At 37.6% G+C, this 72,089-nt stretch overlaps 1 protein-coding gene across 5 annotated transcripts; it reads right to left on the bottom strand.

The window, feature by feature from the left end:
• Positions 1 to 11,880: 11,880 nt before the first annotated feature.
• Positions 11,881 to 69,236, bottom strand: GPR174 (G protein-coupled receptor 174). Of its 5 annotated transcripts, none has more exons than XM_039224299.1 (5): positions 69,175 to 69,236; positions 68,710 to 68,815; positions 42,369 to 42,462; positions 22,163 to 22,318; positions 11,881 to 14,929 (listed from the first exon to the last, which is right to left on the bottom strand). In XM_039224299.1, exon 5 carries the CDS (start codon positions 14,374 to 14,376, stop codon positions 13,384 to 13,386), a length of 993 nt encoding a protein of 330 aa, XP_039080230.1. In that variant the 5' UTR covers positions 14,377 to 14,929; positions 22,163 to 22,318; positions 42,369 to 42,462; positions 68,710 to 68,815; positions 69,175 to 69,236; the 3' UTR covers positions 11,881 to 13,383. The 5 variants fall into 5 exon arrangements, 4 of the variants coding, with proteins under 4 accessions (XP_039080230.1, XP_039080232.1, XP_039080231.1 ...); XM_039224301.1 differs by having other exon boundaries at positions 22,203 to 22,318; XM_039224300.1 differs by lacking the exon at positions 22,163 to 22,318.
• Between the last annotated feature and the right edge of the window lie 2,853 nt (positions 69,237 to 72,089).

Genomic DNA, 72,089 nt, shown 5'->3' with positions numbered 1-72,089 from the left:
TAAGATTGCTTATGTTTGTGATTAGTTGGTTTATATATTTGGTTGTTTTCAAGTTTGGAGCATAAACATTTACAATAGTTAGCTCTTCTTGATGGTAGACCCTATAATCATGATATAATGCTTGATATCATAATCATGATATACTTTAGTTTAAAATCTAGTTTTTCTGATATAAGTATAACTACTCCAGGTTTCTTTTGACTTCCAGTAGTATGATAAATTCTTCTCCATCCCCTCATTTTCAATCTGAAGGTGTCCTCAGGTCTAAAATGGGTCTCTTAGGGATGCCCGGGTGGATCAGTCGGTTAAGTGTCCGACTTCAACTCAGTTCATGATCTCATGGTTTGTGGGTTCGAGCCCCACATCGGGCTCTATGCTGACAGCTAGCTCAGAGCCTGGAGCCTGTTTTCAGATTCTGTGTCTCCCTCTCTCTCTGACTCTCCCTTGCTCATGCTGTCTCTATCTCTCTCTCAAAAATAAATAGAACATCTAAAGAATTAAAATGGATCTCTTGTAGACAGCAAATAGACAGATCTTGCTTTTTTTATCATTCTGATAACGTATGTCTTTTGATTGGAGAATTTAGTCCATTTACATTTAGAGTTATTAAATTGAAACATATGGAATACTGTCAGTGTATTATCTGTCGATTTACGTTTATGGTGATGTCTATGGTCCTTTGTAATCTTTGCAATGTTCCCCTCACAGAGTCAGCCTGAAGATTTCTTACAGGGCTGGTTTAGTGGTCACAGACTCCTTCAGTTTTTGTTTGTCTGGGAAAGCCTTTATCTCTCCTTCTATTCTGAATGACAGCCTTCCTGGGTAAAGGACTTCTGGCTGCCATATTTTTCCTACTCAGCATGCTGAATATTTCCTGCCCCTTCCTTTTGGCCTGTCATATTTCAGTAGATAGGCCTGCTACTACCCTTATGTGTCTACTGCTACTAGCCTTATGTGTCTACCTTGTAGGCTAAGGCCCTTTTGTCCTTTGTTGCTTTCAGAAGTCTCTCTTTATCTTTGTACTTTGCCAGTTTCACTATGACATGCCATGGAGAAGTTCTAGTCTTGTTAAATCTGAAGGGAGTTCCCTGTGCCTCTTGGATTTCAATGTCTGTTTCCTTCCCCAAGTTGGGGAAGTTCTTAGCTATGATTTGTTCAAGTAGATCTTCTACCCTTTTCTCTCTTTCTTCTTCTTCTACTGAAACTCCTATGATATGGATGTTATTACGGTTCTTTGAATCAGTTAGTCCTCTAATCCTCTCCTTGTGGTCTACTATTTTCTTATCTCTCTTTCTTGGCTTCATAATTTTCCACATTTTTTCTCTTTTTCACCTAATCTCCCCTCTATCTCCTTCATCCTTGCTGTCACCGCATCTAGTTTATTTTGCACCTCATTTACAGCATATCTTATTTCATTGTGACTATTTATTATTCCTTGACCTTTGCAGCAGTAAATTATTTACGTCTTCTATGCTTTTTTCAAGCCAGCTATTAATCTTATAACTATTCAAAATTCTTGCTCAGATATTTTGTTTATATCTGTTTGGAGTAATTCTCTAGTTTTCATTTCTTCCTGGAATTTCTTTTCAGGAGAATTCTTCTATTTCATCATATTGGCTAGTTTTATGTCCCTTATGTGTTTTAATAGCTTGCTATGAGTACTGCACCCAAGAGCACTACTATATTAAAAAGTGGTTCTGTGCTGTCCAGAGCTTGGCCCTTCAGGAGGTGATTTTGGAGTGTGTTTCATACTCTCTGTTGTTGAGACTCTGGTTGCATTATCTCCCTACTCGCATTGGTGGTTTGGACCTTCCACTAGGTGTGCTTTGATTTGTTTATTGAAGTATCTCTGGAAATTTTTTTTTATAAAAGTGGTGGTGGTAGAAGAGGCCTTACCCCATACAAAGAGAGGAATGAAAGGGATGGGGAAAGGAAAAGAATAAAAACAATTGGTAGAGAATGAGTGAAACTATACAGCTTGTTCCAGAGAGAGAGAAAAATAAAGAGGAAGGAGATGCAGAAGAGCTGTAAAAAAATAGATTATTAATGTCTGCTTAAACAAACCAATAATCAGAATAACCAGACTAGAAAAGGGAAGAAATAAGAAGAAAAAAAGGAAGAAGAAGTATACAATTGACCAAGAATCAAATCAGAGAATGAAAAACCACTGGACCAATATCTGACAGTGCCATGAAACCAGTGGTTGCACTGGTCTGGAGGAGGGCCTGTCTGGTTCCATCATGTGTTAGATAATAAGTTACCAGACACAAAGGGGTGTGGTTTGATGTAGGCAGGGCTGGCTTCACTGTGTGCCCCTTGTCCATTCCTTGAAGCCCAACCTTACTGGTGATGGGAAGAAAACTGGCGATGCTCCAGTCTCTGTTCCCCAGACCCGGTGTCTCAAATCATTCTGTTCAGGTTGTCCTTACAGTGCCACGCGTGTGCAAGCAGGCAGGTTCTGTTCCACTCCACAGTCTCCCATGCCTTCCAGGTTCTTGGATGGGATTCAAATCCCAATGTCTTAAAGGATCCTGATCCACATGCCCTGGTTCCAGAGAAGTGCCACTCTGCCCCAGTGACTAAGGGCCTCTGGATCCTCACAGTGCTGAGTGATCAAGCTGCTATGACCCGCTCCACCATCTCCCACATGTCCTTGGCACTTGGCTGGGATTCAAACCCCAATGTCTTATGGGGCGCCTGGGTGGCTTAGTCAGTTAAGTGTCCGACTTTCGCTTAGGTGATGATCTCGCGGTTCGTGGGTTCGAGCCCCGCGTCGGGCTCTGTGCTGACTGCCAGCTCAGAGCCTGGAGCCTATTTCAGAGTCTGTGTCTCCCTCTCTCTCTGACCCTCCCTTGCTCACACTGTCTCTCTCTCTCTCTCTCTCTCTCTCTCCTAAAAATAAATAAAAATATTAAAAAAAAAACAATGTCTTACAGGATTCTGCTCCATGCACCCCAGTTCCAGGGTACTATTACTCTGGGGTACTGTCACAAAGGGCCTTTGCTTGGTGGGGGCTTTCAGGGTCTTTTTTCCTTGGAGTGGCTACTTTCCTTCTTTCCACAGCACTCAAGGGATGGGACTGCTCTCTCCCACTGCATCTAGGAGCTAGCTACATAGCTTGGGCTGTCTCCACTTCCACCCAGATGTGTGAACAGCCTTTAGATTGGTTTTTTCTCTATTTTTCCACTCCCAGGTCCATGGTTAGTCTCTTGTCCAAATACAATCTTACACTTCCACAGCCTCTCTTTCTCTTCCTTTTGCCTCTCTACAGAAGTAGATCCCTCCCCTCCATTCTTTTGCCGCCAATTTTATCTCTTCCAGTTCACAATCACACAACTATCGCCTGTCACATTGTCCCCGTGGGCCCTTGGAGATATTTCTGTCATTCTGTAGCCCAAATTTCTGGAATTCCAAGTCTTATGTCCTCAACACCACTTTATTTGAGGGAGGAGGGAACTTACAGTCTCCCTACTTCTCTGCCATGTTGACTTCTCCCACTAGTTTCGACAGGTCTTAAATTATTCTCTCTATATAGCAGAGCCTTTCTTATCATCTTTAAATGAACTCAGCTAACTGGAAATAGTTATTTATCAGATCACTGGCTGGATTGGGGAGTGTGGGGGCAAGAGACAGAAAGAAAGAAAAATATGGGAAGAAAGGACGGATGGAAGGAAGGAAGGAAAGAAGGAACGAATGAATAAATGAATGAATGAACTAACGAACGAATGGAAAAAGAAAGAAAGGGGGGGCCTCAATGGCCCACTTGATTGAGCATCTGACTCTTGATTTCAGCTTGAGTCATGGTCTCCAGTGAGTGAGTTCAAGCCCTGTGTCCGGCTCCGTACTGTCAGTGCAGCGCCTGCTTGGGATTTTCTTTCTCCCTGTCTCTCTATCCCTCTCCAGCTGCCTTGTTCTCAAAATTAATAAACTTAAAAGAAAGAAAGAAAAGATTTTTAAATGGTAAAAGGATTGAACAAGATGCTTTCATTTTTTGTTTACGTTTTCTATTTCCCAAGGGGAAGGGAACATACATTTCCTTGTCAGATATCTTACAGAAATTGCCTCATCTACTGCAAAATGGCTCTAAGGGAAAGCTGAAAGACATGTTTGAGTTTGAATTTGAGAGTTGTAGAAAGAAGTGATGCGTAATGCACCCAGAAATGTAATGTGAAGGGGAAAGAGAATTAAATTCACTACTTCTATACATTTGTGAATAGAGGCAGTGATTTTACCTTAACCTGAAAGAGTTGGTACTATTTTCATTTGGTGAATGAAAGCTCTTAAGACAGTGCTAATAAATGTCAATGATAAGTTTCAAACCTACTTAGTTTACTCCAAAGTCACTGGTATTTTATCTTTTCTTTATTTTTAATGTGTATTTGTTGGTATTTATATTATACCAACAAAAACAAAAATGTTTTTATTTTATTTTATTTTATTTTTTATTTACACTTTAGTTAGTTAATCTATAGTGTAGTATTGGTTTCAGGAGTACAATTTAGTGATTCATCGGTTACATATATAACACTCAGTGCTTATCCCAAGAAGTGCCCTCTTTAATGCCCATCACTTGTTTGCCCATCCCTCAGCCACCTCACTTCCAGCAACCCTCCGTTTATTCTTTATATTTAAGAGTGTGTTCTTTTCTGTCCACCTCCCTGTTTTTTTTTTTTAATGTTTTATTTATTTCTAGGAGAGAGAGACAGCGTGAACAGAGGAGAGTCAGAGAGAGAGGGAGTCACAGACTGAAACAGGCTCCAGGCTCTGAGCTGGCAGTCAGCACAGAGCCCGACGCGGGGCTCGAACCCATGAACCGCGAGATCATGACCTAAGCGAAAGTCGGACGCTTAACCGACTAAGCCACCCAGGCGCCCCATCCACCTCCCTGTTTTTATATCATTTTTGCTTCCCTTCCCTTAAGTTCATTTGTTTTGTATCTTAAATTCCACATATGTGAGAAGTCATATGATATTTGTTGTTCTCTGATTAACTAATTTCAATTAGCATAATACACTCTAATTCCATCCACATTGTTGCAAATGGCAATATTTCATTCTTTTTGACCATTAATTAATCCATTCATTAGTTAATGGACATTTGGGCTCTTTCCATAAGTTGGCTATTGTTGATAGCACTACTATAAATATTGGAGGTGAATGGCCCCCTTCGAATCAGCATTTTTGTATCATTTGGATAAATACCTGGTAGTGTAATTGCTAGGTCATAGGGTAGTTCTATTTTTAACTTTTTTAGGAACCTCTACACTGTTTTCCAGAGTGTCTGCACCAGTTTGCATTCCTGCCAGCAGTGCAAAAGTGTTCCCTTTTATCTGCATTGTCGCCAGCTTCTATTGTTTCCTGAGTTGTTAATGTTGGCCATTCTGACAGGTGTGAGGAGTTATCTCATTGTGGTTTTCATTTGTATATCCTTGATGATGAGTGATGAGCATCTTTTCATTGTCTGTAAGCCATATGGATATATTCTTTGGGAAAGTGTCCGTTAATTTTTTCACTGGATTCTTTGTGGGGTTTTTTGGGGGGAGGGTGTCAAGTTTGGATACTAACCCTTTATCTGATATGTCATTTGCAAATATCTTCTCTCATTCTGTCAGTTATGTTTCAGTTTTATTGATTGTTTCCTTTGCTGTGTAGAAGTTGTTGTTGTTGTTGTTGTTGTTGTTTTTAATCTTGATGAGGTCCCAGAGGTTCATTTTTGCTTTTGTTTCCCTTTGCCTCCAGAGATTATTCTAGTAGGTAGTCGCTGCTGCTGAGTTCAAAGATGTTGCTGACTGCTTCTCTTCTAGAATTTTGATGGTTTCCTTTCTTACATTTAGGTCTTTCATCCACGTTGAATTTATTTTTCTGTATGGTGTAAGAAAGTTATCCAATTTCATTCTTCTACATGTTGCTGTCCGGTTTTCCCAACACCATTTGCTGAAGAGGCTGCCTTTTTTTCCATTGGATATTCTTTCCTATTTTGTTGAAGATTAGTGGGCCATATATTTGTGAATCCATTTATGGGTTTTGTTTTCTGTTCCATTAATCTATGTGTCTGTTTTTGAGCCTGTACCATACTGTCTTGAGGATTACAGCTTTGTAATACAGTTTGAAGTCTGGAATTGTGACGTATCCAGCTTTGGCTTGCTTTTTCAACATTACTTTAGCTATTCAGGGTCTTTTCTCATCCCAGACAAATTTTAGCATTGTTTGTTTGGTCCTTGTGAAAAATGCTGGTGTTATTTTGATAGGTATTGCTTTAATTGTGTAGTAATAAAGACTAGAAAGGGCCAGAGAACATCACTAGAAACACCAACTCTACAGGCAACACAATGGCATTAAATTCATATCTTTCAGTAATCACTTTGAATGTAATGGGACTGGGGTGCCTGGGTGGCTTAGTCGGTTAAGCGTCCGACTTTCGCTTAGGTCATGATCTCGCGGTTCGTGGGTTCGAGCCCCGCGTCGGGCTCTGTGCTGACTGCCAGCTCAGAGCCTGGAGCCTGTTTCAGTCTGTGACTCTCTCTCTCTCTGACCCTCCCCTGCTCACGCTGTCTCTCTCTCTCCTAGAAATAAATAAAACATTAAAAAAAATTGGTTTGAATGTAACGGGACTAAAGGCTCCAATCAAAAGACATAGGGTATCAGAATGGATAAACAACAACAACAACAACAACACAAGATCCATCTATATACTGCCTACCAGAGACTCCTTCTATTTTTTATTTTTATTTTTTTAAAGAGAGGTGTTTTATTTTTATTTTTATTTTATTTATTTATTTTTTTTTACAAATAGTTTATTGTCAAATTAGTTTCCACATAACACCCAGTGCTCATCCCCACGAGTGCCCTCCTCCATACTCATCCCCCCTCCCCCCCGCATCCATCCGTCCTCAGTTTTTGTCAGCATTCAAGAGTCTCTCATGGTTTGCCTCTCTCCCTTTCCCCCTCCATTTCCCCCATTCTTCTCCCCCTTGTTCCTCCGTCAAGTTCCTCCTAATCCTCCTATACGTGCAAACATATGATATCTGTCCTCTGCCTGACTTATTTCGCTCAGCATAACACCCTCAAGTTCCATCCATGGGGCTACACATGGCCAGATTTCATTGTTTCTCATTGCCATGTAGTATTCCATGATATAGATAAACCACATCTTCTTGATCCATTCGTCCGTTGATGGACACTTAGGCTCTTTCCATGTTTTAGCTATTGTGGAGAGTGCTGCTATGAACATTGGGGTCCATGTGTTCTTATGCATCAACACTCCTATATCCCTTGGGTAAATTCCTAGCAGTGCTATTGCTGTGTCATAGGGGAGTTCTACTGTTAGTTTCCTGAGGAACCTCCACACTGTTTTCTAGAGGGGCTGCACCAATTTACATTCTCACCAACAGTGTAGGAGTGTGCCCGTTTCTCCACATCCTCGCCAGCGTCCAGAGTCCTCTGATTTGCTCATTTTAGCCACTCTGACTGACGTGAGGTGGTATCTCAGTGTGGCTTAGATTTGTATTTCCCTGATGAGGAGGGATGGTGAGCATCATTTCATGTGTCTGTTGGCCATCTGGATGTCCTCTTTGGAGAAGTGTCTGTTCATATCTTCTGCCCATTTCTTCACTGGGTTGTTTGTTTTTTGGGTGTGGAGTTTGGTGAGTTCCTTATAGATTTTGGATATTAACCCTTTATCTGATATGCGATTTGCAACTATCTTTTCCCATTACGTAGGTTGTCTAGTAGTTTTATGGATTGTTTCCTTTGCCTTGCAAAAGCTTTTAATCTTGATGAGGTCCTAATAGTTTATTTTTGCTCTTGATTCTTTTACTTTCGGGGATGTGTTTAGTAAGAAATTGCTGCATTGGAGGTCAAGGAGGTTGCTTCCTGCTTTCTCCTCTAGGGTTTGAATGGTTTCCTGTCTCACGTTCAAGTTCTTTATCCATTTTGAGTTTATTTTTGTGTATGGTGTGAGAAAATGATCCAGTTTCATTCATCTTCATGTTGCTGTCCAGTTCTCCCAGCACCACCTGTTAAAGAAGCTGTCTTTTTTCCATTGGAAACTCTTTCCTGCTTTGTCAAAGACTAGTTGGCTGTATATTTTTGGGTCCAACTCTGAGTTCTTTATTCTATTCCATTGGTCTATGGGTCCGTTTTTGTGCCAATACCATACTGTCTTGATGATGACAACTTTGTAGTAGAGGCTAAAGTCTGGGATGGTGATGCCTCCCATTTTGGTTGTCTTCTGCAATAATACTTTGGCTATTTGGGGTCTTTTGTGGTTCCATACAAAAGTTAGAATAGTTTCCTCTAGTTTCAAGAAGTATGCTCGTGCAATTTTGATTGGGATTGCATTGAATATGTAGATTGCTTTGGGTAGTAATGACGTTTTAACTATATTTATTCTTCCAATCCATGAGCATGGAATGTTTTTCCATTTCTTTGTATCTTCTTCAATTTCCTTCATAAGTTTTTATACTTTTCATCATACAGATCTCTTATATTTTTTGTTAGGTTTATTCTTAAGTATTTTATGTTTTTTTGTTGAATTGTGAATGGGATCAGTTTCTTGATTTCTGTTTCTTTTGCTTCATTTTTGGTGTATGAAAATGCAACCGATTTCTCTATGTTGATTTTGTACCCTGCACCTTTGCTGAATTCTTGGATCAGTTCTAGTAGGCTTCTAGTAGAGTCTGTCGGGGTTTCTATGTAAAGTCTCATGTCGTCTGAGAAAAGTGAAAGTTTGACTTCTTCTTTTTCAATTCTGATGCCTTTGATTTCCTTTTGTTGTCTGATGGCTGATGCTAGGATTTCCAGCACTATGTCAAATAACAGTGGTGAGACTGGACATCCCTGTCGTGTTCTTGGTCTCAGGGGGAAAGGTCTTAGTTTTTCCCCGTTGAGGATGATGTTAGCTGAGGGCTCTCATGGATGGCTTTTATGATGTTTAAGTAAGTTCCTTCTATCCCGACTTTCTCGGGAGTCTATATTTAGAAGGGATGCTGTATTTTGTCAAATGTTTTTTCTGCATCTATCAACAGGATCATAAGGTTTTAATCTTTACTTTTGTTGACATGATGCATCACATTGATTGATTTGCGAATGCTAAACCAGCCCTGTAACCGAGGAATGAATCCCACTTGATCTTGGTGGATTTTTTTTTTTTTATGTGCTGTTGGATTCGATTTGCAAAGATCTTGTTGAGGATTTTTGCATCCGTATTCATCAAGGATATTGGCCTGTAGTTCTATTTTTTGCTAGATCTCTGTCTGGCTTGGGAATCAGAGTGATGTTGGCTTCATGAAAAGAGTCCGGGAGTTTTCCTTCGATTTCTATTTTTTGGAATAGGTTGAGAAGAATGGGTATTAATTCTGTTTTAAATGTCTGGTAGAATTCCTCATGGAAGCCATCAGGTCCAGGGCTCTTATTTGTTGGGAGATTTTTTATCACTAGTTCGATATCTTCACTAGTTATGGGTCTGTTCAGGTTTCCTCTCTCTTCCCGTGTGAATTTTGGTAGTGAGTATGTGTTTTGGAATTTTTCCATCTCTTCTAAGATGTACAATTTGTTGGCATATAATTTTTCATAGTATTCCCCGATAATTGCATGTATATCTGAGGGGTTGGTTGTAATAGGTCCATTTTCATTGATGATTTTGTCTATTTGGGTGCTCTCTCTTTTCTTTTTGAGAAGCCTGGCTAGAGGTTTGTCAATTTTGTTTCTTCTGTCCAAAAACCAACTCTTGGTTTCATGAATCTGTTCAATTGTTTCTTTGGTCTCTATGTTGTTTATTTCTGCTCTGATTTTTACTATTTCTCTTCTTCTACTGGGTTTGGGGTTCTCTTGTTGCTCTGCCTTTAGTTCCTTTAGGCGAGCTGTTCGGTTTTGCTCTTGAGCTTTTTCTAATTTCTTGAAACAGGCCTGGAGTGCAATGTACTTTCCTCTTAGGGCTGCCTTTGCCACATCCCATAGATTTTAGATTTTTGTGTTTATATTTTCATTTATTTCCATATATTTTCAAATTTCTTCTCTAACTGCCTGATTGGCCCATTCATTCTTTAGTAGGGTGTTCTTTAACCTCCATGTTTTTGGAGGTTTTCCAGACTTCTTCTTGTGATTGATTTCAAGTTTCAAAGCATTATGATCTGAAAGTGTGCATGGTATGCTCTCAATTCTTTTATTTTTATTGAGGGCTGCTTTATGTTCCAGTATGTGATCTATCTTAGAGATTGTGCCATGCACACTTGAGAAGAAAGTGAATTCCTTGGCCTCAGGATGCAGAGTTCTAAATATATCTGTCAGATCCATCTGACCCAATGTATCAATCAAGTCTATTGTTTCTTTAGTGATTGTCTGTACGGTTGATCTATCCATTGCTGTAAGTGGAGTATTAAAGTCCCCTATTATTAACACATTCTTATCTATAAGATTGTTTCTGTTTGTGATTGTTTTTTTTATTTTGGTGCTCCTATATTTGTTGTGTAGACTTTTATAATTTTTATTTCTTCTTGATGGATAGACTTTGTAATTATTATATAATGCCCTTCTTCATCCCTTGTTATTGTCTTTAATTTAAAGTCCATTTTGTCTGATATAAGTATAGCTACTCCAGCTTTCTCTTGACTTCCCGTAGCATGATAGATATTTCTCCATCCCCTTACTTTTAATCTGAAGGTATCTTCCAGTCTAAAATGCGTTTCTTGTAGACAACAAATAGATGGATTTTGTGTTTTTCATCCTGCTACCCTATGACTTTTGATCAGAGCATTCAGCCCATTTACATTCAGTGTTATTATTGAAATATGTGGGTTTAGAGTCATTGTGTCCTTTGTGGGTTTCATGCTTGTGGTGGTTTCTCTTGTGTTTTGCATTCCTTGCAATACTTCCCTCATAGAGTCCCCCTCAGCATTTCTTGTAGGGCTGGTTTAGTGGTGACAAATTCTTTCAATTTTTGTTTATTTGGAAGGACTGGAGTTCTTCCATTTCGTCATTTTGGTTAACTTTCTATCTCTTGTTAATTTTAAAAGCTTGTTATACACTCAGCCCCTGCTAGTTGTACTGCATTAGAGAGGGCTCTTTTGACTGTTCAGGGCCTGTCTATTCAGGAAGTATTCTTTGGATGGTGTCTCTTGGTTTCTCTTGTGGAGCCTTTGGTTCTTTCGTTTCCTTACTGGTAGTGGTATTTGGGACTCTCCACCATGTGTAGTTTGGCTTGTTTCTTGAGGCAGTCCTGTTGTCCCCCCCCATGTCTGGGCTGTGGCCCTCGCAGCAGTGGCCGCCTCAGTGGTCGTAGTCGTCTTCGCTCACCGCCTCCGCCTGCCACCACCTCATTCCTTTTTGCTGCCGCCATCCCCGGGGCTCATGCGGGACGCACGCTTCCTTCTCGCTAGACTAAGGCCGGGAAAGGGGCACTAGGACACCGAAAACCCCACGCTCGTCGTCAGCCACTGCTCTGCCGCTGCCTGTGCCCACTAGGGAGCTGCACGGCCGCCAGGCCGAGGCTAGACTGTGAGCTGCTGTGAGAGTGACCCCAAGGAGGAGCCCAAGGAGGCGCTGCTGTCCGTGGGTGTAATCGTTAGGACCGCAGAGATGAAGCTCCAATCAGAGGCAGCAGGGAAAGGCAAATGCCTGGGCTTACGGATGGCTAAATGATAGCGAGGTGCGCAAGTGAGAGGTAGGCGGTATATCGAAATTCTGGCGAAGGGGATTCAGGCTCTGTCTTCCCCGAACCCAGTGCCACCATCTTGGGAAAAACGCCCGAAGTCTGTTTTCTAATAAGGTATTATTTTAATAATAAAGTACAAGCAAAAGCAATACTTGTCCAGAAAAAACATTATAAAATCTTCTATTTTTCTCAGATATTAGAAATAATTTTGATTTTACCAGTTTCTCCCAATCATATTAGTATCATAAGTGTATGCATAAAACAACTCCTTTTTTATAAAAATTTGATGGAGCCCTTGGTTTATTTCCTCATTCCTTCCAAATGAGAAGAAGCATGTGTCTTTATTATATAACACATATATTTTAAGTAGATCACTTTTTAAAGTTAGAGTTTTGGCTAAAACATGTTTCAAAGTAATGTAATATTTAAAACTTCAGATTTAATTACTACTTTTATCCTGGGTATGCTATCTGTGTACTAGTACAAAACAGATAATAGGCAAATAGTTGTAAAGGGAGCCCAATGCTGCCAAAATTAGTCTTCTGCACTTTTTTCCCAAAAGATGAATCTCCTTCCCCAACGTTTGGGAGGTAGGCTGTGCAGGCCTCACAGTGGTATCACTGGGGCAAAGCTGGACCATAAAAGTTACTGAAGGGTCGACATGCCTGGCTGCCTTCAGCTTGTGAAGGTGACTTGACATTTTCCACTTAATGTAAGAAAAGCAATGTGATGAGTTTTTAAAAAGGCGTATCCATCTCTTCATCTTTTTTGCTCTCACCTAAGGTTAGTAATTAATTAGTGCACTACTTCTTTCAAAAAGTGCAGTGACCTGTTAGAGATATTCAATGTTAGTCTCGAAGCATGGTGGAAATTCCTTCTACTAAGCAGGTCAATAAATTTCCATAGTTGTTCTTTGGAAATAGTTTAAAAGAACTGGAACTGTGATTGTCATTTATATGCTGTTTTCTGAACCTACAGAGGCAATTTGGGTCACACTGTATGTAGTTTAGCAAGCTACCTGCCTTGGTAGATTCAATATGACATCTTATACAGTCATAGAGATTACTGTATTGAATTTCTTTCTTGTACTTATTTTAAACATACCAAAGGCTTGAGATGGAATTTTCATTTTACGAATAGGTGTGTCAGATGATCTTTAATAATGACACTTAAATGTAGGAAATAGTTATTTAAGTCTTCAAACCCTACTGTATAATCACACATGGGAGATAAAAATGGTCCCGTGTTTATACGATTTTGTTTTCACAAAATAACATATAATTCATCCTACTTAAAAGACAATCAAAAATATGATATTTGAATATAAGTTGTGATTATTATAATAAATAAACAACTACATTGCAAGACTCAGTGTCCATTACAGCAAAAATAAGTGCTTATGATGAACCCAAGCAAATAGTCTCTCTGTGTCTTAGGTTCACGAAAAAATTGCTCGCTCTAATTGACTGCACATATATAAAATGCCACTGAAGTTTTATAGTTTAAACCCTGACTTGATAACAAATTACTGCATGGACATGTCAAGATCAGTAATGGTGTACTATAATGCTCTAAACAGGTTCTGTTATAAAGATGTGAATTCTTCATGTAGGTAAGATAGAGCATAACTGAAAAGCTGTGAGTCCTTTTGTGATTAATTTCCAGTGGCTTGGAGTATTAAAAATATGTTCTGATACACTTGCCTTTCAGGCCACATTCATGTTTTGTTTTAGTTTAGCATAATTCAGTTGTCAGGGTAGAAGTGGTATGGTTGCTCACAAAGGATTTTCCATTGAGTTGGATACTCTCTTGTCTTGAAAGTCGTCTTCTGAACTCATTAGTGGTGAAGTAGTATATGACTGGGTCAAGACAGGAATTCAGACTAGCAAGACAGAGGGCAACAGAATGAAATATTAGAATCACCCTTCTGGCTAGGCAGCTTTGAATTTTGTTAGACTTGACCAGAAAATCTAAAGGAAAACTGAAGTGATAAGGTGCAAAACAAATTAGGAATACTCCTGCACAGGTTAGAATCATCTTCAAAGCTTTCTTTTTCTCCCCAAGGTCTTGGACCACAGGATATTTATCATGCAGTGATAAAACTGTCTTCCAGGTACAGTACAGGACAATCAGAAGAGGAGTGACAAACCCAATCAGCTCACCAATGGTCATCATGGCAACAGTATGGACCAGATTGACATTCCTGGTAGGAAGACCCACAAAGCATTTGGTTCTGTTGCCTGGGTTGTCAGCACTGGTTCTGAGGAGAGGAAAGAGCAGACAAGCAAGACAGATGATCAACCATCCAGCGATGCTGATGTAGAGGTCATATTTCTGTTTGCAGTCATGGAAGCGAAAGGGGTATATGAGATACCAAAATCGTCGCACACTTATGCAGACCAAGAAGTAGATGCTTGCATACATGTTGACATACTTTAGGTAGAAACAGAACATGCAGAGGCCAGGCCCAAATGGCCAGTGATGATTCAAGTAGTAAAATATCCTCAGTGGCAGGGAGAGAACTTGTAGTAAGTCAGCAATGGCTAAGTTTATCATGAATATCACGGCCCTTTTGGTTTCTTTCATATAGCCATAAAATACCCATAAGGCTAATATGTTCCCTATGAGACCTGGCACAAGAATTACAGTGTATGTCACTGCATAGATAAAATAACGAAAATCTCTATTGTCTCCATCTGGCACAGCACATGTGTCATTGACAGGCATGTTTCTTTCCAGAGCAACTATCTGCCAAATGGTGGTTCAAAACATAAATTCACATCAACTGCTACTCTTTCTAAAAGACTTATCAATTGGTTGTAGACAGTGAATGTAAAATAGCTTCTTTTTTCCTGTTGTGGTCTGAGCCCCTACACATAATTTTGGGGCTTTTCAAATAACTGTCTGCATATTTTCCATGATTATTTTTATGGTAACTGCACTGAAGTCTAGTGTGCAGGAACAGGTGACAAGCTGTTATGTTTTCCCCTTGTTTATTCCATTATAAGGCCTTTTGGAACATCATTACAGTTGATTCTTTCCCATTTGGATCATGAATGTGCCACACAGCAGCTCTTCAAATTTCCATATGATAATAGCCATCTCTTTACAGGTGTTTCACAGGCTGTTTTTCCTTATCTTTGTCTCACATAGAAGAAAGATTTGCTTTAGTACTCAAGGAGACCGCAATTCTTCAGAGATGATTAATTTGGATAGATCAACTTTCTGAGAGTTTTTCAGTTATGTGTTGAAAGCTAAAAATTGGGAAACAAAGGCAGCACTGCAAATGAAGAAAAAACACAAATAAACCAATTATTGCCTGGCATTTTTAAAAAAAAATAATAAAAGGAAAAGCCTATGTATACAAAAATCTATTCATTTGAATGGAAAATTCTCAAGTGAGAGTGATGAGCTAGTTTCTATAAAATACTTTAGAATCACTGTAAAGTACAGCAAGAAGTAACTTGAGAGGTAATGTAGTCTGTGACTGGACCAACATTATTTGAGAGCTTATTAGATATGGGGAAGACTCTCAGACCCTACCTGAGACTTTCAGAACCAGTTGGAAGTGTAATGAGAACTACAGGTGATTTTTATGCATATTAATATTTGAGAGGCTCTGATGTAGACCATTGATTCTCAAATCACATTAATGTCAGACGCCTCTGATGAAGTTAAAAATATACAGCTTTCCACAGCTTTCGTGGTGTCTCTTCCAGAGATTCTAATTCTTTATAGGAGCCCCCAAATTTGTATTTGTTAAAAGTTTCCCATATGAGCACCCTCCTATACTGTTGGTGGGAATGCAAACTGGTGCAGCCCCTCTGGAAAACAGTGTGGAGGTTCCTCAGGAAACTAACAATAGAACTCCCCTATGACCCAGCAATAGCACTGCTAGGAATTTACTCAAGGGATACAGGAGTGCTGATGCATAGGAGCACACGGACCCCAATATTCATAGCAGCACTCTCCACAATAGTCAAAACATGGAAAGAGCCTAAGTGTCCATCAACGGACGAATGGATTAAGAAGATGCGGCTTATCTATACCATGGAATATTACATGGCAATGAGAAACAATGAAATCTGGCCATGTGTAGCCACATGGATGGACCTTGAGGGTGTTATGCTGAGCGAAATGAGTCAGGCAGAGAAGGACAGATACAATGTTTGCACGTATAGGAGGATTAGGAGGAATTTAACAGAGGACCATGGGGGAGAAGAAGGGGGGAAATAGTGAGGGAGAGGGAGAGAGGCCAACCATGAGAGACTCTTGAATGTTGAGAACAAACTGAAGACTGATGGGTGTGGGGGTGAGGGGAGAGATGGGCATGTAGGAGGGCACTTGTGGGGATGAACACTGGGTGTTATATGGAAACCAACTTGACAATTAACTATTTGTAAAAAAAATGAAATACATAAATAAATAAATAAATAAATAAATAAATAAATAAATAAAATTAAAGGTTTTTTAACTCTCAAACTGAAATACATCTTTGTAATATTTTCACAAGTATTGGTTTTGGATAGGTGACAGGCAAGATCAGGTGGCAGACCAATCAAAAGTCTGGGTTTCCAACTTCCTTGTAACTTTATATAGAAGTTATTGTCTCCTATAAATATAGTTAAAATGTCATTGCTACTCAAAGCAATCTACACATTCAATGCAATCCCAATCAAAATTGTATCAACATTCTTCTAAAAACTAAAAAACAAAAACAAAAACTATTCTAAAATGTGTATGGAACCACAAAAGACCCCGAATAGTCAAAGTAAAATTGAAGAAGAAAACCAAAATGGGAAGCATCACCATCCAAGACTTTAGCCTCTACTACAAAGTTGTCATCATCAAGACAGTATGGCATTGAAACAAAAACAGGCATACAGACCAATGGAATAGAATAGAGAACTCAGATTTGGACCCAAGATTGTACAGCCAAGTAATCTTTGCCAAAGCAGTAAAGAGTATCCAGTGGAAAAAAAGACAACCTCTTTAACAGATAGTGCTGGGAGAGCTGGACAGCAACATGCAGAAAAATGAAACTAGATCATTTTCTCACACCATACACAAAAATGAACTCAAAATGTATAAAGGACCTGAACGTGAGACAGGAAACCATCACAACTTTAGAGGAGAAAGTAGGACACAACCTCCTTAACGTCAACTGCAGCAAGTTCTTACTTGACTCATCCCCAAAGGCAAGGGAATCAAGAACAAACATGAACTCTTGGGACCACATCAAGATTAAAAGCTTTTGCAAGGCAATGGAAACAATCCATAAAACTAATAGGCAACTGACGGAATGTGAAAAGATAGTTGCAAATGACATATCAGATAAAGTGCTAGTACCTTTAATCTATAAGGAACTCACCAAACTCCACACACAAAAAACAAATAACCCAGTAAAGAAATGGGCAGAAGATATGAACAGACACCTCTCCAAAGAGAACATCCAGATGGCCAACAGACAACATGAAACGATGCTCAGCATCCTTCCTCATCAGGGAAATACAAATCAAAACCCCACTGAGATACTACCTCACGCCATTCAGAGTGGCTAAAATGAGCAAATCAGAGGACTCCAGATGCTGGCTAGGATGTGGAGAATCAGGCACCCTCCTACACTGTTGGTGGGAATGTAAACTGGTACAGCCCCTCTGGAAAACAGTGTGGAGGTTCTTCAAAAAATTAACACTAGAAGTCCCCAATGAACCACCAATAGCCCTGCTAGGAATTTACCCAAGGGATACAGAAATGCTGATGCATAGGAGCACATGGACCCCAATGTTCATAGCAGCACTGTCAAGAATAGCCAAAACAGGGGCGCCTGGGTGGCTTAGTCGGTTGAGCGTCCGACTTTCGCTTGGGTCACGATCTCGCGGTTCGTGGGTTCGAGCCCCGCGTCGGGCTCTGTGCTGACTGCCAGCTCAGAGCCTGGTGCCTGTTTCAGAGTCTGTGACTCCCTCTCTCTCTGACCCTCCCCTGCTCACGCTGTCTCTCTCTCTCTGCTAGAAATAAATAAAACATTAAAAAAAAAGAATAGCCAAAACATGGAAAGAGCCTAGTGCCCATTAACTGACGAATGGATCAAGATATGGTTTATCTATACGATGGAATACTCCATGGCAATGAGAAAGAATGAAATCTGGCCATGTGTAGCAACATGGATGGAACTCAAGGGTGTTATGCTGATCCAAATAAGTCAGGCAGAGAAGGACAAATACCACATGTTTGCATGTATAGGAGGATTAGGAGGAACTTAACGGAGGACCGTGGGGGAGACGAAGGGGAAAAATAGTCGGGGAGAGGGAGGGAGGCAAACCATGAGAGATCCTTGATCGCTGAGAACAAACTGAGGGCTGATGGGGATGGGTGGGAAGGGACGGGACGGGGTGGCGATGGGCATGGAGGAGGGCACTTGTGGGGATGAGCACTGGATGTTATATAGAAACCAACTTGACAATAAACTATTTAAAAAAAAAAGAAGTCATTATCTTCTAATGTCACTGAATAGACAGAAGTTTATACAAATACATATCCAGTAAACCTCTATTGAATATCCATCTTCCCCATCATTACCAGTGACTCTTCAATCTTTATTTCATTTGAGCTGTAGCTCTTTCCAACTATATATAAGAACACTTTTCTTGATATTTCATTATCACTTCAAAATTCAACATATGAAAGTGATCTTTTGTGTTTTTTATAAAGACATATTTAAACTATGTCTTTTCAAATTATGTCATCTCTTTGGTAAAAATCTCCTAATGACTTTTCCTCTCACTTAGAAGAAAAATCAAAGTTCTTTTCAATGGCTTATGTCTTCTTACATGATCTGGTATCTGTTAATCTTCTGAGCTCACCTCCTAATATTCTCTTGCACTCTGCTCCAGTCACCTTGCCATTCTTGTTGTTATGTGAACAGACTAGGTACATTCCTACTTCAAAGACTTTGAATTGGCAGTTCCCTGTGCCTGAAATGCTTTAGCCCAGTTATTTACTTGTTTCATTCACTCATCTCCTTCAGCTCTTTACTTAAATGTTACTTTTTTGTGAGGCTGATCTTTCTACTTAAAACTGGAGCTCTATTCCAACATTCCCCATCTCCTTTCAGTATTTATTTTCTCCATTCTCAAACATAGTTAACATGCTTTATGTGTTTTTTTACTTATTTATTCCGCTTTTATATTTTTTACCTACTAAAATGTAAAGTCCATGAGGACAGGGATTCTCATATATTTTGTCTACTTGTTGTAACCAAAGACTGTGCAAGACACAAAGTAAGTGCTCAGTATTTGTTGAATGAAATCGTCTCAGCAAATAAAAATTATTTGACTATAAAAATCAACATTCTCAAACAAAAATTTTAGAATCATCTCTCAAAACTTCAAACTTGATCTTGCTCTAGATTTCCTTATTGCTATTAAGTTGTTCAATATTTTCCCAGGTTGTCTCAAAGTCTTAGAGACTTTGACTCTTTGTCACTTGTTCTCCACTTCCAAACAAGTTTCTAAGGGGGAGATAGCATACTATTGAGGAAAATAATGTATGTTTAGAAGTTAGAATGACCTATGTTTAAATTCCTGCTCTTTCAATTAATAGGCTCTCTGACCTTGGGTACATCACTAAACCTCTCTGTTCCTTAATTTTCTCATTGGTAAAATCAGAATAATTATAGTACCTAACCTATAAGGGTCAGTCTGAGAATTAGTTGAACTGTTGTATGGAGTCTATTTAGCATAGTGTCTGGTACATAATAAGTGCCCAATAAACATGAGTTATAACTTATCAGTTATTATTTTCTGCAATTTCATTATCTCAGACAACCATCTCATTTTTTAAATTTACATTATTTTTACTCTAGTTCAGGCCTTCATTACCTGAATTTGTCTCACTATCCCATATCTTTTCCTACTCTATTCTGTATAAAACCATCAGATTTTTTTTTTATGAACTTTTTAAAGAGCATTAATGACTCCCTATTGCCATCAAATCACAAAGTGCCTAGCCTTATAGTCATTAGCCTCCTTAAATACAGTGCCTTCTACCTTTAGAGCTCTGTCTCCTATTACTCTCCTGGCATGATCAGCACTCCAGCCAAACTGAACTCCTTACTGTTCAAACTGACCTTTTTCTTTTTCTTTTTTTTTTTCCACAAACATTTGCACATTATTCTTCTCATCCTGGAATATCTTCTTTTTGAATATTAGTCCTATTTGTAAAAGCTTTTTTCAAATTTCCTGTTCTTCGTGGACACTTTTGTGATTAACTCAACACTGTTATGTTAACCCCTCTTTTTAAATCCTCATTTATATCTCTCTAAAAGTATCTAACTTTATCTACTATTTAGTTAGTAATTTGTGTGTGTTTCTTATTTATGCCTCTGTTGCTCTGCCAATCCCACCGTACCATACCACGAGGCTAGAAATTCCTTGAAGTGAGGGGCTGGGCCTTAAACACCTTTATATCCCCTGGAACACCTAGAGCCATGCTTGGAATATGGTGGATTCATCCAATATTTATTCAGCGAATATTTACGCAGCATCTACCATTTGCCAGGCACCATTCTTGGTACTGGGGATACAGACAGTGGAAAAATGTGCATGATCTCTGTCTTCTTGTACCTTATCTTCTAGTGAGGAAGAATGAAAATTGCCACACAATGTTTTAAAAAATGTGTTCATAGGCAATGTACAATATAATATATAAGCACAAAAGAGGGTAAGCAACTAAAATATTAAGAACATTTTGCTTAATTAAAATGAACTTAAATTCATGACTACCCTCCAAAGTCTATACTTTTACTATTGGTCGTTTCCTCATTGCCTACATTTTAGTGCATTTTCATGTGTACATTCTAGCTTGTAACCTTGAAATGCTCCTGAATAGAATATCTCTCTTAAAATTCCTCTGGCTTCCTCTGGGAGAGCTGATGATGCTTACCCTTTGTTTAAATAACATTATTTTCTAATAGGAAAAGTTGCTTGGGATGATTATAAAGGCTTTCCATCATAGAAAATACTCTAGTTAGCTCTTCTATAATGAATATAAATTCTCCATTATCCAAGAGTGTTGGAAACAAAAAAAATGAAGGAGGCATGTTTTTTTTTTTTTTTTTTTTTTCAGAACATGCCTCTAGCTTTTTGAGATTTTCCTTTCTAAGGAAAGAATCCGTTTTGTAACAGATACTGAAACAGACTCCAGTTTTGAATGAGATATTTATTTGAAGAAACATCCCAGACTCCTTGATCAAATTAATTTTTGCTTTAAAGAGTTTATTCTTACTTAATTTTACGTCCTTCCTTTGGGAAGAAAAAAAGAAGGAAAAAATGAAATAACGACCTAAACCTGGCCTGATTCCCAGCAATCTGCAGGTCAGAAACTATTTCATAAGGAGTTCTCATGGGAAGATATTATTTTCATTCATGAATATTTATGTTTATCCAAACCTGAAACTTCATTAAATTTCACTTATGATACGGTTCAAGTGTATTTTCCAGCAATATTATGTCTTTCTTTGCTTACCCAGGAAAAACATAACTCAAATGAATATCAGGAATAGCTTTTTGTGTTATTTTACTGAGACTTCCTTGAATAAGTTAGTATTATCTATGACGATGCTAGACTTTAACCCATCAAAATGTATTTCTGTATTATAATAAAAGAAAGTGAATCATTCAAAATAGTAGACCAGCAAATGACCTAATTTTTAATGGTGGTCTTTGAGACATAGTAGTGGCAAAAGAAGACTATTTTGGGATGTGGCGTTCTGCTCAGCAACCATGAATCATAGATCATTGGCAACTACTTACTCAAAAGCCAACTTTATTTTAAGGTTTTGGTTAGATACATACTATAGTAAGCCAAGAAAATGCAGACCTAGTGCTTTAAGTGACTGCAAATAATGTGGGGCTGAATAAGGTGTGTACATGTGTGTGGGAGGCAACTGTACCACTATGATACATAAGTAATCACAAATATTAGATGGAAGAGAGTGAAACAATTTCTTCCTGATCCTGATTAGCACACATAGCAAATATCATGGATTCTTTTCAATTTTTGAAAATCTTCAAAGTCAGAAAGTTAACAATCTCTCCAGAAAATCTGTCTGGCAACTGTGTCTAGGTAAAGAGCTGATTACAGCACAATAAGCAAATACTGTAGAAAGTTTTTTCCTGGCTAATTCTCCTAGGGAATTCACCAGTTCTGTCCTACTGAAAATTCAATAAGAATTTTATTTAAAATTTTTATTTCTGCTTGGATGCCACATCCAATTAGGCTTCCAACTTCTCATGTTTGGTACCTCCTATGATTCATCCATAAGCCAACTTCATAAATGGGGGAAATAACTATGTGTGGACAGACAGTGCAGTTATTGTGAGCATTGCCATTTTTCCAGGAAGTTCTTTCATTTAGCTGGGTCTAAATGTCTTTGCTGATATCTAAGGCCCATTTCCTCTTCAACAGATAAAGTATCTTGTTACTTTGCTCTGAGTAGTACTGTTTTAATTACCTGGAGACAGCAATGGGTACATTACCCAATCTCACATTACCAGTAAGTCATGCCCAGTCACACGGCCTTTCCTCAGATATCCTAATTTGTAATAATTTCATATCCTGGATACAAAGTCACACCAACTGGTATTGGCAGCACCAGAGGCTATGAAATCTGCAATGATAATTAATAAGTAGTTTAGCCACTATCCACTTCCTTGCTCCTACTATCCATTAAAACATGTCAGTTTGTTCTTATACAGCTCCTATCTCTCAGTGACTTGTTCTTATACACATGATTTAAAGGTGTTTATTTTGGGGGCATCTGGGTGCTTCAGTCAGTTAAGCATCTGACTTCAGCTCAGGTCATGATCTCGTGGTTTGTGAGTTCAAGCCCCGCATCAGGCTCTGTGCTGACAGCTCAGAGCCTGGAGCCTGCTTCAGATTCTGCATCTTCCTCTTTCTCTCCCCCTCACCTGGTCACACTCACTCTCGCTCTAAAAAAATAAATAAACATTAAAATTTTAAAAAGAAAATAAAGGTGTTTATTTTTATTCTTTCCCTTTTTCTTAAGCAGTGCTTCTCAAAATGTGGTCTCTGGGAAAACTGGAGTGCATGTTATAAATAAATATTTCCAGATGGAACAAATTTTAACAACCAAAGGACAGAGCCAAGGTTGCTAAACTTTAACAAGCTTCCAAGATAAACAGATCCAAGAGCTTTCAAATATGAGAGTCTTCCTTAAATTATAAAGGGCAATTTCAATATGAATTTAGTCATTTTCTTAAACTCCATACCAAAACTAAATCCTTGTAGGCATTCTTTGTGCTTTCTTATCTCCATTGCCTGGGTTCCTGATTTTTCCCTCTGCTTAAAGAGCTATATTCCCTTCTTTACCTATTGAAATTCTTCCTATCCTCCAAGGCCACTCTTAAAAAAATGTTAACTTCCTCATTAAAGCTTTCATTATCTTCTGCCTTATTTTGATTATATCAACCTGTAAACTCCTATAGCACTTTGTATTAGAAATATGCTTTCTTTTCTTATTCATTCCACAAAATTGTGAGCTCATTACCAACAAACACCATCTTTTATTCATGTATATATATGACCCTTTACCCCTAAAGTGTCTGGCTACTTTGCATGTAGTATAAACTCAATATGATTCAACCAAGTGTATTGAACATCTAGACCAGAGCTGAATACAATAGGAGGATCCCTTTATGTCTCATATATGGTATGCTATTTTACAAACAACTTGCATATAGCTTCATATTATTGACTACTGTTTAACTTGTGGTTCATAGTTGGTATCAAGCCTGTATGATTTAAATATAAGAGAAAGTATTACATCATTTTTGATAGATATTGTAAAAACATTGAGCAGTTTAGAATTTACATGAAGCCAGTTATCCAGCTATCAGTGTCTCCTATTTTTACCACTCTAGATGTATGCATCCTAAATTTTGGTTTAAAATACAGGTCACCATTTCACATAGTTTTATTTTAAATATTATTTTTGAAATTATTCACTTTGTAAATGTGATGAGAAAATCAAAAGTTACAGTGAAAAAACTGTATGTATTTCCTATTCTCAGTACTGACATGGCTTTGGGAATTTTCCTCCCCTCTTCTAAATGTTCATCAAGAGTTTCAGACCAGACATCATAATTTGGACAAAAAGAGAATTTTTATTAAGGAAAGTTAAAAGCTTCCAAGTTTATATAAAATAAACTAAGATCCAAGATAACCAAGTCCTTCTGGCTGTTTTCACTCTTTTGCAGTCCTTTTCTTGCAATTTTCTCTTTGAGAGTGTTCCCTATTCACTGCTTCACAGGATTAATAAGATGCAAAAGTGGAGAAGTAAAGCAACTTTATGAAGTCTGGTAAAAAGAACAAGAGTAGAGTGGAAAATTAAACTAGTCTCCAGAGCCTTACTCCAGGGCTGGCTTTGATTTTGAGTGTAGGTGACTACCTAATGTAGTGATTTCCAGGGTTGCCAAAAATGTGCTTCTTTAAGAAAAAATAAAGTACAAATCCTTTCCTATTTGTGGGCTGGAGTGCAACCTCCATCTTAAGAATAAGACGTATCCCCTATTGAGGACACTTAGGCTTAGAATACGAGACTTCCACCTTTAAAGATGGAGTCCAGGAACTTAAAACTGACATCTTTTTCTGTGGAATATCACTACCCTACACAAATTCAGTCTTTCCATAACATGTGTAATAGATCATAGAGGTTTTGCAATTTGTGTTTTTCATCTCAGTTTGTGTATCAGCTTTTTTGTTCTTGGTGCTTAGTACTTTTTCCTCCACAGTTAGTTGTGCTTTACTTATATGTTAAGGACACTTTACCTACATTATATTATTCAAAATCTATAACATTTTGTTTTAGAGAACAAAAGGACATTATGGAAGCTTCTCAGCAGATACCTGAGGTCTGTAGAAACTGCATAAAAATCCTTATAAAAATTTAAATTTTAAGATTTTAAACACTAAAATGCAAGTGACAAACAGAAGAGATTGTCTAACTCTCAGTGATTACATTTTAGGGTACTAAATGGATATCCAAAAATAATAATCTAAAAAATTTTCTATGGGACATTTGATATCCCAATAAAAAGGCAGATAATCTAAAATATGGGGATCTCAGTTTTGAATTTTAATGACAGATACTGAATCCTGTCCTTAGATCAGAATTTTATATGGACCACAAAAGACCCAGAATACCCAAAGCAATCTTGAAAAAGAATAATAAAACTGGAGACATCACAATTCTGGACTTCAAGTTATATTACAAAGCTGTAATAATCCAAATAGTACAGCACTAGCACAAAAATAGACACATACATCAATAGAACAGAATAGAAAATCCAGAAATAAAGTTACCATTGTATGGTCAGATAGTCTTTGACAAAGGAGGAAATAATATCCGGGGGGGGCGGGGTTTCTGCAGGGTCACCTGGGTGGCTCAGTCGGTTGAGTGTCTGGCTCTTGATTTCGGCTCAGGTCATGATCTCAATGTTTATGGGATCAAGCCCCACATAAGGCTCTGTGCTGACAATGACAGAGCCTACGTGGGATTCTCTCTCTCCCTATCTCTATTCTCCCCTTCTCATGCACTCTTTCTCTCTCTCAAAATAAATAAATAAACTTAAAAAAATAAAAACTTCTGCAGAGTGAAGGAAAGAATCAATAAAACTAAAAGATAAACTACAAAATTGAAGAAGATATTTACAAATGAAATATGATATAAATGGTTATTATAAAATATATACAAAGAATTGATAAAACACAACATCAAAAAATAAATAATCCAAGTGAAAAGTGGGCAAAAGACACGAATACACATTCTTCCGAAGAAGACATACAGATGGCAAACAGACTCATGAAAAGATTCTCATCATCACTTATGATCAGGGAAATGAAAATCAAAACTATAATGAGACATCACCTCACATTGTCAGAATAGCTAGAATCAACAACAAAAGAAAAATGGGTGCTTGTGAGAATATGGAGGAAGGGAACCTTCATGCACTGTTGGTGGGAATGCAAACTGGTGTAGCCATTGAGGAAAACAGTATGGATTTTGTTCAGAAAGTTAAAAATAAAACTACCCTACGATCTAGCAATTTTACTACTGGGCATCTGTCAAAAGAATAAAAAAAAATTAATTCAAAAGGAAATATGCACTCCTGTGTTTATAGCAGCATTATCTACAAAGCTAAGATATGGAAGCAGACAAAATGTCCTTTAATTCATGAATGGATAAAGAATTTGTGTATACACACACATACACACACACACACACACAATGGAATATTATTCGGCCATAAAATACCTTAAATCTTGCCATTTGCAACGACATGGATGGAGCTAGAGAGTATAATGGTAGGCAAAGTTATACAGAGGAAGACAAATACCATATGACTTTACTTATATGTGAAATATAAGTAAGAAAACAAATGAGTAAAGAGCAAGAGAGAGAGACAACTAAGAATCAGACTGTTAACTATAGAGAACAAACTAACCATTACCAGAGGAGAGGTGGGTGAGGGGAATGGATTAAATAGGTGATGGGGATTAAGGAATGCATTTGTCGTGATGAGTATAGGGTGATGTATGGAATTATTGAATCACACTATTGTACACTTGGAATTAATAAAACACTCTGTGTCAACTGACTGGAATTAAAATATGAATTTATAAAAATTGAAAAGATATTTGTACTAATGGATTATAAATTAATATTTTCAAGATGTTCATAGTACCCAAAGGAATCTATAGATTCAATGCAATCTCTATAACTATTCTAAAGTCATTTTTCACAGAACTAGAAAAAATAATCCTAAAATTTGTATGAAACCTAAAATTTTTATGAAAAGACCCTCAAATGCCAAAACAACCTGGAGAAAGATAAACAAAGCTGAAAGTATCACACTTCCTGGTTTAATTTTTTTAACGTTTATTTATTTTTCAGATAAATACAAAACATGAGTGCGGGGGCTGGGGAGGGCAGAGAGAGAAGGAGACACAGAATCTGAAACAGGCTCCAGGCTTCAAGCTGTTGGCACAAAGCCCAACACAGGGCTCAAACTCATGGACCACAAGATGATGACCTGAACTGAAGTCAGATGCTCAACCAAATGAGCCACCCAGGCGGACCTCACACTTCCTGATTTAAAAACAAGTTACAACCCTATGAAAATCAAATAGTATGGTATTGGCAAAAATACAGAAACACAGATCAAGGGAACATAATTGAGAGCCCAGTATTAAACCCACATATACATGGACAATCGAATTGTGACAAAGAGGCTAAGAACATACAATGGAGAAAGGATATTTTCATCAATAAAAGACACAGGGAAAGCTGGACACCCACATTCAAAGGAATGAAATTAGATCACTATCTTACATACTACACAACAGATAACTCAAAATATATTAGATAATTGAATGTGAGCCCTGAGACCATGAAATTCCTAAAGGAAAACATAGGTGGTAATTTCCTTTCCATTGATCTTAGTGTTGTTTTTGTGGATCGGATTCCACAAGCAAGCAAAATGAAAACAAAAATAAACAAATCGTTCTACATCAAACTAAAAAGCTTCCACACAATGAAAAAAATCATTAAAACAAAAAGCCGACCTACTTTATGAGAGAAGATTTTTGCAAATTATATATTTGACAAGGGATTAATATCTACAATATATAAAGAATTCCTATAGCTCAACAAGAACAATGAAAATAATTATAAAATGGCAGAGGATCTGAATATATATTCTTCCAAGAAGACATACAGATAACCAACAGGCATAGGAAAACATGTTCAACATCACTGATTATTAGGAAGAGGGACATAAATACTGCAATAACATAGCACTACACACCAGTTAGAATGCCTCTTATCAAAAAGACAAAATAACAAGTATTGGAGAAGATATGAAGCAAAGGGAACCCTGATGCACAGTTGGTGGGAATTTTTTAAGTTTTTTTAAAAAAATTATTTCTGAGAGAGAGACAGCGTGAGCAGGGAAGAGTCAAAGAGAGAGGCAAATATAGAATCCAAAACAGCCTCCAGGCTCTGAGCTGGCTGTCAGCACAGAGCCCAACGTGGGGTTCGAACCCACGAACCGTGAGATCATGACCTGAGCCAAAGTCGGACGCTTAACCGACTGAGCCACCTAGGTGCCCCAAATTAAAACTTTTTTTAAAAAAATAGAGTATTTAGAGCACCCCCCAATAAAGAAATGAGAACCCAGCATCTCACAGATACCCAATGACAGACTAATTTAAAGAAATTTTCACAATTTATATATTCAAATCAATGTTACCTTCAAATGGTCACTTTGTTAAGATATATATTCAGCCTAGTGATGCTGTGTTTTACGAAATATTCTTATAACTTTTTCTTTGGAAGGATCTTTGAGCCTGCTTTGAGCTAATCAAGAAAAAATAAAGAGAGAGGCAAATCATAAAGCATAGTCTTAACCATAGAGAACAAACTGAAGGCTGTGGGAGGGAGGTGGGCAGGTGAGGGATGGATAAAATACATGATGGGTATTAAGGAGGGTATTTGTGAGGAACACTGGATATTGTATGTAAGTGATGAATCACTAAATTCTATACCTAAAAACTAATATTTCATTGTATGTTAACTAACTGGAATTTAAATAAAAATTTGGAAAGATAAAAATGATGATTCCAAAAGGTATATGTACCCCTATGTTTATTGCAGAATTAGTTACATTGGTCAACAAATGGAAACAACATAAATGTCCATGGACATGATGAACAGATAAAGATATGTATATTATATATATATATATATATACACACACACACGCACATAAATACATATATACATATATACACACATGCACACACACAAATTCGAATACTACTCAATTAAAAAAAAACATGAAATCTTGCCATTTGCAACATCAAGCAAGCAAATAAAGAATCTACATCAGTAAATGTAAACTTTTTTAACCTTTCCAAAACAGTAATACCTAACAATATTTCAGAAAGAGGAGCACACATTTATATTTTATCTCTGCTTATAACATTTTGAAATGAGCAATAGCCTTACTTCTTCTTATTTTGTAAAATAGCATAACTTTCTTATTTTAGATTGATATATTTCTTTTTTTAATTTTTTTTATTTCTGAGAGAGAGAGAGAGACAGCGTGAGCAGGGGAGGGTCAGAGAGAGAGGGAGATACAGAATCCGAAACAGTCTCCAGGCTCTGAGCCAGCTGTCAGCACAGAGCCCGAAGCGGGGCTCGAACCCACAAACCATGAGATCATGACCTGAGCCGAATTTGGACGCTCAACCGATTGAGCCACCCAGACGCCCCTAGATTGACATATTTCTGCAGATGTCTTTTTCAGATACAGGTTGAATCATATCATGCTCTTGTGCAAAATCTTTTAAGTATCCACACTGTAATATCCTAAAAGTCTGGCATTCAAAAAACGTTATTTTCTCTTTTTAGCCTAATCTCTTAACTCTTCCAAATGCTCTAGGCTTCCATAATGTCAGGCTGTTCTTGAGTACATCATGTACCTTGCTGTCTCTAGCTTTTAATTTTATATAAATGTCTTTTTCCCAGTTCTCTATCCCCACTTTCCCACTTTGATAGACAAATTCTTGATACAAAGGATAATTTCAATTATCTTATTTCCTCTTTTGAGACTTCACTGAATCATTCAAAGTAAAATTAACTTTCCTTCCTTTGACTTCCCAAAGCATTTTGCTTGTACCTCTTCTATAGCCTAATGTGTTTCATCCTGTCTGATAGTATAGTTAGTTGTCCATATAACCACTAGATTGTAAGTTCTTTGACAGTAAAGACTCTGTCCTAATCATATTGTGTATGTCTCACAACACTTAGAATATACCTGTATTAAATGTTCATTAATAGACCTTCAGAAAATGTCTGATAAATAAATAATGCAAATGTCCATACATGTGTGTAGAAACATTTTTTTTTCAATAATCCAGTTTTGTATAATTTTTGTAGTATGTATTTTAAAGTCTTTTCAAATTGTAAAATCTAAAATCATTCAGTGATTTTTAGCTATGGTTTTAATCATTGATATGAACTACATCAAAAGCATTTAGAGATTACAAAAGCCACTTTTTAAGGAACATTTCTTATTATTTACTTGGAATCACATCTGATTTTTAATAGAATTATCTTTTATTCCCTAACAGTAAAATTTGCTCTTTCTTATTATCATTTGCCAATGGATAAAACAAGCGCTCTAAATGCCATCCCAGTGAACCGATTAGGATTTCCTTCATAGTTTCTCCCAAAATAATTACAAGTTATTTATTTAAGTATTTGGGAATCAGACTCAAGAAACTTCAGAAACAATCAAAAAGAAAATACATCTTCAGAGTCACAGTAGCCCCACAAGCTTCTTGTCCATTTACCATTTAAAAAAATCATCCAGGGGCGCTTGGGTGGCTCAGTCGGTTAAGCGTCCAACTTCGGCTCAGGTCATGCTCTCCTGGTTCGTGGGTTCAAGTGTCTGGCTCTGTGCTGACGGCTAGCTCGGAGCCTGGAGCCTATTTCGGATTCTGTGTCTCCCTCTTTCTCTGACCCTCCCCTGTTCACGCTGTCTCTCCCTCTCAGAAATAAATAAAACATTTTTAAAAAACCATCCAACTACAAATTTGCCACCTTTCTTTACAAGCTGTGAGCTAAGGCAGAATATACAACTCAAAATACACTCACTGCCTTTTAAAAAATTCATAATTCTTCAAAATATACATTTATGCAGCCACATTGTATTACAATAAAAGGAAGTACAAATATAATCAAGCCAGGTTAAAAAAAGTTGCACCCTTTCACCCACACACCAAAATGGAGTAGAGCACACTTTGTGGCAATGTGGTACTAATTTTATTTTCTCTGCCACAGCCTGTTGCCTCCTTATAGCTGGAAATGATAAGTTGCTTCCCCACCATAACAAGAGAAATCACCAAGAACTTGAAAGTGTGTTGAGTAGCTACTGATCTCCAAAACCTGAAGTTGAAAAAAACATGTTTTTCTTATTAAATTTACCTGTCAGGTTGCTCACTTTTATTTCTCACACAGGCCAACTGCTTACCTCTCTACGTCATTATTTTCTCAAAAAGTAAAGCTGTACTTCTGGAGGTAAGTAAGCCTAGGGAATTAATTTTGCCTAGGGTAAGTTTAGGAGTAATTGAGGCAAAAGTTTGGTCTTTTCTTATTTTTAATTCCTTCCCCTTAAATACAGCCTGTAAAAGACTAAAGAGAGAAGCCGTTTCTATTCCAAAACTTGTAACAAATAAAAAGGTTTTTATTCTCTGGGGCGCCTGGGTGGCTCCGTTGGCTGAGAGTTCGACTTCAACTTAGATCATGATCTCACCGTTCGTGGGTTCCAGCCCTGCATCGGGCTCTGTGCTGACAGCTAGCTCAGAGCCTGGAGCCTGCTTCAGATTCTGTCTCTCTCTCTCTCTCTCTCTCTCTCTCTCTCTCTCTCTGTCATAAATAAATAAAACATTAAATTTTAAAAAAAATTTCCCCAATGAATGGCATCATTTGTCATTATTTGGTTGGTTTTAATTACTATTTCACTGGAATGAAAAGTAAGTTGCTATCCACTTCTTGAGATGCATTTAGATTGAGTTCATTGTATTTACCCCAGTTTTCTTTGTAACATTTTAACAAGTGTTACAGAAATAAGATTTAAATCTAAGAGATGGCAAATAGCTTAATTTCAAGCGCCCTCCACCTTGTTCTTACCAATATAAGCATATGTTAAGTACAAAGTGATTGGAGTCATAACTCTAACAGTTTGGAGAGTCAATTGATCTTTTAGCAATTGACATCAGCAACAGTAACTGCAAATATGTGAAGTCTGGTTATTTTTATCTTAAGATGGCCATCAAATGGTTATGAGCTTCTATCATTTGTCCTGTAAGTGGCTCTTTACCTTTCTTTCTTTCTTTCTATCTATCTATCTATCTATCTATCTATCTATCTATCTATCTATCTATCTGTCTATCATCTACCTATATCTATCATCATCATCATCATCATCTCTCATCTATCTATCCATACATGAATCATTTAGAAATGTCTTCAGACATGGGATAAGAGGAAGATTAAAAATAAACTGCTAGGAATTCTAAATGTATCAAAAACTAAGACACTTTCCTTACCCTGTCTTTCCCAATATTGGGAATATCACTGATATCATCAATAACACAGTTTCAACTTTAAATCCTATTTAAACCTCTTTCTCTCCATCATTTCTCAGCCTCCTCTGTAGATGGCTACTTGGTTCATGTGATCGTCCCCACAACATTGTTCTAATCTGCCTTGTTTCTGCCATAGTTCTGGTTCTGTCTGACTTCCTTTTTACTCTCATAACCTCTCCAACTATGCCCTCAAGTATCCTGCATACCACACCAAGGTATACCCACCATCCATTTAACCTATACCCCACCCGACTTCCCTTAAGTAACTCTCAGTTTGTTCTCTATAGTTCAGAATAGGCTTTATGGTTAGCCTCTCTCTCTCTCTTTCTTGATTAGTTCAATCCACTATCAAAGATAAATCCACAGAATAAGTTATGAGAATATTTCATAAAGCACAGCATCACTACGCTAAGCATATGGCTTAGAAAAGTGACCATTTGAAGGTAACATTGATTTGAAAATGTCAATTGTGATGAATTTCTTTAAATTAGCCATAGCAAAGGCAGCTTTAGTGTAATGAAAATCATATTAAATTAAGAGTGAGAAGTCTTGAGTTCTTGTTCCATATCTGTAATTGGATGTCTGTGCAACAGTGGGCAAATCAATTTATTTGAGATCTTATTTATTTATTGGAGGGCGTCTCTGAATATGCTTTATTTATTTATTTTTACAAATAGTTTATTGTCAAATTGGTTTCCATATAACACCCAGTGCCCATCCCCACAAGTGCCCTCCTCCATGCCCATCTCCCCCCTCCCCCCCACATCCATCAGTCCTCAGTTTGTTTCTCAGCATTCAAAGTCTCTCATGGTTGGCCTCTCTCCCTTTCCCCCACCATTTCCCCCCTTTTTCTCCCCCATGGTCCTCAGTTAAGTTCCTCCTAATCCTCCTATACCTGCAAACATATGATATTTGTCCTTCTCTGCCTGACTTCTTTCACTCAGCATAACACCCTCCATGTCCATCCATGTGGCTACACATGGCCAGATTTCATTGTTTCTCATTGCCATGTAGTATTCCATGGTATAGATAAACCACATCTTCTTGATCCATTCGTCCGTTGATGGACACTTAGATTCTTTCCATGTTTTAGCTATTGTTGAGAGTGCTGCTATGAATATTGGGGTACATGTGCTCCTATGCATCAGCATTTCTGTATCCCTTGGGTAAATCCCTAGCAGTGCTATTGCTGGGTTATAGGGGAGTTCTGTTGTTATTTTCCTGAGGAACCTCCACACTGTTTTCCAGAGGGGCTGTACCAGTTTGCATTCCCACCAACAGTGTAGGAGGGTGCCCGTTTCTCCACATCCTCGCCAGCATCTAGAGTTTTGCACAGCAAAGGAACTCTACACAAAGGAACACCCACAAAACTAGTAGGCAACCAACGGAATGGGAAAAGATAGTTGCAAATAACATATCAGATAAAGGGTTAATATTCCAAAATCTATAAGGAACTCACCAAACTCCACACCCGAAAAACAAACCACACAGTGAAGAAATGGGCAGAAAATATGAACAGAGACTTCTCCAAAGAGGATATCCAGATGGCCAACAGACACATGAAACGATGCTCAGCATCCCTCCTCATCAGGGAAATACAAATCAAAACCACACTGAGATACCACCTCACGCCAGTCTGAGTGGCTAAAATGAGCAAATCAGAGAACTCTAAATATGCTTTATTTTTTAAAAAGTTTTTATTTAAATATAAGTTAGTTAACAATCAGTGTAATACTAGTTTCAAGTGTAGAATACATAGTGATTCAACATTTCCATACAACACCAGGTGCTAATAACTACTGCATTCCTGAATCCTCTTCACCTATGGAACACATACCTCCACCCCACTTCCCTGTTGTATCCATTAATTTGTTCTTTATAGTTAAAAGTCTCTTTTTTTGATTTGCCTCTCTCTCTCTCTTGTTTTTCCCTTCACTCCCTTGTTTTGGTTTTTACTTCCTTATATAAATGAAACCACATGATGTTTGTGTTTATCTGACTGACTTTACTTAGTATAACAATCTCTAATTCCATTCGTGTCATTGCAAATGACAAGATTTCATTTTTTACGACTAATTTTTTATGGCTGCAAGATTTCTATATATTGATTTTATATCCTGCAAGTTTACTGAATCTGTTTATCATTTCTAGAAGTTTTTTGATGGAGTCTTTCAGGTTTTCTATGTCATATCATCTGCAAAGAGCGAACATTTTACTTCTTCCCTGTTGATCTGGATGTCATTTATTTATGTTGTGTTACTGCTGTGGCTAGAACTCCCAGTACTATGTTGAATAAACGTGGTGTGAGTGATCATTCTTTGTCTGTTCCTGGCCGTACAAGAAAAACTCTGTTTGTCCCCATTGAGGATCACATTAGCTGTAGAATTTTCATATAAGGCCTTTATTTTGTTGAGGTATTTCCCCTGTAAACCTACTTTGTTGAGGGTTTTATCATGAATGGATGTTGTATTTTGTCAAATGCTTTTTCTGTGTCAATCTTATACTTGCTTTCATTAATGTATTGTATCACATTGATTTATTTGTGATATTGAGCCCCAGTTGCAACCCAGGAGTAAATCCGATGTGATTGTGATGAATGATTTTTTTAATGTATTGTTGGATTCTATTTGCATCCATGTTCTTTTTTATCGAGGATTTTTGCATCCATGTTCTTTGTGAATATTGACTTTTTATTAGTAGAATTTGTATCTGGTTTTGGTTTCAGGGTAATGCTGGGCTCCTCAAATGAATTTCGAAGTTTTCATTCCATTTTTTTTTTGGCGGGGGGAATTGTTTTAAAAGAATAGGTATTGACTCTCCTTTCAATGGTTAGTAGACTTCACCTGTGAACACATTTAGTCATGTACATTTTTTCATTTGGAGTTTTTAATTACTGCTTCAAACTCTTTACTGGTTATTGGACTTTTCAAGTTTTCTACTTCTTCCTGTTCTAGGTTTGGTATTTTACATATTTCTAGGAATTTATCCATTTCTTCCAGTCTGTCCAATTTTTGGCATATAGTTTTTTTCCTATAAGTTATATATATATATAGTATTATCCTATAAGTTTTGTTTTTCTCTGGGCTTTCTTGTTATTTCTTATCTCTCACTTGTAATATTATTTATTTGGATCCTTTCCCTTTTGTTTTTGATAGGTAAGTCTGACTAGAGGTTTATTAATTTTATTATTTTTTTCAATGAACCATCTCCTGGATTCACTGATCTGCTATATTGTTTTTTATTTGTTTGTTTGTTTCTATGTTATCTATTTCTGTTCTAATCTTTATTAATTCTTCCTTCTGCTGGCTCTAGGTTTCATTTGTTCTTCTTTTTCTAGCTCCTTTAGCTGTAACATTAGGTTCTTTATTTGTGATTTTTCTTGCTTCTTGAGATATCTTGCTATATATTCCCCTTTTATGATTACTTTTGCTGTTTCCCAAAGGTTATGGACCATTGCGTTTTACATTTTCATTTTTTCCATGCACGTTTTTTTTCTTCTATTATATCCTGGTGACCCATTTGTTGTTTAGTAGCATGTTATTCATTCTCCAAGTGTTTGTGATCTTTCTCAATTTTTTCTTGTGATTGACTTCCAGTTTCATAGCACTGTGTTCAGAAACGATACCTGATATGACTTTGATCTTCTTGAATTTGTTTAAGCTGGCTTTGTGCGATAAAATGTGATCTATTCTTGGGAATGTTCCATGTGCACTTGAAAAGAATGTGTAGTTTGCTGCTTTAGGATGGAATGTTAAGAATATATCTGTTAAATCCATCTGGTCCAGTGTGTCATTCAAAGCCATTGTTTCCTTGCTGATTTTCTGTTTAGAGGATCTGTCCGTTGATGTAAATGTGGTTTTAAGTTAGTTCTATGTTGTTGGGACGCCTGGGTGGCTCAGTCGGTTAAGAGACTGACTTCGGCTCAGGTCATGATCCAGCGGTTCGTGGGTTCAAGCCCCATATTGGGCTCTGTGCTGACAATTAACTCAGAGCCTGGAGCCTGTTTCAGACTCTGTCCCCCTCTCTCTCTGACCCTCCCCTGCTCATGCTGTCTCTCTCTCATTCAGAAATAAATAAAACATAAAAAAATTTTTAACAAAAAAAGTTCCATGTTGTTATTATATTATTATCTATTAGTTCCTTTATGTTTCTTATCAATTCTTTTTTTTCATTTTTAAATATTTATTTCTGAGAGAGAGAGAGAGTGAGCAGGGGAGGGTCAGAGAGAGGAGACACAGAATCAGAAGCAGGCTCCAGGCTCTGAGCTAGCTGTCAGCACAGAGCCCGATGCAGGGCTCGAACCTATGAACCGTGAGATTATGACCTGAGCCTAAGTTGGGCGTGTAACCAACTGAGCCGTCCAGGCGCCCCTATCAATTCTTTTATGTATTTGCATGTTTCATGTTAGGTACATAAATATTTACAATTATTAGATCTTATTGGATTGTACTCTTGATTATTATATAGGCCTTTCTTTGTTTCCTGTTATAGTCTTTGTTTGAAAGTCTAGTTTGTTCACAGTATTTATTGCTAATCAGGCTTTCTTTTGACAACCATTTGTATGGTAAATGTTTCTCCGTCCCCTCACTTTCACTCTGAAGGTGATGTTAGGTCTAAAATGAATCTCTTTTAGGCAGCATATAAATTGGTCTTTTTTTTTTCCATTATGTGACCCCATATCTTTTGATTGGAGTGTTTAGTCCATTAATATTCAAATTATTGATAGATATGTGTTTATTGACTATTGCTTGCTTTGTCATTTTTTCTGGAAATTTTCTCTGATCTTTTCTGGTCTTTGTCACTTTTTGTCTCTCCTTTGCACTCAAACAGTCTCTAGTAATACTTCCTGCAGGGCTGGTCTAATAGTTATGAACTCCTTCAGTTTTTGTTTCCCTGGAAAACTCTTTAACTCTCTTTCTATTCTGAATGATAGCCTTGTTGGAGAGAGTATTCTCGGCACAGATTTTTCCCATTCAACCATTTGTTATATCACATCACTCCTTTCTGGCTTGCCAAGTTTCTTTTGAGTAATCTCCAGCTGGCCTTATGGATTTTTGTAAGTTAGGGACCTTTTTTTTTTGGTCTTGTTGCTTTTAGGTTTTTTCTTTAGTACTATATGTTGCAAATTTAATTACAATATGTCTTGGTGTTGGCCTGCTTTTGTTGACTTGGGAGGGAGTTCTCTGTGCCTTCTGGATCTAGATGTCTGTTTCCTTCCCCAGATTAGGCAAATTTTCAACTAGTATTTCTTCAAGGAAAATTTCCACCCCCTTTTCTCTCTTTGCCTCTTCTGGGACTCCTGTAATATGAATGTTATGACATTTGATGATGTCACTGAGTTCCCTAAATCTACTCTTATGTTACATGATGTTTGTTTCTGTCTTTATTCAGGTTTATTACACTCTTACTTTGTCTTCTGTGTTATTAATTCATCCCTCTCCTTTACCCAGCCTGCTATTCATTGCATCAAGCCTGTTTCTAATTTTGTTTATTAAGGCCTTCATCTCTGAATTGTTTTCACTTCTCTTATATCTGTGATAAGAGTCTCACTAATGTCTTCTATTCTTTTATAAAGCCCAGGTAGTATTTTCATGATGTTGCTTTAAGTTCTCCATCAAGGGTGTTACATATATATATATATATATATATATTTTTTTTTTTTTCCCCTCAGACCTCTGGCGATGGTCTTATCTTGTTCTTTCATTTGGGATAAAGTCTTACTACTTTGCATTTTGTCTAAGTGTCTGACCTTTTCTCTGTGTTAGAAAAGCCAGTTATGTCTCCTGCTCCTGAAAGGATCTTATGAAGACAGGGTCATGTAGTGCCTATGTTTTGGTGCTTCCGGGTGTGTCACTGGCATATACTGTGTGCACCTTGCTGTTGTGCTTTGAATTTTCTCTCTTTCAGACCAGTCATCTGCAGAAGATTTCCTTGCCTGTTGTGGGCAGTGTTTCATCCCTGGACTGAATGTGATTCATTTTAACTAGGTGTGTTCTGGTCTGCTTGTGAAATGAGACCTGTCATCACCTCCTCCAGAATCAGGCCTTGCAGAACTCTCTGGTCTGGGGACATGGTGTATGCAGGGTTTTTCCCAGACTTCTGGGTAAAGGGCCTGCCATGATAGGAATGAGTCAAGAGTTGCTGAGAAGTGCACTCTTACCAGATCACAGAGGGTGGAGCTTGCTATATGTAAATAAGTCAGCCATTGTGGGTGCTGTGTTGCTTCCTGCAGTTGCTTCAGTGTTTATGCTGAGGGCTGGGGGAGGGAAATGGTGCCAGTCAGCTCCTTTGTTCAGAGTGAGTTACCTCCATGAATACAGCCTCTCAGAGACATGTTCTGAGAAGAGTGAATAGTTTCCCCATGTGTGACCCAGACACTCTTAAAATTGTCAGATTGCTGTTTTCACACTGTCCACTCCCTTCCTTCTCTCCAGGAGCAGAACAGTTCCCTCCAGGCTGTGTAACAGCCAAGCCCACTGACCTTTAAAACTACAGGTTTTAAGCTAGAGTGGTTGCAAAAACTCAGGAAAGTCACCTTCTATGTTGTTCAAGCCAATGTCTTTGCACAAACATTCTCCTTGTGCATTCACCTGTGTGATCCTCTCTCACCCTTCTCTGCAAACATGGTTCCCTCCCTTTGCAGCACCTGCAATACGTTTCTCCTCTAAACCATGTCTCCATTATTTCTAACTTCTTTGATGTGGTCTCTTTTCTCCTTTAGTTGTGGAGTTTGTTCTGTCCGTCCTCAGGTCTATTTATGGGGTATTATTATGATTTGATAGCTAACAAATTGTGTTCCTGGGATGAGGCAAGCCTAAGGTACTCCTCCTCTGCTGCCATCTTCCGTTCCTCCTTCCTCATTTCTTCTTTGAAGTGTGTAGGTTTAACCAAATAACTTTATAAGACTCTTTTAGCTCTAATATTGTACCATTTTACTTCTGGTTTTTATTATTTTTTAAAACATTTTTCAATGTTTTATTTATTTCTGAGAGAGAAAGAGACATCATGAACAAGGGAAAGTCGGAGAGAGAGGGAGACACAGAATCCAAAACAGGCTCCAGGCACCAAGCTAGCTGTCAACACAGAGCCCGACATGGGGCTCAAACCCACGAACCAGGAGATCATGATCTGAGCCGAAGTCAGATGCTTAACCGACTGCGCCACCCAGGTGCCCCTACTTCTGGTTTTTAAATAGCCCTGATATTCCATGCCGTAATTATGTGTGGATACATATATAATTATTGCATAATATACAAATATTTTATAAATAATAAGGCATCATTTATATTTGACAAGAGTGTGGGAATCTGGAACCACTCTGTCAGAGGGGAAGTAGTTGGGAAGATGGGTAGAATAAAGGGATTCAGAGGTACAAATTTGGAATTGTAAAATAAATAAGTCATGGAGATAAAAAGGACAGTGTAAGTAAAACAATAATATTGTAATGATACTGTATAGTGCCATATGGTGACTATAGTTATGGTGAGCACTGAGTACTCAATGTATAAGATTGTTGAATCAATTGTTCTACATCTGAAACTAACATAGTGTTGTATGTTTATTACATTTCATATAAAAATCAGATTCTGCCATTGACTAGCTCTGTGACATTAAGCATGTTAAGCAGTTCTATTTTTCAATTTGCTTCATCTGTAAAATGAGTTAATAATGCTTAACTCTGTGAGTATTTAATGAGTTAATATTTCTAAGTTTCTATAGTAAGTCCTATATAAATCTATTCTTACAAATAAACAAATTGTTAGCATTTTACATAGTGTAAAATAACTTTATGTATGTCTAAGTATTGTAGCCAAAGACTGAATACAGACTAATGTCTTCAGGAGGAAATCGTAAAAGCAAATTATATATATTTGCATACATAGCTTTTGTTTATTAGTAGAATGTTCTATTTTGTTGTTTGTTTAGTTTAGCTAAGTTTAGTTTAGTTTAGTTTTGTTTTTTTGGATAGTAGTTATAGTTGACTATTTATCTTTATCCCTCAAGCCTGAAGTTGTGTCATGACAGGGGTCCTTTAGGGCTATTAATAAATAAAAATGTACTTGAATTTACCCCAGTTAACTTAAATTTTGTATCACAACAGTAACTTAGGTTTAACCTGCACTTTCATTTGTTAATACCTCCAACTGAGGAATGGTACATAACTTTACAGTACTTTATTTTTCCCACAAACACATATACTAAATACTTAAGTGTAAACATATTCACATACAGGGAATACGAGCACTCTAAAGAGTTGTTAATTATTAAAACCCAGACCTCATATGTAGAGATATAAGTGAATGTAACTGTGTTTAAGGTATTTTTCTTTCTATGTTTATGTGATATATGCAGTCATTTTGTTCCTGATGTTTTGAAGTATAATTAACATGCAGTGTTATATCAGCTTCAAGTGTGCAATATAGTGATTCAACAACTCTATACATTTACTGCTCATCACTATAAGTTTTCCCTTAATCCTCTTTATATACTTCACTCATACTCCCACCACCACCCCGCCTACCAACAACTAGTTTGTTCTCTGTACTTAAGAATATGTTTTTGGGGACGCCTGGGTAGCTCAATCAGTTAAACATCCGATTTCGGCTCAGATTATGATCTCACAGTTCGTGGGTTTGAGCCCCGCATCGGGTTCTGTGCTGAGCTCAGGGCTTGGAGCCTGCTTCAGATTTTGTGTCTCCCTCTCTCTCTCTGCCCCATCCTCCAGCTTGCACTCTATTCTGACCTTCTCTGTCTCAAAAACAAATAAACATTTAAAAAAAGAATGTGTTTTTTTGTCTTTTTAATTTTTTTTATTTGATAAATTCCACATATTAGTGAAATCATATGGTATTTGTCTTTCTCTGACTTATTTTGCTTAGCATAATACTCTTTATTTTTTAATATTTTTATAGTTTTTATTTATTTTTGAGACAGTGAAAGATAGAGCATGAGTATGGGAGAAGCAGAGAGAGAGGGAGACACAGAATCTGAAAAAGGCTCTAGGTTCTGAGATGCCTGCACGGAACCCTATGTGGGGCTCGAACCCACGAACCTGAGCCGAAGTTGGACTCTTAAACGACTGAGCCACTCAGGCGCCCCTAGTGTAATACTTTTTAGATCCATTCATGTTGTTGCAAATGGCAAGATCTTCTTTTTCTTTTTAATGGCTGAGTAATATTCATGTGTGTGTGTGTGCGCGTGTGTATGCGTGCGTGTGTGTGTATACACTTCTTATTCATTCATCTATCACTGGACATTTGCATTGCTTACATAATTTGTGTGTTCTAAAAAATGCTGCAGTAAACAGAGGAGTTCCTATACCTTTTTAAATTAGTGTCTTTGTTTTCTTTGGGTAAATATCATAAAATTTCTAGAAGAAAACATAGACAGCAATTTCTTTGACATTGGCCATAGAATCATTTTTCTGTTTGTCTGTCTCCTCTGGCAAGGAAACAAAAGAAAAATTAAACTATTCAGATAACACCAAAATAAAAAACCTTTTGCACAGTAAAAAAAAAAAAAAATCAACGAAACAAAAAGACAACCTGCTGAATGGAATGGAAGCAGATATATGCAAATGATGTATTCAATATCTCATTAATATCCAAAAATATAGTTTAAAAACTATAAAACTAAACACCAAAAATCCATAAATAATCTGATTTTTAAAAGGACAGAGGGCCTGAACAGACATTTTTCCAAAGAAGACATACGAATGACCAACAGACACATGAAAAGATGCTCAACATCACTAATCATCAGGGAAATGCAAGTAAAAATCACAATGAGATTTGCTGCTGATATTTCTTAAATGAGTTAAATATTATACAGGTCCTATTACAATGGTTAGATATCTAGACTGGTGTTTCAATAATGCATTTCTTCTAAGAATAAACATACAGAAAAAGGAGCAAAAGGAAACATAGTAAACTCTCTCTCTCTCTCTCTCTGTCTCTCCAAAATCCACATCTTCAGAATCTGTTCTAAGATTCAATGACCTTTAAGCTTACCAATCAATAAATAGACATTTGCTTATTATTCATGTGATTCATTTCAACTACTGTATTATTTTTTCTCAGTAAATGGCATCCCTTTCCTCAACACACACATATTACTTTGTACTGTATAACTAGAGTGGACAATATATGCTGAGTGATATTTATGTAATTTTTTGTTTGCTTAATAAAGTCAGGATCAGCATGACTCATTTTTCATTTTGTCTCAGTTTCCAATATGACTCAGCAAGGCAGTATTTTAAAGAATATAACATTCTACCAAATACTCCAGAAAATGCAGCCTTTAATATTCTATAAAAATACGTTCATTGACTTCAAGAACCTGGTCATTATCTAGTAATATATTAAGTGGACCAGCAAATGTAGGACAGGGGCCTGGGGAGGACTCTCAGTTCAGTGACCCCAGCATGAAAAAACACTTTTAGGAATGATGCTAAAACGGAATCAAGACTATATTTGAGTACCTACTTTTTTTTCTCCAGTGCTGGTGGAATTCCTTAATCAGAGCAATGTAGTCTGCAGAAGAAGCCATGGGGAATATGCTGGTTTAATTCATTTATGCCTGAAAAAAAATACAAGAGTAGTAGTCAAGTGCAGCATGAAGAAGATGCTCATAGAGGGCTGTGATACTTCAGAAGATGGGTGCTGAGACCCCAAAAATGGATTACGATGGGCGAAAAAGCATGGAAAGAGTTATACTTGGTTGATAGGAGTAGCAAAGTCAAATGGGGATTCCTTTACCATCTGACATCTTTTTCTGACTTGGTAGCCCTTGGAAAGGGTAAATGATGATAAGAATGTCAGTGGTAGAGTTCACATGTCCCTCCTTAGTCACAGGGAGCTCTTAACTGTGATGAACCAGCCTAGAAAAATCCCACAGTTTCTAGTCAAACACAGCACAATTGGAGGTTAGGGACTGACTTTTATTTTTTCAGTTGGGAATATTTTCAGAGTTCTCACAACCACAACCACTTCATTGATTAGTGAATACACATGGAAAGAGACCCAACGGGCCACTGGCTGTCAGCACAACTGATGCTGAGATAGATTAAATTCTACAAAACACTGCCTTACAGATACCATTGCAAGGCTTGTAGAAGGCTTCTCATATGGGATAACTTAGGAGAATGAAAAACCATACTCCACTACTCTCTACTCCACGTTACCCAATCATCTCTTGCCCAAGCTTGCCACCTTGCCTGAAATATCCCATTATAGATTCAATCCTTCAAGGCATTTTGTATTCAAGAATTTCTTAGTAAATAAAAATACTGCAAGGAGGATTTTCACATTAACTCATTAACTGTAGTCAATCAGATAAGCTAGTTTTCACCTTAGAAAGCGGACATGATGAAATACAAATGGAGATACATTTTACTTAATAGAAGAAGAGAAGTAAAATAACATAGATGGGGACAGTTTTAGGCGGTGCAATATAGTAGGATTAGGGAAACCAGATTGTATCGTGTTGGCAGAGAATTCTACAAAAATGAGGAGTGGGTGGGAAAGATAGAAGGCAGGCAACCAACATAATAGCTTTCGCCTAAACAAATTTGTATCAGTCTAGTCCTTTTAAGAATCTTTTCTCACCTAGACTGCAAAATTCTTGGGGAGGGGCCACCTTTCAAAGAGAATAGAGATAAACGCCAGCTTCAGTTGGGAAATCTTGAATCACTTGCTTTCTGTTTTTCTCCCTATCCTAACCTCATTTTCATCCTTTTGTACAATGAGTACAATAATGTATACTCCTGGAGTGTATTGTAAAAATTACTTGAGATACCCCAAGTAAAATCCAGTAAGACAGTGCTTAGCACATAATAGATGCCCAATACATATCATTTGTCCTTTTCTTCAGGCCTCCAACATATACTAAATAAGATGCTTGTCATACAAGGACTTCTCAATAAATTCTTTAAAAAGACTTGAAGAAAAAATAGCAGTGAGAATAAGATAGACTAGAGTAAGCAGAAAGCATTCCCAGGAGCCCCAGAATCCACAGTAGTCTGTCATGCAGGCAAGGAAAGAAATTTCAGACAGAAAATTACAAATAGAAAAAGTTATGAACCTTATTGGTCTTTTGTTGCATGTGAGGCATAGAAAGAACTATCTACATGCCCGCCGAGTGGGACAGATAATGTGAAGACAAACTAGAACAATAGTTCATAGGGACAGAATTCAGTGACTGAGCAGTTACAGATTAATTATAAACATCACCAGACAAATCCAGCTGGACAGAAACAGGTTTTATTAAAATGGTGAATATTCTCAGGTACTTTAAAAAATCTTTTATTTATTATATTTCATGGGCAGGAATCATGTAAGATACCAAAAAGGTGGTTTTTCTTTGAGGGTTGTTTCATCACTTTCTTCTAGAAAAGTCATATGACCTAAAACTGTTCTGTAGTACTTGCTGGCTTTTCCAACTCCCAAGACAGGACACATAGCTGAGAGAAAGCAGAGTATGGGGAAAAAAGGATAGATCAGAGACTTAGAACATCTGGATTCTAGTCTTCACTTTATCACTAATTGGTGGAATGACTTTGGAAAAATAAATTCATTCTCTGGGCCTTAATCGTTCATCTGTAAAATTCAATAGTTGGACTATACTATCCCTAAGGTTCCTTTGAGTTCTGACATTTTAAATCTCGTACAAAATTCTATTTGGTTAGCCTAGGAATGTGGTGAGAGGGTGGATCCTAAGCTCACCTCCATCCAGGTATACACCAAATAACAGCCACACCAGTGCAACTAACCCAGGAAACAACCCAAAGCTCGCAAAACAGACTCTCCATAGTTAATCCCAGTAAGGAGCCTACATAAAAATTGTGATAAGGGCAGAAATGTGGTTATGAACCAAACTCCTGGACAGACTAACCACACATGGGAGGGACACCACAAGCATGGAAAAGAAGAGGAATAGACCCCACACTAGTCACCCCAGATACAAAGGACCTGCACTGGGAAGATGAGTCTTCATAACATTTGGCTTTGAAAAACAGTGGGGCTTTTTTTAAAAAAATGTTTAATGTTTATATATTTTTGAAAGAGGGAGAGACAGAGAGAGAGAGAGAGAGAGAGAGAAGGGGAGTGGCAGAGAGAGGGAGATACAGAATCAGTCCGAAGCAGGCTCCAGACTCAGAGCTGTCAGCACAGAGCTCATTGCGGGGCTCGAACTCACAAACTGCAAAATCATGACCTGAGCAGAAGTTAGACACTTAATTGACTAAGCCATCCAGGTGCCCCCAAAAATTGTGAGGCTTAAATTTGCACTTTTACACTAAGAAAAATCTTAACACTTGGTGTTTCAAAAAACAGCATTTTTGGGGTGCCTGGACCGTTTAGTCAGTTGAGTGTCCGACTTTGGCTCGGGTCATGATCTCATGGTTCGTGGGTTCGAGCCCCACGTCAGGCTCTGTGCTGACCGCTGGCTCAGAGCCTGGAGCCTGCTTCAGATTCTGTGTCTCTTTCTCTCTCTGTCACTCCCCTGTTCATGCTCTGTCTCTCAAAAATAAATAAATGTCAAAAAAATTTTTATCAGCATTTTTAACTGTGGAAGAGCCAGAGGGGAAACTGAGTCCCAGCTATTAAAGAGACAGTATAAAAAACCACCTGCAAGACACAACATAGAAGCAGCAGTTGAAAAAGTGCCTGGCGGGGCGCCTGTGTAGCTCAGTCGGAAAAGCGTCTGACTTCAGGTCAGATCATGATCTCAAGATTCATGGGTTCGAGCCCAGCATCAGGCTGTGTGCTGACAGCTAGATCAGAGACTGAACCCTGTTTCAGATTCTGTATCTCCTTCTCTCTCTGACCCTCCCTTGCTCACGCTGTCTGTCTCTCTCTCTTTCTCTCTCTCTCTAAAAAATAAATAAAACATTTAAAAAAGTGCCTGGGGATTCATGGCAAGATGGCAGAGAAGTAGGGAGCTCAGTACATTTCACTCGCCCCCATCTCTCAAACGGAGAAGGCCTGAAGCCATAGGAACCCTTGCAGAATCCAGGAGATGGAGAGGAAATGGAGACAGAGTCTGCTGAGAAAAACTTATAGCATGAGTATGAATTGGGGAAGATAAAAACGGGCGGGACCAGAGACACGGAAGGAGGGAAGGGAGCCCCCTTTGCTGGGAATCACGGTGAGTCTAGAGGAAAAAAAGAATGAGCGGCCAAAACTGCTCAAGACACTGTCCCTGTCACTGTAGAAGAGAAAAAAACTCGGCTCAGGACACAGAGGGATCCGGTTTCCTGCTGTCCAGCTGACCCTAGCCAGGACACACTGGTCCCAGGGAACCCCAGGAGAAAATGCTACTCGTTTGCCAGCTCAAGCTGGAGGGGAAGCAGCAGCGCCTGAAGCCAAGACTCAGGGCTTCTGGCTATGCTTGATCCCCAGGGGGGAGGCAAGAGTCTTGAAACTGCTTGGAGGGTCTCACCTCCTAGGTTATATTTCCGGAGATATCAATGAGGCACCGGACTAAGATCTAGAAAAAGGCCTGGATTGGGATATGAAGCACGGTCCACTTTGTCTACGCCTATGGCACAGGGAGATCGGACCCAAAAGAGGCAGTTGCAATGCTTGGTTCCAGAAGTGACTGTGGAGCCGCCATTTTTCTCCCCACAACCACCAAGGCTGGACCTCAGGAAGTGACCCACGGGACCCAGTTGAGACTAAGAACAGCCTACGCCAAACCAGGCTCATTCCAGCTAGAGAGCTGTTTTTTTTTTTTTTTTTTTTTTTTTTTACCAGAGCTTGGGGTAAGACCAACATGGATGCACTGCCCTCATTAATTCTGGTCACTGGTTTACTTAAACAGTCACATTTAATTCTCTAGATGTATACTCTACACCTCCACCATTAACTTTTTATCTCTCTCTCTCTCTGGAGTAATCAGATTATATATTTTCTCTAAGGAACATTATCTTCGTTTCTTTCTCCTCGCCTCTAAATATATTCTCCTTTTTCTCTCTCTGAATTAAGTCTCTTAGTCTCTCTGCCTGGTCATTTCATTTCCAATTTCGCTTCTTTGTCGCCCTGTCATTTCTCTCTTTGTATATGCTCTTCCATCAGCACTGCATACACCCAGATCTTTATTTGTACCTGAGAATTCTGGTTCTATGGTTTTAGACTTTCTTTTGTCTTTGGGTTATGTCTTTTTTCCTTTCTTTTCTTCTTTTTTTATTTTTTATTTTTTATTTTTATTATTTCTCTTACATCTTCCTTTTTTTTTTTGTCCATTACTGTTTTTCTTTTTCTTTTTCCTTTCACTTTGGGTGTTTGTTGGATTTGTCTGTGCATTTCTGTGCCTTTGTTCCCTATGTGTTTGTCTGTTTACTTTTCCAAGGACACCTCAAGAAACAAGCCAAAGTACACATGGTGGAGAGTCCCAAATACCACTCAAGTAGGGAGATAAAGAACTAAAAATTCACCAAAATAGACCAAGAGACACCATTAAAGGAATACTTCCTGCATGGACACGCCCGGAACAGTCAATGAGTCTTCTTTAATTTTTTTTTTTTATGTTTTATTTATTTCTAGGAGAGAGAGAGAGAGACAGCGCGAGCAGGGGAGGGTCAGAGAGAGAGGGAGTCACAGACTGAAACAGGCTCCAGGCTCTGAGCTGGCAGTCAGCACAGAGCCTGACGCGGGGCTCGAACCCACGAACCGTGAGATCATGACCTAAGCGAAAGTCGGACGCTTAACCGACTAAGCCACCCAGGCGCCCCTCAATGAGTCTTCTTTAATATAGCAATACTGTCAGGTGCAGAGCACATAACAAGCTTTTAAAACTAAAAAGAGACAGAAAGCTAGCCAAAATGAAAAAATGGAAGAAATCTGCCCTAAATAAATTCCAGGAAGAAGTGACAGCTAAACAATTGCTCAAAACAGATATAAGCAACATAACTGAACAAGAATTTAGAACAATAATCATAAACTTAATCACGGGGCTTCAAAAAAGCATGGAAGACATCAGGGAAGCCATTGTTACAAAGACTATGGACTTTAAAAATAGTTGTGATGAATTAAAAAATGCTATATATAAATGAGATGCACAGTAAAATGGAGGCGGCCAATGCACGGACTGAAGAGGCAGAAAGGAGAATAGGTGAAATAGAAGAAACAATTATAGAAAAAGAAGAAGCTGAAAAAGAGACAGATAAGATCCAGGAACACAAAAGGACAGTTCTAGAATGCAGCGATACAATCAGAATAATATCCGTATCATAGGAATTCCAGAAGAGGAAGAGAGAGGGAAAGGTGCTGAAGGAGTCTTTGAACAAAATATAGCAGAGAACATTCCCAATCTGGTAAAGGAAACATTCGTTGAAATCCAAAAGGCACAAAGAACTTTCCTCAGATGTAACGTGAATCGATCTTCTGCACGGCATATCATAGTGAAACTAGCAAAATATAAGGACAAAGAGAGAATTCTGAAAGCAGCAAGGGAGAAAAGCACCCTAACATACAAAGGGAAACCTATCAGAGTGGTGACAGACCTATCTACTGAAACTTGGCAGACCAGAAAGGAATGGCAGGAGATCTTCAATGTGATGAACAGAAAAAATATGCGGCCAAGAATCCTGTATCCAGCAAGCCTGTCATTCAAAATAGAAGGAAAGATAAAAGTCTTTCCAAATAAACAAAAATCGAAAGAATTTGTCACCGCTAAGACAGCCCTACAAGAAATCCTGAGGGGGGCTGTAAGGGGGCAAGATGGCAGAGAAGTAGGGAGCTCCGTACATTGCACTCACCCCATATCTCACACAGAAAAGATCTGAAGCCATAGGAAACCTTACAAAATCCAAGAGATTGGGAGAAAAAGGATACAGAATCTACTGAGAAAGACTTCTAACGTGAGTGCGAACTGGGGAAGATAAAATAGGGCCGGGATTGGAGACTCCAGGGACGGGGGCGATCCCCCTCTGCAGGAAGTGAGAGGGGAAAGAGAGAGTCCAAAACTGCTCAAGACATGGTCCCTGTCGCTGGGAAAAAGAAAAACCTCTGCTCGGGGCACAGAAGGACAGTGCTCGCCAAATCCCTGGGAGCCAGGACCACACGCGCCAACTCGTCCCGGAGAGGTTGCACGCACAGGCCACTTCTTTGTGCACCTGGCTGGCTGGACTCTTAGAGGAGCTGTGCGCCTACCACGGCATTGAGCTCCTGGCTGGCCAGATCCCTGTAGGAATCACGCGCGCTCACATACAGGGTCGCTGTGCTCCTGGCTGGCTGGAACTCTGGAGGGAAAGCGAAGAGCTTAAAAACTGGGAGATTTGCCCGCAAGTTCGTGTTTCGGGTGATGAGACACAAAGGGACCTGGTTTCCCTCTCTCCAGCAGGCCCGGCGCGCCCCGCAGGGAAACCCCCCCCCCACCATACTCACCAACACAACTTGGAGGAGAAGGGAGTAACAATTCTGGCTCCACCCCCAGGGCTAGGCAAGAGACTTGGAACTGCCCCAAGGGGATCACCTGCGAGGTTGTTTCTATGACAATTTCAGTGGGGCGCGCGGACTGGGACTTGGAAATTAGGCCTGGCCTGGGTTAAAGAGCGCAACCCACTTTGACTGTGCCCCCGGCACGAGGAGCTTACACACCCAAAAAAACGAGGTGCAGCGCTTGGTTCAAGAAGGAACTGGTGTGCCACCACACTCCTCCCCACAACCTCCAAGGCAGAACTCTACCTGGGGCATTGGATCACAACACGCCCATCTCTGCTTGAGAGCTGCCCTCCGTTTTTGGATTTTCTCCTTTTTTAAATTTTTTTTTTCCCCTGGAACACTGACCGGAGTAACTCTGGTCACAGGCTTGCTTAAACAGTCACATTTAGTCCATTCTGTAGATATAAATTCTAACACCTACCGACCTTTTCACCTCTTTCTCTCATGAGTAATTAGACTATATGTTTTCCATGGATAACACCAACATCCTTCTGCCACCTACCCAACCATATTCCACCCTTTAGCTCTTTGAAAAAAGCTTCTTACCCCTACTGCCTGTTCATTCTATTTCCAATTTTGCCTCATCCCCGCCGTGTCTTCTCTCTCTTTCTCTATGCTTTTCAACGAGCACTGCATACAAAAATCTCTGAAGAAATAACAACCTTGGCTTCCCTTGGGAATTCTACCAGACATTTAAATTGAATTAATACCCATTCTTCTCAAGCTGTCCCAAAAGATAGAAATCGAAGGAAAACTTCCAGACTCATTCTACAAGGCCAGCATCACTTTGATTCCCAAAGTGGAAGACCCAGCAAAAAAAAAAAAAAAAAAGAGAGAGAGAGAGAGAGAGAGACCAGCCCATTATCCTTGATGAATACAGATTCAAAAATGCTGAACAAGATACTTATAAATCTAATCCAGTAGCACACAAAAATAATTACCCACCATGATCAAGTGAGTTCCATTCCTGGGTTACAGAGCTGGTTCAATATTCACAAATCAATCAATGTGATACATCCCTTTAACAAAGAAAAGATAAAAGTCATATGATCCTGTTGATAGGTGCAGAAAAGGCATTTGACAAGATACAGCATCCTTTCTTTATAAAGACCCTTGAGAAAGTCGGGATAGAAGGAACTTAATTAAACATCATAAAAGCCATCTATGAGAAGCCTTTAGCTAAAGTCATCTTCAATGGGGAAAAACTGAGAGGTTTTCCCCTGAGTTCAGGAACACGACAGCAATGTCCACTCTCACCACTGTTGTATAATATAGTGCTGGAAGTCCTAGCCTCAGCCATCAGACAACAAAAGGAAATCAAAGGCATCAGAATTGGAAAAGAAGAAGTCAAACTTTCACTTTTCGCAGACGACATGATACTCTACATATAAAACCCGACAGACTCCACCAGAAGCCTACTAGAACTGATCCATGAATTCAGCAAATTTGTAAGGTACCAAATTAACGTACAGTTATTGTTTGCATTTTTATACACACATAATGAAGCAACAGAATGAGAAATCAAGAAACTGATCTCATGCACAATTGCACACACACACACACAAATACAATACCTAAGAATAAACCTAACCAAAGATGTAGGAGACCTGTATGATGAAAACTGTAGAAAACTTATGAATGAAATTGAAGACTCAAAGGGAAAAATATTCCATGCTCATGGGTCGGAACAATAAACATTGTTAAGATGTCATTACTACCCTAAGCAATCTACACATTCAATGCAATCCCAACCAAAATTGCATCAGAATTCTTCTCAAAACTAGAACAAACTTTCCTGAAATTTGTATGGAACCACAAAAGACCCCGAATACCCAAAGGAATACTGAAGAAAACTAAAACGTGAGGCATCACCATCCCAGACTTTAACCTCTGATACAAAGCTGTAATCATCAAGGCAGTATGGTATTGCAACAAAAACAGACATATAGACCAATGAAATAGAATAGAGAACTCAGAACTGGATCCACAAATGTATGACCAATTAATCTTTGACAAAGCAGGAAAGAGTATCCAATGGAAAAAAGACAGCCTCTTTAACAGGTGGTGCTGGGAGAACTGGACAGCAACATGTAGAAGAATGAAACGAGATAATTTTCTCGCTCCATACACCAAAATAAACTCAAAATGGATGAAGGGCCTGAATGTGAGACAGAAAACTATCAAAACCTTAGAAGAGAAAGCAGGAAAAAACCTCCTTGAGCTCAACCCCAGCAACTTTTTCCTTGACACATCCCCAGAGAAAAGGTAATCAAGAGCAAAAATGAACTACTGGGATCTCCTCAAGATAAAAAGCTTCTGCACTGCAAAGGAGACAATCCATAAAACTAATAGGCATCCGATGGAATGGGAAAAGATAGTTGCAAGTGACATATCAGATAAAGGGCTAGTATCAAATATCTATAAGGAACTCATCAACTCCACACCTGCAAACCAAATAATCCAATAAAGAAATGGGCAGAAGACATGAACAGACACTTCTCAGAAGAGGACATCAAGATAACCAACAGACACATGAAATGATGCCCAGCTTGCCTCATCATCAAGGAAATATAAATCAAAATGACACTGAGATACCACCTCACTCCAGTCAGATTGGCTGAAATGAATAAATCAGCAGACTCTAGATGCTGGCGAGGATGTGGAGAAATGGGCACTCTCCTACACTCTTGGTGAGAATGTAAATTGGTGCAACCCCTCTGGAAAACAGTATGGAGGTCTCTCAAAAAAGTAACAATTGAACTCCCCTATGGTCCAGCAGTAGCACTGCTAGGAATTTACCCTAAGGATACAGGAGTGCTGATGCATAGGGCCACATGTATCCCAATGTTCATACCCACACTCTTAACAATAGCCAAAACATGGATAGAACCGAAGTGTCCATCAACTGATGAATGCATCTAGAAGATGTGATATATTTATACAATGGAATACTTCGTGGCAATGAGAAAGAATGAAATCTGGCCATTTGTTCCAACATGGATAGAACTAGTGGGTGTTATGCCCAGCGAAATTAGTCAAGCAGAGGACAGACACCATATGTTTGCACCTATAGGTGGATTAGGAGGAAGCTAACAGAGGACCATGGGGGAGAAGAAGGGGAAAAATTGTTGGGGAGAGGGAGGGAGGAAAACCATGAGAGACTCTTGAATGCTGAGTACAACCTGAGGGCTGATGGGGGTGGGGGAGAAGGGAAGGGGGGTGATTAGCATGGAGGAGGGCACTTGTTGGGATGAGCTCTGGGTGTTATATGTAAACCAACATGACAATACACTCTTCAAGGGGAAAAATACTAAAAGAATACACTAGAGAGAATATATAGTAGATTAAAGGAAATAGAAGAACAGATCAGTGAACTAGAAGACAGGGTAATAGAAACTAACCAAGCTAAATGGCAAATGAAAATTAATAATAAATGGGAATACTTTAAGGGAACTCAGCGACTTCAGTTGTAATAATATTGGAATTATAAGGATTCTGGAAGGAAAATAAAGAGAGAAAAAGATAGAAAATGTACTTGAAAATAAATACTAGCTGAAAAATTCCCTAGTGTGTCAAAGGAAATAGACATCCAGATTCAGGAATCACAGAGAGCTACCAACAAAATGAAGCCAAGGAGGCTTGCAACAAGATACATAATAATTAAAATGGTAAGAAGTAGTGATAGAGAGCATTAAAAGGAGAAGAGGGAAAAAAAACAGTTACATAAAAGGGAAACCCCATACGGCTTTCAGCTGATATTTTAGCCGAATTTTTTTGGGGGGAGAGTCATGATATTTTAAAAGGCCAAAAAAGAAAAAAAAAAAAAACTGCAGCAGAAAAGTCTCTATCCAAGGCTACTATTCAGAATAGAGTAAGAGTTTAATAAAGTGTTTCCAAGACAAACACAGTTTAAAGTTCATCACAACTAAACTAAGCTTACAAGAAGCATTAAAGGAGGGTTGCCTGGGTTGCTCAGTCTGTTAAGCGTCTGACTTCAGCTCAGGTCATGATCTCACGGTTCGTGGGTTCGAGCCCCTCATCGGGCTCTGTGCTGACAAGTAGCTCAGAGCCTGGAGCCTGCTTCGGATTCTGTGTCTCCTACTCTCTCTGACCCTCCTCTGCTCATGCTGTCTCTCTCTGTCTCTCAAAAATAAATGAAATATTAAAAAAAAGAAGCATTAAAGGATATTCTCTGAGTGGAAAGAAAAGGCCATAATCAGGAGAAAATTAGAAGAAGGAAAAATTTTACAAGTACATAAAAACATAATAAAAATATTAGATTGATCACTTATAAAACCACTGTGGAATTTAAAGTACAAAAGCAGTAAACCAATTATATCAATAAAAATAGGTCAAATAAGGGGCGCCTGGGTGGCTTAGTCGGTTAAGCGTCCGACTTTCGCTTAGGTCATGATCTCGCGGTTCGTGGGTTCGAGCCCCGCATCGGGCTCTGTGCTGACTGCCAGCTCAGAGCCTGGAGCCTGTTTCAGTCTGTGACTCCCTCTCTCTCTGACCCTCCCCTGCTCACGCTTTCTCTCTCTCTCTCTCTCTCCTAGAAATAAAAAAAATAGGTCAAATAATTCACGTAATAAAAAAATGCACAGTGTGACATCTTTATATAAAACATGGAGGGTAGAGTAAAAATTTAGTGTTTACTTAAAAGGTTTCAAACTTAAGCAACCATCAACTTTATATAGATTCCTATATACATAGGACGTTATATATAAACCTAATGGTAATCACAAATAAAAAATCTGTAATGGAATTGCAAATATATATATAGAGAAATCCAAGCATATCACTAAAGAAATTCATCAACTTCAAGGGAAAGAGCACGAAAAATGGAACAGAAAAAAATTACAACAACTGTGAAACAAGTAACAAAATGGTAGTAAGTACATACTTATAAATAATTATTCTGATTATAAATGCACTACATGGTGCAAAGACTTAGAGAGGGATAATGTACAAAAAAGCAACACCCATCTATATGCTGCATACAAGAAACTCATGACAGACCTAAAGAAATCTGCAAATTGAAAGTGAAAAGATGTAAAAACATTTATTATGCAAATGGAAAGAAAAAGAAATCTGGTAGCAGTACTTATACCAAACAAAATCGACGTTAAAACAAAGATTGTAACAAAAAAATGATTCTTTCATGTAATCATGAAACAATTGAACAAGAATATATAACAATTATAAATATTTATAGACTCAACATGGAAGCACCCAAAGACACAAATCAAGTATTAACAGATATAAAAGAAAAAAATCTATAATAATACCATAGGGGACTTTAGCACTCCATTTACAACAATTGATAAATCATCCAGACAGAAAATCAACAAAGAAACAGTAGCTTTGAATATATATTTGAAAATAAGGGCTTAACATATATTCAGAAATTTTCATTCAAAGGCAGTCAAATGCACATTCTTTTCAAGTGAATATGGTACATCTTCCAGAATAGATCATATATTAGTCCACAATAAAGTCTCAATAATTTTTTAAGTTATTTTTTTAATATTTTTATTTATTTCTAGGAGAGAGAGAGACAGCGTGAGCAGGGGAGGGTCAGAGAGAGAGGGAGTCACAGACTGAAACAGGCTCCAGGCTCTGAGCTGGCAGTCAGCACAGAGCCCGACGCGGGGCTCGAACCCATGAACCGCGAGATCATGACCCAAGCGAAAGTCGGACGCTCAACCGACTAAGCCACCCAGGCGCCCCTCAATATTTTTTTTTTAAAAAGTCAAAATCATGTCATGGTTCTTTTTCAACAACAATGGTATGAAACTAGAAATCAACCACAAGAAATATCTTGAAATAACACAAATACATGGTGGCTAAATAACTTGTTAGTCAACCATTAATGGGCCAACCAAGAAATCAAGGAGAGGGCTGCTTGGGTGGCTCAGTGGGTTAAGCATTCAACTTTAGCTCAAGTCATGGTCTCACAGTTCATGAATTCGAGTCCCGCGATTCAGATTCCATGTTTCCCTCTCTCTCTCTCTCTCTCTCTCTCTGCCCCTCCCCTGTTCACACTCTGTCTCTCTCAAAAATAAATAAACAGGGGCGCTTGGATGGCTCTGTTGGTTAAATGTTCGGCTTCTGCTCAGGTCATGATCTCACGGTTCAGTCGTGGGTTCAAGCCCTGCATCGGGCTCTGTGTTGACAGCTAGCTCAGAGCCTGGAGCCTGCTTCGCATTCTGTGACTCCCTCTCTCTCTGACTCTCACCTGTTCGCGCTGTCTCTTTCTCTCTCAGAATAAAAAATAAAAATAAGTAAACACACAAACATTAAAAATATTTAAAAAAAAGAAATCAAAGAGAAAATCAAATAATAAGTGGGGAGAAATGAAAATAGAATCACAATGGTCCAAAATCTTTGAGATGCAGCAAAGGCTGTTGTAAGAAAGAAGATTAAAATAATACAGGCTTACCTAAAGAATAAAAATATCTCTAATAAACAACCTAACCTTACACTTAAATGTGCTAGAAAAATAAGAAAAAAATATCAAAGCCCAAAGCCAGTAGAAAGAAGGGGAAAATAATGATTAGAATAGAAATAAATGAAATGGATACTAAAAAAAAAGTCAAAGAACAGATCAATAAAACCAGGAACTTTTTCTTTGAAAAGATTGAAAAAAAATTGATAAAACTTTATCCAGACATATCAAAGGCAAGAAAGGACTCAAATAAATAAAATCAGAAATGAAGAAAGAGAAATAGCAACTTACACCACAGAAATACAAAGAATTATAAGAATATGAAAAAGATGGGGCGCCTGGGTGGCTTAGTCGGTTGAGCGTCCGACTTTCGCTTAGGTCATGATCTCGCGGTTCGTGGGTTCGAGCCCCGCGTCGGGCTCTGTGCTGACTGCCAGCTCAGAGCCTGGAGTCTGTTTCGGATTCTGTGACTCCCTCTCTCTATGACCCTCCCCTGCTCACGCTGTCTCTCTCCCTCTCCTAGAAATAAATAAAACATTAAAAAAAAATTAAAAAAAAAAAGAATATGAAAAAGAAATGGAGGCCAAAAAAATGTACAACCTAGAAGAAATGTACACATCCTTGGAAACATACAACCTTTTTAAATAGAATCAGGAAGCAAAAAAGCTTGAAAAGACAGATTACTAGCAATGAAATGGAATCAGTAATCATAAACTCCCAACAGACAAAAGTCCAGGAACAGATGTCTTCATGGGTGAAGTCTACCAAACATTAAAAGAAGAGTTAATACCTATTCTTTTCAAAGTATTCCCAAAAATCGAAGAGTAAGGAAAGCTTCCAAATTCATTCTATAAGGTCAGCATTACCCTAATACTAAAAACAGATAAAGACACTACATAAAACTACAGACCAGTATCTCTAATGAGCATAGATGCAAAAATCTCCAACATAATATTAGCAAACCAAGTCCAACAATACCTTTAAAAAAAGTACCTGGGGCACCTGGGTGGCCCAGTTGGTTGAGTGTCTGACTTCCGCTCAGGTCATGATCTTGTGGTTCTTGAATTCGAGACCCACATGGAGTTCACTGCTGTCAGCCTGTCAGCACAGAACCTGCTTCAGGTCCTCTGTGCCCCTCTCTCTGCCCCTCCCCCACTTGTGCTCTCCAAAGGAAAAAAAAAAAAGATAGATATATTTTTAAATCAGTCATCACGATCAAATGGGATTTACTTTCGAGATACAAGTGTGCTTCAGTATTCTCAAATCAATAGATGAGATACATCACATTAACAAGAGAAAGGATAAAAGCCATGTGTTCAACTCAATACAAGCAGGGGAGAAAAAAAAAATTTGACAAAGTACAGCATCAATTCATGATAAAAAGCCTCAACAAAGTAAGCTTAGAGGGAACATACCTCATCATAATGAAAGCTGTATATGAAAAAACCATAGCTAAAAAAATACCTAATGGGGAAAATCTGAGAGGTTTTTTCTCTAAGATTTGGAACAAAAGAAGGATATCCATTCTCAACACCTTTATTCAATGTAGTACTGGAAGTTCTATCCACAGTAATCAGAAAAGGAAAAAAAAAAAAGCATCCAAATTCTTAAGGAAGAAGTAAAACTGTCACTATCTGCAGATGACATGGTACTTTGTATAGAAAACCCTAAAGATACTACCAAAAATCTACTAGAACATACGGATAAATGAATTCAGTAAATTTGCAAGAAACAAAATTAACATATATAAATCTGCTGCTTTATTCTACACTAATAATGAAGTAGAAGAAAGAGAAATTAAGAAAACAATCCCACTTGTAATTGCATCAAAAATAATAAAATACTGAGAAATAAACTTAACCAAGAAAGTTAATGATGTGTACTCTGAAACTATAAAGCATTGACGAAAGAAATTGAAATGACACAATGAAATGGAAAGATATTTCTTGTTCATGGATTTGGAAAGGACATTTGTTAAAATGTCCATACCACCCAAAGAAATCTATACATATATTGCACTTCTTATAAAAATATTAACAGTATTTTTCACAGAAGCAGAACAAATAATGCTAAAATTGGACATGAAACCACTAAAGACTCAAATACCCAAAGCAATTTTGAAAAAGAACAAAACGGTAGACATCAGAATCCCAGATTTTAAGATATACTAGAAAGCTACACTAATCAAAACAACATGGTACTGGGACAAAAATAGATACAGAGGTCAGTGGAGCAGAAGACACAGCCCAGAAATCAACGCACACATTATCATCAATTAAGCTATGACAAAGGAGGCAAGAATATATATTTGGAAGAAGTCTCTTCACCAAATGGTGTTGAGAAAACTGGATAGATAAATGAAAAAGAATGAATCTGGACCACTTCCTTACGCTATATACAAAAATAAACTCATAATGAATTAAATACCTAAATGTGAGACCCGAAACCATAACATTCCTTGAAGAAAATATAGACAGTAATTTCTTTGATATGGACCACAACAACATTTTTCTATGTGTTTCATCTGGCAAGTGAAACAAAAGCAAAATTAAATTTAAATTGTTGAGACTACACCAAAATACAAGGCTTGTACACAGTGAAGGAAACCTCAACAAAACAAAACAAAAAAGCAACCTACTTAAATGGAGAAGTTATTTGCAAATGATATGACTAATAATGGGTTTTATTCAAAATACATAAAGGACCTATACAACTCAACACACACACACACACACACACACACACACACACACCTGATTAAAAATAGGCAGAGGATCTAAAAACATTTTTTTCCAAAGAAGACACAGATTTCCAACAGACACATGGGATGATACTCAGCATCACTAATCATCACAGAAATATAAATCACAACCACAATAAGATATCACATTACATGTCAGAATGGCTAAGCTCAAAAGTGCAATAAATAACAATTGTTGGTGATAATGTGGAGAAAAATGAACACTTGAGAACTGTTGGTTGGACTGCAAATTGGTGCAGCTACTGTGAAAAACAGTGTGGAAATTCCTCAAAATAATTAAAAATATAATTTCAATAGATCCAATAATTCCACTACTGGATATTTGCCCAAAGAAAATGAGAACACTAATTCTAAAAGATATATGTACCCCTATGTTTATTGCAGCATTATTTACAATAGCCAAGATATGAAAGCAACCCAAGTGTCTATCCTTAGATTAATGGATAAAAAGTGGTATAGAATGGGATATTACTTATCCATAAAAAAAAATAATGTGATCTTACCATTTGCAACAACATTAATTGATCTAGAAGGTACAATGCCAATGCTACGTGAAATAAAGATAGTGTCTCTATTTTTAAGCTCAAAAAGACTGACATTTGTTCAGTGGATTTAAGCTAATGTATTCATGACCAAGAAGTAGGAGAAGTTATGCAGGACCTTCACTGAGACCAGGCAGGAATTTTCCTAGTTTTCTTTTGTTTTTGTTTTTGTTTTTTTTTTTTTTAATTTCAAGATGTTTATTTTTGAGAGAGGAAGAGAGACAGACAGAAAGAGACAGAGAGAGAGAGAATGAGTGGGGAAGGAGCAGAGATAGAGGGAGACACAGAATCCGAAGCAGGCTCTAGGTTCTGAGCTATCAGCACAGAGCCTGACGCAGGGCTCGAACCAACCAACCATGAGATCATGACCTGAGCTAAAGTCAGACACTTAACTGACTGACCCACCCAGGTGCCCTCCAATAGTCTTCTTTTAAATAATTCATAAGACCCATCACAGATCCAAGAAAAACGGAGAACAGTACCATGGGAGGAGAGTAAGGGACAGGTTTTAAAAAAGTTGCACTCGGGGCGCCCAGGTGGCTTAGTCGGTTAAGCGTCCGACTTTCGCTTAGGTCATGATCTCGCGGTTCGTGGGTTCGAGCCCCGCGTCGGGCTCTGTGCTGACTGCCAGCTCGGAGCCTGGAGCCTGTTTCAGAGTCTGTGACTCTCTCTCTCTCTGACCCTCCCCTGCTCATGCTGTCTCTCTCTCTCTGCTAGAAATAAATAAAACATTTAAAAAATTTTTTAAAAATAAATAAAAAAGTTGCACTCTTCATATCTTATACTAAACTTGCTCATCAGCCTACACACGGAGTAAATAATTTAACAAGTTCAGTTAACACAGTCCTCTTGAGCATCTGGGGCAGTACACAGGTTTTTTCTTTCTTTTTTTCTTTTTTGTCAGTATGCTGTTTTCATTGATAAGCCCAATGATGATATACATAGTAATTCAATGAGCCTTATTATGTTTTTTTCAATTACTTGTAAGACTGGTTGAATATTTTAAATAAGTATTAGATTTCAGTAATTTTTATTAATAATCTATTACTCTATATTAATGCTTTAGTCGTAGGAAACAAGGTAACTGAGGGCTAGACAAATTAAGGTATCCATTCTTAGTTGCATAGCAACTTAATGGCAAAGCCAGTACTGGAACCTACATTTTAATTAAAAAGCCATGGATTCCTTTATCTACATCATACTTTCAACTCTACACTCTCTAATATGTGAGTGGATACCTCTCTTCTCATATAGTCAGACCATTTGGATGTAAGCTTTCTTTATGTTATTAAGGGCTTTCAATCATTAAATCGACACAAGTGTATAAATCACTTAAAACACATGCCCTTCGTTTTTCTTTTCTTCAGTGGTGTAAAAACAAGTGTTCTTACCATATGCAGAAAAAAATCAACACTATCCCTGTCTCTTTCCCATCTCTCTATCCCCATTTCTACATACAGAAACACAGACATACAGATACCCATTTTTCACTGTCATGCAAGACTGGAAGACAATAACCAAAATGGGACAAATGTTCTTTTTTTGTCCAGTCCTTTCCTGCTGCTACAATTTGCTAAATTATCTAGGTGACTGGGTGTCTCAGTTGGTCAAGTGTCCAACTTTGGCTCAGGTCATGATCTCGTGGTTTGTGGGTCGAGCTCTGCATCGAGTTTTGTCTCAGAGCCTTGAGTATGTTTCAAATTCTGTGTCTCCCTCTCTCTCTGCCCCTTCCCTGCCCACGCTCTCTCTCTCTCTCTCTCTGTCTCACAAATAAATAAACATTATTTTTTTTTAAATTTGCTAAAGTATCAATCTAGGAAAAAGGAATTAAATGATGAGATGAGCAATATCTTGTTGTAAATCAAGTTACCACGCCAGAGAGAAAAAGAAGACATGCCTTTCTGCTTGAAAACTGGTATACTGTCAGCAGTGACACAGTACACAAAATGAGAGAGAAATTGAATAAAATCAATTGCTAAATTGAGCAAGTCAAGTACTAAGCTCTATAGAAAGCTGCCATATATTTGGTACAAACACAGCATAGTTCTTAATGGGGTTGGGCCATTCCTATGGCCTTTCTTAAAGCAGTGATTTTATTAATCCAAAAATCTCATATTTCTATTTCTCATTTTTCCAGCTTTAAGGCTTATAACAGTTTTGCTCCTTATAAATAACTTAAGGTGTAAGCTTGACCAAGCATAATGGTTCCATGTGGTGAAAGAAATCTAACAAGTGGAAGGCAGGTGTAATCTAACTTTTCCAGTAGTATTTCAATCCAATTGTACATGGCATTTCGAAAAGCTTACAGAAGAATTCTAAACAAAGTAATTAAAAGTATCTATTAGGTATTTGCATGGTGATTAATACCCCTGAGAGAGAAGTGCCCTCAATCATACTATTCTCACAAAGAATGAAACTGAAAAATGAGGAAGTTTACTTCTTTGTTCAGGTTTATACCCCTAGCCAGTCCCAAAAGGGTACAACCTAAAACTCAAATTTCTGATTAGTGCCTGCAGTAAATGTAATTTAGAACAAAGTTCAGGGATGCATATCCCAAGACCCTTTCTCTATTTCCTCTTAGATAAGAAAGCAGAGACGCGGAAGGTGGGGTATAGAGAGCAAGAGGTTGTGGGAAATAACCACATCATCAGGAGACAGACTATCCTAAAACCTTGTACCTGTTAGGTAGTTAACTAAGTAGCTAGTTGATTAGTTTCCCAGAGTTCTGTAACTGGTTGGGTCAGATAGTTACAACACTGAGCTCCTAAACTTAAGTATGTGAAATAGATTCCATTAATTATCTTTGTAATATAGCCATATATTGTATTCAGAACCTGTGACAGGCGCCTTGTAACTCCAAATCCTTGGTCCTAAGGGGAAAAACTCCAATTATTACTAATATTACACTTGAAAAATAGTAAACACAATAAACATTCATTGAAGAGAAAGTATTTCATCTATGTTTTCTATGATCCCCATTTTTAATCTATTTTATTCGCTTCTTTATATGTTTTACTCTCCCTTCCCCCATTTCTTAGTTCACACGGCCTCAATATAATAAAAGAACAACCTATTTTGAAATTGGTACATCTTAATCCCCATGACCTATTTTACCCGTACCCTCCATCCACCTAACCTCTGAAATCCATCAGTTTGTTGTCTAAAGATAAGAGTCAGTTTCTTGGTTTGCCTCTCTCTCTTTTTCCCCCTTTTCTCATTTTTGTTTCTTAAATTCTACATGTGAATGAAATAATGTGGTATTTTTCTTTTTCTGACTGATTTCCCTAAGGATAATACTCTAATTCTATCCACATCATTGCAAATGGCAAGATTTCATTCTTTTTTATCACTGAGTTATATATATATATATATATATATATATATATATATATATATGGTGTGTGTATATCTATGTATCTATGTATCTATGTATCTATATATCTATCTATCTCTACCTATCACTTTATCCATTCATCAGTCACTAGACACTTGGGCTGCTGCCATAATTTTGCTATTGTAGATAATGCTGCTATAGACATCAGGGTGCATGTATCCTGCTGAATTAGTAGTCTTGTATTCTTTGGGTAAATACTTAGTAGTCCAATTGCTGGAACATAGGGTAGTTCTATTTTTAACCTTCTGAGGAACCTCCATACTGTTTTCCAGAGTGGCTAACCAGTTTGCGTTCCTACCAAAAGAGATCCCTTTCTCCACATCCTCCCTAATGCCTGTTGTTTCCTGTGTTGTTGAATTTTTCCGTTCTGACAGGTGTGAGATGATATCTCATTGTAGTTTTCATTTGCATTTCTCTGATGATCAGTGATGGTGAGCATTTTTTTCATGTGATTGTTGGCCATCTGTAGGTCTTCTTTGGAAAAATGTCTGTTCATGTCTTCTGCTCATTTTTAATTGGATTATTGTATTTTGGATGGTTTAGTTTTATAATTTCTTTATATATTTTAGATACTAACCCTTTATCATATATGTCATTTGCAAATATGTTTTCTCATTCTTTAGGTTCCCTTTAGGTTTTTATGATTGTTTCCTTTCTGTACAGCAGCTTTTTATTTTGATGAAGTCCAAGGAGTTTCTTTTTGCTTTTGTTTCTTTTGCTCAGGAGATATATTTAGAAAGAAGTTGCTATGGCCAATATCAAAGATGTTACTGCCTGCATCATCTCCTAAAATTTTTATGATTTCAAGTCACCACATTCAGGTTTTTAATCCATTCTGAATTTAGCTTTGTGTATGGTGTAAAAAAGTGGTCCAGTTTCATTTTTGCATGTTGCTTTTCAGTTTTCCTGACACCTTTTTTTGAATAGACTTTTTTTTTTTTTTTTACCATTGGATATTCTTTCATGCTTTGTTGAGGTTTAATTGACCATATAGTTGTGGGTTCATTTCTGGATTTTCTATTCTGTTCCATTGATCAATGTGTCTATATTTGTGGCAGCACAGTGTTGTACGATCACTACAGCTTTGTAATATAATGTGAAGTTTCGAATTGTGACGCTTAATTTAGAACAGAAATTGTTTCTATAGTTTTTAGTCACTTTTGTACCACTTTATTCACTTTGTAATCAGGGTGTCTTTATTTATACATATTAATGTAACATGAATCATTAATGTCAAGAAAACGTTTTCTTCTGGAGGTTCGGAATTAAATGGCTGATGAAAAAACACATTTGATAAATAATAAGTCAGTCTATCTTTAGATGTCATTTATTTTCTGGTACACCATTTACTCTGACACATTCAAAATAGAGGAGCCACTCAGCATAACAGATTTTCAGTTTTAAAGAACTTGGGGTGCCTGAGTGTCCTAGTCAGTTAAACATTAGACTCTTGATTTTGGCTCAGGTCATGATTTCATAGTTTATGAGCTCGAGCCCTGCATCATCCTCTACACTGAAAGTGTGGAGCATGCTTAGGATTCTCTCTCTCTCTCTCTCTCTCTCTCTCTCTTTCTCCCTCTCTCCTTCCCCTACTCACTTGTGCATGTGCTCACTCTTTCTAAAAATTAATAAATCAACTTGTAAAATAAAGAACCAACTCATGGGTCACCTTGTATCACCTAAAAATGAGTAGATATTCCAAACAGCAAATAAGTATAATTAATGTTATCCTATAAATAAAGTGTAAAAATTATTTTATAATATAAAAATAAGTCGTTAATCTACAAAAAATATCTGGTAAAAGAGGGGAAAGACCTGTACTCTGAAAAGTATAAAACGATAATGAATAAAACTAAAGGTGACACCAAAAAATGGAAATATATTCTATGCTCATGGATTGGAAAAACAAATATTGTTAAAATGTCTATACTACCCAAAGCAATCTACACTTTTAATAAAATCCTTGTCAAAACACCAGAAGAAACTTTCACAGAGTTAGAACAAACAATCCTAAAGTTTGTATGGAACAAAACACCTTGAATAGTCAAAGCTACCTTGAAAAAGGAAAACAAAACTGGAGGCATCACAATTCCCATTGTTCGTGGGAATGCAAAGTGGTACATTTACACTGGAAAACAGTATGGAGGGTCTTCAAAAGTTAGAAGTATAATGATCCTATGATCCAGCAATTGCACTATTAAGCATTTACCCAAAGAATACAAGACTACTAATTCAAAGGGATACATGCACCCTGAAGTTTATAACTGCATTATCTACAATAGAAAAATTATGGAAACAGCCCAAGTGTCTGTTGACTGATGAATAGATAGAGAAGATTTGGTGTGTGTGTGTGTGTGTGTGTGTGTGTGTGTGTAAGTAAGGGAATATTAGCCATCAAAAAGAATGAAATCTTGTCATTCACAATGAAATGGATGGAATTTGGGATTATTATGCTAAGTGAAATAGGTCAATCAGAGAAAGACAGTTACTATATGTTTTCACTCATAAGTAGTTTTAAGAAACAAAACAAAGGAGCACAGGAAAAATAATAGAGAGGGAAACAAACTAAGAATTAGACTCTTGACTATAGAGAACAAAGTGATGGTTACACAAGAGGAGTTCGGTGGCAGAATGAGTTAAACAGCTCATTAATTAAGGAATTAATTAAGGATTTAAGGAATTAATTAAGGAATTAATTAAGGAATGTAATTAAGGAATGCACTTCTGATGAGGATGGAGTGTTGTATGGAAGTGTTGGATAACTAAATTCTATACCTGCAACTCATGTTATACTATGTGTTAGGTAACTGGAATTTAAATAAAAATTGTAAAAAGAAATATTTAGTAATATGTTATTGGCTTATGAGAAACAGCTGAATATGACCTGTCACGTAAAGTTGAAAAGTGTTTTAGCTGAGTAACTATACTTATAACAGAATTACATGCTTTCTTCTGTTGCTGAGAATGTGGAGGAAATCTTGCAATTCCCTTGCATAAATAGTGTGGTACTGAGCAAAAGCTTTTGGAAGAAACAAATATATTTTCAAGATGTAAGGAAGGAATTGAAGGGTTGTTGATACATTTGAGCCTAAATGGGAAGCCTTGGTTCATGTTCTGGACGCAAGTCATGCTTTCGGTGATCCACCTGCTGATTATGGCCAATGGTTTAAACTTTTGTTTCCTGACTAGCTGGTTAGATTTAGTGAATTTCTTCGCCCATACCTATCCCCAGAATCTATACAGACTTGATTTTGTTTAATATCCTTTTTTAATTTCTTAATATCCTTTTAATTTATTTCTTGGGAATTCTGTCTGCATCTTGATTTCTGGCTGATACAAATGCAGTCATTGCTGCAAGTAAAAGTTTTCCCTCTAAAGCACACTCTCCTCTATGGGTTATCTTTCAGTGACTATACCAAGAAAACCCACTTTAATTTTCAAACCCCAGATATCATGTTGTTATATGATAAGCAGTAATAGTCAAACCATTAATGACTACATCCTTTTCTGGATTTGCATACTACCAATTATTATAATATTAACTTCCTCACACTTTATTCAAAGCCTGTTTTGCCTTTATATTCTTACCCTGTAATCTTTATTCCTTTCTCAAATTTGGAATATCCTAGACCTCAGAATTTCCTGAGTACTTTCTGTTGTTTTATAGCTTGGCCAAACTGTTGCACTGGCACATGATAAGTATAAGTAACCAGCACATGGCCAGGTTTGTGTTAATGTTTATTATAGCATTCTGTTTATACTAATTTTCATTTTGGATTTTTTCTGTGGGCACAGAATAATTTTCTCCGATTCTTGCAAGAAAACCATAGTAAGGCCCAGCAAAGCAAAATTGGCTACATTATCAGGGCCCTTGGAAGAAACCTGAAGTGTTCCCCTTCGTTCTTGAGTGATTTCAAAACGGCATCCTTTAACGTTCCCCAATGATTAATACATGTTTCTCTTAATCTTTAAGCCTTTTTAAGCAGTAATAAAAAGTAAAATGAGCATTGGGCTAGGTATCAGAGATCTAAGTTGCAGCCTGTTCTCTATCATAGACTCACAGAGGTACTTGGCCCAGTCATTTCAATTCTCTGATCCTCAGTTTTTCCAATTGTAAAATGCAAACTGTCAATCTGTCACCTTTCAAAGCATAAATGAGTCTTAAATTTTTTTCTATTGCTCCTGTAAGTGACAGGTTTTGAATCTATTTCTTTTTTTTTTTTTACGAATAGTTTATTGTCAAGTTGGTTTCCATATAACACCCAGTGCTCATCCCCTCAAGTGTCCCCCTCCGTGCCCATCTCCCCCTTCCTCCCCACATCCATCAGTCCTCAGTTTCTGTCAGCATTCAAGAATCTTTCATGGTTTTGAATCTATTTCTGATAAGTTCCTTTGACTTGGGGTCTGAAGACTGATTCTATAGACCTATGGCACAAGAAAAAGGCTTTTGGGATGTCACTTTAATGGGCAAGGGAAACAGCACTATCTGTAGGCCCTTCTCTCGGGATTAAGGAAGGGTTAGAAGAAAGAGTTTAACTCCTTTTCTGGCTCTGAGCGTCTGATTGGTGCTAAAAGTGTCTATAAAAGGAAAGCATAAAGCATGCTTCTTTCCCCTCTTCATTTCAGTTCCCTAATACAAGGGGGAGATATTGATTTCATTCGTTCCTAAGGGTCTCTCAGTGAAAATTCTGTGAGCTTTTTGGAGGGATCAATGTCCCACTTTATTTATTCACCTTTACAATATTCTGTACCATACTGTACCAGCCCAAACAGAATTGATAAACTAAATTATTCCTGTCTCACAGAAATGTAACTATTGCAAACATACAGCAAGATAGAAGCAGTGCATGTGTTTACAAGTGCAAAAAATATTTTCTATAATAAAAAAATCCCCCCTCTGACATAAAGTTCTTAGAGGATGGCTTTTACATGATTCAAACATTTACGAGTGTGGCTGGTGGAATTTTTCATTGGGCTGAAAACCTTGAATTCCATCTATAAGATTAATACCTTTGCCACAATACCTGATATTTACATCAGGTTCCTGAAAGCAATCCTCCTTGTTGTATGATCCAAAGCTCTCTAACAAATGTAGCTCTAGTTAAATAAAATTATAACTTGTTTTTTCTTCCTTGGAAATATTAAGGCAGTATAAAATAAAGTCCATCAAAAAATTAAAAACAAAATGAAGTCCAGGTACACCAGTGTTGACAGTAGAGGAAGGAGCAGAAAAGTCATTTAAGATTTTATCCTGGGTCATATTGCACCATGGAAATCCAATTCCTTTTTTAAAATCTCTGAATGCAGCTCCTAGCAGTAACATGCTACTGATAGCTTTATCAATGGATTTAAAGTTAGAAGGTGCCTTCCTCAATATTTTCTACTTGAACACAAAAGAAAAACAACATACAAACCAGAAAACAATTTTACTTACATTATGTCAAATTAAGTTGATGATGAGTGTCTAAAGATGTAAATTTATCCTAAAATCATTTAACCTATTGTTGATTTTTAATGCACTGATTATTCTGATAGATACAGCTTATCTATGAGAAACAGAGTAACTACCTCTCTTGTCTTCTTATTTCTCTCTCTCATTATCAACATGTTTTTGTTGTTATTGTTATTGTACTGGAGTGCTTTCTTTGAAAGCAGAAACTCTACACTTAACATTAATTACATTTAACTTTTGAAGTAAAAATATATAACTTTTACAAGCTGATAAGAATATGTATTCATGGTTGTAAACGACCTGAGACATTATGGCTCTTATTTTTGTAATCATAGCTCATTCTGAAAATAACAGAAATCTAACCATTTAAATCACTTAGCAGAAGAACTATCACCTCCAAAAAGTTATAACAAAGAGTAGATAAAAAACATCCTGCATATTCTGCAAGTAATTCTATTTAATATAGAGTTGCTTAAATTACAAATGTTCACAGGGCTATTTTATTCAATATCAACTGAGTGAAACACGTTAAGAAAAATCTCTCCATGTCAAGCATATTTCTCCCCATTCAAGTTACCTCCCCCTTCCCACATCAAGCAGCTAAGTGTATAATTATTTCTGTTTGTGCAAATACTAAGGAAATGACATACAATAATGGTCCAGGTTCATGATATCCATACCATCTTTAGATCTGAAAGTTACCCAGAACCTGGTGTGAAGAGACCAATTTTAGATATCAATGGTAAAAGATACAGATAAGATCTAATTATTAAAACCTGGAGCCTACCGTTTCAATTTCTTTCTGTTTTCTCCAAAGATTTCCAAAGAATTCAAAGCGACAGCCACTTCAACAAGGATGCTACTGATCTGTACATCAATTCCAGGTCCTTGTTCTGAGAAAAACAAATTCAATCCGTTTAAAAAAAAAAAAAAAAAAAAAAAAAAAAAAAAAAAAAAAAAAAAAAAAAAAAAAAAAAAAAAAAAAAAAAAAAAAAAAAAAAAAAAAAAAAAAAAAAAAAAAAAACCCAGCAAACAAACAAAACTCTTAAAATGAGATAAAGACAAAAGGACAGGAGATAGAGAAAGAGTGAAAGAGAAAGAATAAAGAAAAAGAAAGGAAACAAAAGAAAGGGAGGAGGAAAGAGGCAAGGAGGGAGGAAAGAATATAAATAAAAGAAAATATAAGAAAGCCAAAATAAAATTGAAGTTAGCAAAGGTAAAAAAAAAAATGAAATGAAACTCTCAGCATTACCTAACCATGTTGGAAAACATGGTAGTGAGATGTCAGAGTGAAATACGCAAGCCTCTGTGCACACTGAACATTTCCGTTTTCCAGGGGGTAGCTTGAGCTACCAAGCTTGCTCGTTCTTGTTCTCTCTCTCTCTGTCTCTCTCTCTCTCTCTCTGATTAATTATGCAGAACTATTCTATAGACCATACATAGAGGCTGCAAAGCTTCACACTTAACAAAGAAACTCTCGTTTCCATTTATAGGACCACAGTGCATTGCCTTCCACTTAGCTTTGAGTTTGTGACAATACATGGCTTGTTTGTTTATGGAGACTTTTGCAGAAACTGTGCCTTTTGGCCCCTTTCATAGACAGTGGACGACTGCAGTCTTCACCATGATTCTCTAAGTACCTCAATTGTTGGGTTCAGGTGCTAAAGTGGACAGTCCTTACCTAAAATTCACCCTTAGGTAGCTCCCAATAGGAGAGGTCAAAGTGGAAATGACTTCTGCCTGGAGTATTTTTAGATATACAGACTTTTAAACCCATGAGATTAAAATAAATACTCTACTCCTTAAGAAAAACTTGAAGATACATAACTCACCTCCCATTTCCTGTCCACCCACTCCCCATACCTCTCAGAGTTCTCGGCCAGGAAATGCAAGTAAACCCTCATTTCCTCTCAGTGGTTAGGAATAATTGGGTGAAAAGAGGCTTATTTCCTGTAGCCCAGACCGTTAGCCATAGCCTGTTGAAGGTGGTGTTCTAAGGAGCTCCAGAGCCCCAGAGCCCAGGACCACATTCTATTTGATATCTAACATATTCCATCTGCAGCAGCACCCCTGCGAGATGAACAAGGAGGAGCTGACGGCAATCTCCGAGACTTGCATAGTATTTTATATCAGAACAAGGGAACTTTTCACATGTACCATGGAAGAAATAAGTATATTAGTGCAAATCTAGCCTCTCATTCCAGGACATATCTACACGGTACATTATAGGAAGCATCTGTAGCACTCTTTGCCTCAAAGTTTTTTTTTTTTTTTTTTGCTAATGCCTGAAACACAAATCCTTTGGAGTTAAGCATCCTTTTCATCCTAAAGTCTTGATTTTCCAATCCTGTCACTCTTAGAAATATACTTAGTTGAAAACTTTGGAATGAATAAATTTATTAGGATTGGAAAGATAAAAATAAATAATAAGAGCAGAATATAAAAGAAAACTGAATAGATTCCAGGGAATGAAAAGTGAATTGCCAAACCAATCTTTAATGACTTCTCACTAAGCTAAGTATGTTGAGAATAGTTCTGGGTAAGTGGAGAAAATATAGGGGAAAGGGGTAAATTAACTAAATTTGCAAAGGTCAGATATATTGACAACAGCACACAATTCCTTGCCCCTGCTGTGTCCTTTTATTCTGTACTCCACAGTCTGGTAGAATGTGGCATTAATGCTATATTAATTTAAATAAAATTTTCCTACTTGCTTTTGTTGTGTCTAGACTTTATTGTGATGCTCTCTCTGTTCAGAGAACCTTAGCTCCTTTCATCAAACACCTACTGAATAACTGCCAAATACAGACCAGTAGATCAAATATAGCTGAAGAGGAGAGAATGAGGGGTAAAAAAAGTATGAGAGCTGATGGTAAAGGAAAGGATATTGCTTCCCAGCAACTTTTCAGAATCTAGTTAACAGATAAGACATATGTAATTGCCTAAGTTATAAGGCAACATACATGTCATAAGGGCCTAAAAATGTTATTTCTACTACTGTAATGTTTTACAGAGGAAGGCTGGGATAAGAAATGGAATTTCAGGATGCAAGCCAGGCAAGCCCTCAGGAGAATGAGAGTTTGGGCTGGATCTCTTAAGAATGGGAGGATTTCAATAAGTACAAAGAGAAAGTATTATTCAGATTTCTAAAAACTCATAAATTTCTTTGTACAGGCTCACATTTTATTATCCTAATTTTCCTCCCATCTGCTTCCACCAAATAAAGTTTGGGTATAAACAGATCAGTCTTGAGGTTTCATCTGGCTTTCCCAGATAGAACTAACAGGAGCCAATCTTTATGTATTTTGAAAAAATACCTGATGGTAAAGTTTCTTGACTTAGTCTATACTTACCTTTCTTATTTAGATCAAGGAACTTTACCCCAATGAGAATCCAAGTTATGCTCCTATATGAACATTATTGAATTCCACTCCAAATTGTTCAAATAATACTATTGCAGAGCTAAATGGGATGAGTCATGATTTAGTCTAAATTCTCATTTTAAAGATGAATAAATTAAGAGAAAAGGACCTGATCCATGTCTCACAGTGAATTAATGATAAAGCTAGGACTTAGACCCAGGTTTCCTGACTTTTAAGACAATGTCCTCATCAAAGTCATTTCGATTTGGCCAGAGGCTCATGGCATCAATGATATGGGTAATTTATTTGCAATTATATCATCCGTGGCAAGATCTGTCTTATTTAGTTAGAGAAAAAATCAAATATCAAATAAGCTCAAAATCTAAATTCTGTGGCTCTGTCTTTATATGTAAGAATGGTAGACATTTTGACTCACTTAGATCTACTTAAAAAAGAAAAAGTTTAAGCCCAGTCAAATTAAAGATACAGGCCAAGACAAATTATAAATCTTTTCTCAGTCATGTAATTTTGAAATAAAAAATATTAAAGTTTAAAAAAAGGGAATATAGCAGCAAAGCAGAAGGACCTAACTTCACCTCCTCTCATAAATACAACTAAATGACTATCAAATCATCCTAATACCCCAGAAATTGACCTAAAAACTTCCAGAACAAACTCCACAACTAAAGGTAGAGGGAAGGCCACATCGAAGAAGGTAGGAAGTACACAGAGATGGTTTCATAGAGAAATGGATTGTGGCCTCTGCACCTGGGACAGAGCCATGGTGGTGGAGGATGAGAGACAG

Source organism: Hyaena hyaena, unplaced genomic scaffold (genome assembly GCF_003009895.1).
Source record: "Hyaena hyaena isolate Hyena2069 unplaced genomic scaffold, ASM300989v1 scaffold_1588, whole genome shotgun sequence".
NCBI lineage: Eukaryota > Metazoa > Chordata > Mammalia > Carnivora > Hyaenidae > Hyaena > Hyaena hyaena.
This window is presented reverse-complemented; position numbering and strand designations above follow the sequence as displayed.

Excerpts from the sequence above, each read along its gene's own strand:
- GPR174 (XM_039224299.1), bottom strand. The coding sequence starts at position 14,376 with ATGCCTGTCAATGACACATGTGCTGTGCCAGATGGAGACAATAGAGAT.